Source organism: Tursiops truncatus, chromosome 13 (genome assembly GCF_011762595.2).
Source record: "Tursiops truncatus isolate mTurTru1 chromosome 13, mTurTru1.mat.Y, whole genome shotgun sequence".
NCBI classification, from domain to species: domain Eukaryota; kingdom Metazoa; phylum Chordata; class Mammalia; order Artiodactyla; family Delphinidae; genus Tursiops; species Tursiops truncatus.
Genome location: NC_047046.1, coordinates 84,004,605 through 84,065,552, shown reverse-complemented (window position 1 = coordinate 84,065,552; position 60,948 = coordinate 84,004,605). Strand labels below are relative to the sequence as shown.

The 60,948-nt window shown below is 46.0% G+C and overlaps 2 protein-coding genes across 3 annotated transcripts; one reads left to right on the top strand and one right to left on the bottom strand.

Annotated features, from left to right (window-relative positions):
• Positions 1-10,646: 10,646 nt before the first annotated feature.
• Positions 10,647-18,095, bottom strand: TIMM21 (translocase of inner mitochondrial membrane 21). Of its 2 annotated transcripts, XM_019937209.3 has the most exons (6): positions 17,507-18,095; positions 13,960-14,022; positions 13,767-13,864; positions 11,437-11,510; positions 11,245-11,350; positions 10,647-11,149 (listed from the first exon to the last, which is right to left on the bottom strand). In XM_019937209.3, the coding sequence occupies exons 1-6, from the start codon at positions 17,805-17,807 to the stop codon at positions 11,054-11,056; spliced, it is 738 nt and encodes a 245-aa protein (XP_019792768.1). In that variant the 5' UTR covers positions 17,808-18,095; the 3' UTR covers positions 10,647-11,053. The 2 variants fall into 2 exon arrangements, with proteins under 2 accessions (XP_019792768.1, XP_073646917.1); XM_073790816.1 differs by lacking the exon at positions 13,960-14,022.
• Positions 18,096-18,676: 581 nt separating this feature from the next.
• FBXO15 (F-box protein 15) lies at positions 18,677-58,715 on the top strand. Its single transcript, XM_073790815.1, is given in 9 exon segments — positions 18,677-18,908; positions 25,962-26,072; positions 30,126-30,176; positions 30,179-30,218; positions 33,729-33,971; positions 34,539-34,748; positions 40,269-40,411; positions 56,744-56,868; positions 58,335-58,715. Coding segments are annotated over 8 exon segments (1,131 nt in total). The 5' UTR covers positions 18,677-18,908; positions 25,962-26,023; the 3' UTR covers positions 58,605-58,715.
• Positions 58,716-60,948: the final 2,233 nt, after the last annotated feature.

Sequence of the window (60,948 nt, the reverse complement as noted above, 5' to 3'; positions counted from 1 at the left end):
AGTCCATTGCAGGTAAACAGAAAAATCACATGTGGGATGTCCCTCTGGCAGTCCTGTTAGGGGACTTCATGGTAACATCTGTAAAAGGCATTGAGGTGAACAAAGACCTGAATTATATTTTTGAACTCAAGAAATTCACTGCAGTTTTAACCTTGAGCAGATGCGTGACTGTGTCCATAATCTACCGTTAAATCCCTTCAGTTATTTCTAACCAAGGCTCCTAACGTCTCATCAGCTGAATTATAGGGCAGCAGAACTGTGGAATAACATCATCTGTGGTTTTAGGGTTTTCAGGGGAAAAAAGAGACAGCTCTACTAGAGTCAAGATTGTGGTGGGACTCAGTCAGTTACAGCCTGCTCTCTGTTCCTTTTCGACACTTGGCTCTAAACGGCTCTTCCACGGCTTGGAGCACAGGGAAAGCTCGGCTGGAGGAAAAGGCTTTGTTTGCCGCTTCCCTTCGGGCACACGGGGGGCCGGACAGAAGCTGCATCCAAGGCAACCTTTGCTCTCGCCAGGAACAGTCAAATAATTTACCTCTGCGGCAGGTTAATTGCCCTTCCCAAACTGAGCTACCGTCTGTGTGCCAGTGTCTGTTAAATGACCGCAGATGTCCTGTTAGCAGATGGGAGCGGAGCCCTGGGAAGCATGGCTGTGGAGGGACAAGGACGTGACATTCGAGTTCAGGGGAAATAGCTGTGCGAGCACAACCCAGGGATGTCCAGGACTGTGTGTTTACCGACCCCCTGCTAAGGCTCTCATCCGCAGTAAGAAGATGGCCTCCTTAGAGAGACACCAGCATGAACAGGAAAGTCAGAGAGTGAGGAGCTTGCTACAGCAGGTAGAGCCGACGGTGGGCGTTCCCTTGGCCGGTTGTTCCCAATTGGTCCATGTTACTTGGATATGAATCCATTAAAAATGACAGATTCTTGGGCCCTGTCATGGATTAAATGGTGCCTCTCCCGGAAAAAGATATGTCCCTGTTGGAATATCTGGACCCTGTGATTGTGACCTTATTGGAAAGAGTCTCTCTTTTTTTTTTTAAAACTTTTTGTTTTATATTGGAGTACAGTTGATTTGCAATGTTGTGTTAGTTGCAGGTGTACAGCAAAGTGATTCAGTTATACATGTATCCACTCTTTTTCAGATTCTTTTCCCATGTAGGTCATTACAGAATATTGAGCAGAGTTCCCTGTGCTGCACAGTAGGTCCTTGTGAGTAATGGAGAGTCTCTTGCAGACGTAATCAAGGATCTTGAGATGAGACCATACCATACGGGTGGGCTCTACACCCAATGACAAGTGTCTTTTTGAGGGAAGGGGCGGGGCAGAGACACGCAGAGAGAAGGAGGCCATGCGACGAGGGAGGCGGCCATGGGAGTGACGCTGCACAAGCCAAGGAGCGCCCAGAGCACCGGAGGTGCACAGAGGCAAGCAGGATGCTGTTTTCCCTCTGGAGCCCCCGAGGGGCGTGGCCCTGCCCACAGCTGGTCCTCGGGGTTCTGGTCTCCGTCTCTCCTGTGTACATTTCCATTCCTCGTCAGTCCTCCTTCCTACCATCTCCCTGGTCTCCTTCTGCCTCGGTGTCCCCGTGTCCATCGCCCTTCCGTTAGGCCTCCGTCACCTCCTGCGACCTCTGCACAGACTGAGCGAGCCTCCCTCTTTCTAATGTCTCGTCTCGTTAATCCAGTCTTCACTTTGCTGCCAGAGTATCTTCAACACAAGTCACCTTCTTTCTTAAGACCTCACAATGGTACCCTGCCCTTGGAGGAGGAGGTGTAATCTCAGCAAAGGAGCGAACATTTTCCTGACCACAGCCCTTTCTCCTCGTAGCCAGGCTCCATCCCAGCTTTGTTGTGAGGCCCCGGGAGGCTTCTGGGAGGCAAAAGAAACAGGACAGCAGGCTTGGAGATGGGGCAAGGTTCGGGCAGGGCAACAGGGGGCACCTGGGAGACCAACCCTGGGGCCGCAGCGCTGGGCTGTGAGGGGAAGGCAGAGCAGTGGCAGAGCTGAGAACCGAAGAGAGGCTCAGGGGCAGGGGGGACGGGAGAGGGGGTGCAGCGGAAGGAAGGAAAGGGGAGCTCAGGGGGGGCGTGGAAGGGCCGAGAGGAGGCGGCAGGGAGACCCAGAGCTTCGCCGCTGCGCATCCTTCATGCAGACCCGACCCTCAGCTAAGGCGGGACCACGCGGACATTCCTACCCCACCTTCAGCTGCTTCCCTCCAGGGACCTTACGGTTCAGCCTTCTGATGGCCGACAGCCCCTGGTAACTTCATGCCCCGCTGGGCCCGGCTCATGGAAAAGGTGTCTATTGCAATGCCACCCCCTAATAGATGCTCTTCCTTTCTTTAGTTCCTCAGAATTTGACTTCTCTATTTTTGACATTTTTCTGCTTTATTTTAAAAATCAACTCTTTACTTTTTTAGAGCAGTTTTAAGTTCATAGTAAAGTAGAGGGGAAGGTACAGAGATATTCCACAAACCCCTGTCCCCACGCAGGGTACAGCCTCCCCTGTTATCGACACCCCCAGCAGATGGTACATTTGTCACAACTGATGGACCCACAGTAACACATCCTTATCTCCCAAAGGGTGTAGTTCTCATTAGTGTTTATTTGGAGTAGATTCTGTAGGCTTGGAGAAATGTATGATGACATGTGTCCATCACAGTACCCTGTGGAGTATTTTCACTGCCCTAAAAATCCTCTGTGTTGCACCTATTCATCCCCCGTGCCTGCCGCAAACCGCCCCCCAACTCACCCCCTCAACCCCGGCAACCACTCTTTTTATTGTCTCTATAGTTTTGCCTTTTCCAGAATATTATACAGTTGAAATCATAAAGTATGGAGTCTTTTCAGATTGTCTTCTTTCACTTCGTAAGACGCATTTAAGGTTCCTCCATGTCTTTTCATGGCTGGAAGGCTCATTTCGTTTTCGTGCTGACTGATAAGCCGTTGTCTGGATGTACCGCAGTTCACTTATCCATTCACCTACTAAAGGACATCCTGGTTGCTTCCAAAACATTGCAGAGGAAAGAACACTTCCGAACTCATTCTATGAGGCTGCCATTACCCTGATACCAAAACCAGACAAAGATACCACACAGGAAGGAAAATTACAGGCCAGTATCACTGACGAACATGGACGCAAAAATCCTCAACCAAATATTAGCAAACCAAATCCAACAGTACATTAAAGGATCATACACCATGATCAAGTGGGATTTATCCTAGGGATGCAAGGATTTTTCAGTATATGCAAATCATTGTGATACACCATGTTAACAAATTGAAGGAGAAAAACTATATGATCATCTCAATAGATGCAGAAAAAGCTTTTGATAAAATTCAACATCCATTTATGATAAAAACTCTCCAGAAAGTGGGCATAGAGGGAACCTACCTCAACATAATAAAGACCATATTTGACAAACCCATAGCTAACATCATACTCAACGGTGAAACGCTTAAAGGATTTCTTCTGAGATCAGGAACAAGACAAGGATGCCCACGTTTTGGCAATTATGAATAAAGCTGCTGTAAACATCTGTGGGCAAGTTTTTGTGTGGACATAAATTTTCAACTCCTTTGGGTAAATGCCAAACGTGATGGCTGAATTGTGTGGTAAGAATACGTTTTGTAAGAGGTTAGTTTTGTAAGAAACCGCCGAACTGCCTTCCAAAGTGGCTGCACCCGTGTGCGTTCCCACCAGCAATGAATGGAGTTCCCGTTGCTCCACAGCCTCGCCAGCATTGGTGTTGTCAGTGTTCTGTGTTTTGGCCATTCTATTAGGTGTGAAGTGGTGTCTCAATTTGTTTTTAATTTGAATTTCTCTGATGACATAGGATGTGGAGCATCTTTTCATATGCTTATTTGCCATCTGTCTGCTTTAGTTTTCAATCCTTTGTTTACATTTTTGTTTCTACATGCTGGCGCTTGCTACAGGGCTAGTTGGGACTGTGGGGGTTTGTCACTCTTGATTTCAATGTTTCTTTCACTTACTGAGTGTTTAGTATGTGCAGGCACAGTGAGATGATCTATACTAATGAATTCATATGTTGTCCTCAAAATAGAGGATGCCTTTTCCTTTATTCAAGTCTTTTTCTTTTAATCTCCTTCAGTAGAACGTTAAATTGTTCTTTATGAAGTTCTTGTGTGTTTCTTTTCTTTTTTTTTTTTTTTTTTTTTTGCGGTACGTGGGCCTCTCACTGTTGTGGAGCACAGGCTCCGGACGCGCAGGCTCAGTGGCCATGGCTCACGGGCCCAGCCGCTCTGCGGCATGTGGGATCTTCCCGGACCGCAGCACGAACTCGTGTCCCCTGCATCGGCAGGCGGACTCTCAACCACTGCGCCACCAGGGAAGCCCATCTTGTGTGCTTCTTGATATGTTTCTTCCTAGGTGTTTTCTAAGCACTTGACACATAATTATCAAAAGAAATTGTGAGATAGGCACTATTATTATTCCATTTTATGGAGAAGTAAATTACGTATCACACAATGGTGGGCAAAATTGGGACTTTAACTCAGTTAAGATTTTCTGAGTCCGGAGCCCAAATGCTTGATCATAAAATGAAATAGCTTTTTAAGAAAAGTAGATTGAGTCCTTGGACCTATTCACTGCAAATAAGAAAACAAAATTTTGAGCAGCTGCTTTGAGAATAAAATGGGGTCCTGGTGCAAGATCGTTAGCAAGATGGGTGGGATTCCCGGTGTCACCTAACTGACTTAATGAAATGACACATTTCTAATTCTATGCTTCTTCCAATTGGTGAGACACATCCTCACCTCTTCTGATCCAGTGACACCCACAAGATCTATCTTGCCCAATTTAAATCAGGAAGAAGGAACATAGATGTTTGTAAGTCTTTATTACAGTCTGTTAAGGAGCAAATAGGGAGAAGATGGAGAAATGGAGGAGGGAGGAGGGAGGCTGGAGAGAATAGAGACAGAGAGTCGGAGAGTGATGGAGAGAAGGGGACACACTGAGGAAGAATGTGGGGGAAACTGAGGCTTGATGGGTTTTAAACGAGAGTTAGAGACTGTATCCTGCCATTTCCCCAGGGCACGAGGTTCTGTGCGAAGCCGCCTGGTTATTGGAGTGTGTGGCCCCTGTGTGCTTCCCTCCCTGGAATCCCGAATCTCTAGTCCAGCCTCTAGAAGTCTGCAGGTGCCCTTTGTATAGGAGGAGTGTCAGCAGCCCACTTAGAACATGTCCTCGGGGCTACAACCACAGGAACTAAATCAAGAACGCTTCAAAGGCCGGAAGCAATCAGGCCACGGGCTGCACTCCTGTCCCCCACTGTTAGAGCGTAAGGCGAGCCTTGCAAGAGTGGTAGCTGCCAGGTGGCATCACTAATGAGAAGCTGGGCACATGCATTGGCAAGCCCCGGTTACATAAATTAGAAATAAAATACATCAGTATTAATAATAACACAAACAAATGATGCCGTCATGCTCGATAAAGACAAAAATTAACATTTTTATAACTGACATGAAAAACAATAAGCCTATTACAATCCGATTATTTGAAACTACTTGAAATAACGTATTATTTTTATGTATTATGTTCATTTTGTACAAGTGTAGGTTAAATACAATTGATACCAATAACTGTGACACTTAGCTTAATAGGTTTATGGTTTTTATCTGAATCGTTTCTAAACAAAATTGGCAGCATTTACTGGCAGCCCATCACACACAGTGGCTTCTTGGGAAAACATAATAGCTGGTTTTCATCGTCTGTGCCTGTTTGGGTCCTTGTGAAGTCAGTACATGGTCCTTTAGTGTCTCCTCTGTAGGCAGAAAGCCATGTGCCTCGCTCAGCACACATTTGTTTTATACTGTTTACTTCTCTCTGAAACAGTGCTGACAGTTTCGCTTAAATAAATGAACATTCCCATTGCCACGTTCTCATGTGGCAGGAACAGTACCTGAATGTGAACAGTGGGTTCTCATAAACGAGGCTCCCCTGGACTGAAGCATCATTACTGACAAGTCATTTGATTCTTCTCTTCATTGTTGTGCTGCCTCCTTCCCGTAATTCGATGCTACAACACCTATCAAATACAACGTGAGCAATACATGCCCCGATTGATACCGATTGCCTGCAGTAAAGTCAGGATTCTCCAGCTGAGGAATTTGACCTTTTCAACTAACTTTTCGTTTCGGCATGCTTCCTTTTATTATTATTTTTTAAATGGCTCAGATCTTAATCAATGGAAATGACACATGTTAAACATCTCATGAGGTCTTTGCATTGCTGTTAACTGTTTTTTAAAAAACAATTTAATTAATAAATTATTTTTATTATTAATTTAAACAAATTAATTAATTAATTTTAGCTGCGTTGGGTCTTCATCGCCGCGTGCTGGCTTTCTCTAGTTGTGGCGAGCGGGGGCTACTCTTCGTTGTGGTGCGCGGGCTTCTCATTGCGGTGGCTTCTCTTGTTGCGGAGCGCGGTCTCTAGGCGCTCGGGCTTCAGTAGTTGTAGCTCACGGGCTTCAGTAGCTGTGACTCGCGGGCTCTAGAGCGCAGGCTCAGTAGTTGTGGAGCACGGGCTTAGTTGCTCCACGGCATGTGGCATGTGGGATCTTCCCAGACCAGGGCTCGAACTCGTGTCCCCTGCATTGGCAGGCATATTCTTAACCCCTGCGCCACCAGGGAAGTCCCCTGTTAACTGTTTTTAACACAAGTCTGCCATTAATTCCATGAAGAAGGGGAGAGGACAGAAAGAGGAGGAGAGGCATTTTATAATTTACCAGAGATCTTAGTATGATGGTTGTAAACCAGAAGCACTGACTAATTTTTTCTAGGTTGGGTGGGGGATTTGGAGATGGGATGTTGGTGGAAGAGGGACAGAGGACCTCCGCAAGTTGTCTGGGTGTCAGGGGAGATGGGGGGCACCTTCCTTACAACCTCTGTGTAAATCACTGACTGCTGGCAGCATCACATGCCTTGTGGTGAGAAGAGGGGTGGCCCTGGGATGCCACCTTGCACAGTCCGTGGATAATTGCAGAATATCCAACAAGTCTGGTTAATGCCAATGGTTATTCTGAGCTGCTTATGTTGGAGTTTTTGAGTAAATAGTTACACAATTTTCACTGCAAAGAAATGTTTTACCACAAAAACGTTCTTTTCTAAAAGTGCACAAAACACTTTAGGGTCAAATCAATAGACATGAATCAAAGCATTTACTGTGGCTCTACTAACTATTTGATCAAAATATTACTTTCTTTTCTTTGCATTTTTGTTTTATCATATTATGAAGTAGGTGGTTTTACAAGTTGGTTGTTCCATGAACCATCTTTTGCTGGGGTGTGTGTGTGTGTGTGTGTGTGTGTGTGTGTGTGTGTGTGTGTGTGTGTGTGTGTGTGTGTGTGTTCTGAAGAGGAATGTATGTTTTCCTTTTTCCAACCCTGCTCCTAGAGGAATTTCAATCTTTTAAAGGCATTAGATTTGTGTTATTTTGGTTGTTATTTTGTTTTACTGGTGCAGGAACGCTCTGGACTGTCACAAGACTGCAGCCATAATTTTTGCAGTCTTGTTTCCTAGAGCTGGCACACTAGGACTTCAGCAGCTTTCAGTCACCCTCTGAGAACTGTGTTGCCTGTTTTAGAGGTATCTATAGATGCTTCTAAGGCTTAGTTTTAATAGAACTTTTGAAAACCTACTATCGTCCAAATACTCTAAGAACTGACGGTACAAAAATGAAAATGGTACCTCCTCTGTCTACCATCTAAACCTAAAGGGAAGACGAGATCCTCCAATAGCTGCAGTCTAACCAGCTGCCGGCTGCTGAGGAAGTGCCTTCCGCACCAGCACATGGGATCCTTATAAAAACCTTACGAGGTGCTATTACTGTCCTCATTTGAGAGACGAGGAAACTGAATTGCAAAGAGGTAAAGAAATGGGAAAGGCAGCATCAGGTTAAACGCTTAGGACGTGAGTCAGACCAACCCGTCCGTATCCCAGGCTCCGAGGTCACACAGAGTGGATGAGCTCGAGCCCCTTGCTGCTGTAGCAGATGCTCTTGACTGCTCCTGAACGCTGGGCCCCGGAAGATAAGTCCACGTTGTGAACATTACCCTATAAGGCCCAAGATGTGAATAAGTTGAGGATCTTGAGGGGATGAGTTCATCCAGGATTATGAACATTACCCTATAAGGCCCAAGGTGTGAATAAGTTGAGGATCTTGAGGGGGTGAGTTCATCCCGGATTACGCGGTTCAGTGGGTGGAGCGTGATTTGGCCCCAGGCTTCCTGTTCCTGGAGGTCTCGTCCTGACTTTTCTCGTATGATGAGTCCAGTGTTCGCCAGCCCCATGACCTTCGCTTGGACCATTTCCCTAGCCGTGCTCCCTCTATTGTCACTATCCCCTGCTTTGGTTGGCATATAGTGTATATGTCCTTTCTGAGATACTATGAGGGTCTGGGAGGCGCAAAGGAAGGTGAAACAAAGTGGGAATCAGAAGAGGTTGGTCCCAATCCCCTAGTGGGTAGCGACCCCTCGCTCTTGTTCTGCATCAGGTGGACCCAGCAGGTGTTACAAGACTCTAAAAGGTTGAATGGATGAGTGAGAAATCCTATTCCTGGTTCCCAACGAATAATAAAGCCCCATATTCCCCATCAGTAAAACTAGAGCCCCTAGTCAGCCCCCTATACCTGTGAGGACCTAAGGAGAGAATGTCTGGCAAGAGGTGCTTCTGGTGGGCTTCACTGGTGGCGCGGTGGTTGAGAGTCCGCCTGCCGATGCAGGGGACACAGGTTCGTGCCCTGGTCCGGGAGGACCCCGTGTGCCGTGAAGCGGCTGGGCCCATGAGCCATGGCCGCTGAGCCTGCGCGTCCGGAGCCTGTGCTCCGCAACGGGAGAGGCCACAGCAGTGAGAGGCCTCCGTACCACAAAAAAAAGAGGTGTTTCTGGCTTTGCAGACATACGGCCGGGACTGCAGGAGATTTGGCAGTCTACTTCTTTGTGTGCTGTAAATGCACTGTCAATAATTATGGGGCAAAAATAATGCCTTGTGACCCCAAGGAATTTTATGGAATGCTGTAGAAGGCTTTTGAAACTGCCACTGAGGGGAGGAAAAATCCTACCCTGCCAAAGACTGGCCTGATTAAGCATTAAGAAAATTCCAAGTGCCTGAGAATGTTTAGTAGCAAAACACACATAACCTTCTTAAAACAGTCTACCAGTGAAACTTTGGAACTTAAGGGTCTGAAGGAGTGGCCCCGTGGAGTCTGAGCTGGTCCAGGGTGGCTGGACTAGGCTTGGGGGAGGGGGGATCAGGGGGAGGGGACTGAGGCAGAGTACTGGGACCTGATGGGATTTACCGTTTTCAGGGCATCTGGGAATCACTGAAGGATGTGAGTGGGCACAGGGCGCAATCAGACCAGAGTTTAGAAAGCGGCTCTTGTGCCATGAGGAGGGAGATTAGTTGGGGAGAGACAAGGGGCAGAGACTGGTGTGGAAGCCGATTCTAACTTCCTGGCCGAAGGCCTCTGGGAGCACCCAGCACACAGGGGCGGTGGGAACAGGGAGTAGGGGATGGATTAAAACTAAAGTATGCAGGAAGGAGAAAAAGGTGTAGCCGAAATGGTAAAATTAGATACAAGTTAGGCTACTGAAAGAACACAATGTTATTATAGTGGAGAAGAGCAGAAAACAGGGTTTTGACCTATCTGTATACTAATGCATAGTCTGGGGAGGCTTGAGGATTTAGGGTAATAAGGTAGATAAACTCTAAGGCTGAGACTAGGCTAAGGACACACTCAGGCCCTCTTCCAGGCTGCAGAAGTCCTACTGTGTCCTCACTTGGGGGAGGGGTGAAGGAGCTCTGTGGGGTCCCTTTTTTTTTTTTGGTCGTAACAAAAAAAGTTTTATTAGAAAATGTGGGGTCCCTTTTATAGGACACCAATTCCATTCACGAGGGCTCCACCCTCATGACCTAATCACCTCCCAAAGCACCCCCCCCGCCCCCTGGGGCTTAGAATTTCAACATATGAATTTTGCAGGGACACAACCATTAAGACCGTAACTGAGATTGCATACCACAGTATTTTAAAAATCATCCTTCCACCCAAACTTGCCAGGTTTCTGCTCTTACGTATTCTGTACTTGGCTCCGGGTACATGGGACGGAGCGAGGTCTGATAACACTAAGGTACCTGCAGAGGCCCACACACCTGGTGAGAGCCCAGGTCCACCCAACTTAGAGCGTGCACGTGTCCTACCGTGCACAAGTACCCAACTCACAGAGGGGGAAACATGAGACAAACTAGATTACTAAAAACCATGCAACGTTGGGCTTCCCTGGTGGTGCAGTGGTTGAGAGTCCGCCTGCCGATGCAGGGGACGCGGGTTCGTGCCCTGGTCCAGGAAGATCCCACATGCCGCGGAGCGGCTGGGCCCGTGAGCCATGGCCACTGAGCCTGCGCATCCGGAGCCTCTGCCCCACAACGGGAGAGGCCGCAACAGTGAGAGGCCCACGTACCGCAAAAAGAAAAAACAGAAAAACAACAAATAAAAAACATGCAACGCGTACACCTATCTATGATAATTTTGGAGAGTGTATCACTTGGTTCCCTATATTTCTCAAATATTTTCAAGTGTTTCTCAAGTCAGATTCCAAAATATGTGGAAGGAAGCTGCTTCTGACATCTTTCTGTTAGTTTCAATTTTATTTCACAGACTTTTTACAGTTATACAACATGAAAAAGCATTAAATACCTCTATTTTCTTATTTACGTGGTGTAAAATTTTTAATAACAAAAATTTCTTATCATAAAAGATGATGTTAAGTACAGCAGAAACACCGCTCATGATCAGCAATTCAATGATTTAACATAAGGTGTGCTCTATTTCATGATTTTTCACTGTACAAGAAAACCTCTAATTCAGTTTGTCTAAATGCAACAACTACCCAGTTGCCTTCACTTTTATGAGCTACACTCCTTCCTGTTTTATTCGAAATAGACTCTGGAAGAGGGCTGTGAAGATCAGAGCCTTCATGTGCATTTTTCCACATCCGTAAGGAAACACGTGGTTGCTTGTTCTTTTAATTGTCTTAAGATCGATTATCTTCAATGACAATAGTTCTTCTAGGATATGGTTCAAGTTCTACAAATATATATTGAAATTCATATTCGCCGCTTTCTGGGTTCTGGAAAAAAATAATGAGTATCAAGGTGCTGCCCTGCTCTTTGGCACTTTACGTTGAGTCTGCGTTCAAGAAACCCCATCCCCACACGATCTCACCTCTTTCACTTCAAGATGCACAGTTCCTTGCTTCCCGGGCTCGGAGCCCTGGATGTAGAATTTCACACGCATGTGTTTCAGCCCATCTTTTACGTATTCAATAAAACTGTCAAGACAATGAAAACACACAAGCCTGAATTCCTCCCACTTAAACATCACCCCAAGCTCTCAAATCCAAGCCGCCTGCAGTACCTGACGTGCTGCCTTCTGCCACGTCTCGTCATCTCCCCATAGCCTTTAAGGGGCTCGCCGAAGACACTTAGCACCTGCAAAGTAAGGTGACGCTTCCTCAGTCAGGGCTACTTTTTTTAAGCTTCCTAGGGAAATATTTTCTGACAAACTGAGTGGTTTATTTTAGAAAAAAAAAAAAAAGCCTGGGACTCTTTCAAAATGATATCTCCAATGATAAGAAAACTGGGAAAAGAGTTATTATGCAAAAATCATCCCATAATTAACACTCAAACTTTTCATGCACAGAGAATGAAATAGGTAACTTTATGGTGTTACTTGTAGTTTCAGAACAGTTAGGCTGAAGTGGAGCTGTTTCCACTCTCCTTTTACAAAAAGAAACACGATGTAACAAAGTGTTCAAATATTTAAATGTCTGAACATTTTTAGTGAAATTTACCCAATGGGGTCTAATACTAAAAGCTATGAGATCAAAATAATTTTTTAGTTATTAAATACACAAATAAAAACAAGTAATGATTTATTTAAAACAAACCAGATCTAGAGGTAGGAATCCATTATTCCCAATGGGAGAACTCACAATGAAGTGTAAATGTAATTTTTACTGAATTTAAAATGCAAATACTTCGGAACCTTTTCAAAAAAACAGAAATGTGATATCAAACTAAAACAAATATTGCTTCAACTCTGGAAATTTTTCTTATTTGGTGTGTTGGGCATCTTCAGTATCAAAATTTTCAGGCACATATAGAGACTAATATGTAAGATGAGACATATTTAAGAACTGTGTAGCTGAAACGATTGTTCAAATAATTTAATAGATTAAACATGTCTGTATCAAAACATAAGTATTTTCTATTTCTCAACCAAGCAAAGTGCCTGGCAAACAATAGGCCCCTAATAAATCCTAACAAAATCGAACTGTTGAAGTTTAATTATTCTTCATAGAGCTCTTTTAGGCGGCAAATTAAGTTATGACCTTAATAATACCTCGCTCTCTGTGTTTATTCTGTGAAGTTCTGTTTTGTTCAAAATGCTGAAGATCTGTGAAAGACCGAGTTTGTGAATAACACAGCAACTCTTCCTCTCTTCTTAGAGATGCGCCCTGACATGTAATTATGCTACTGCTCGTGTTTATTTCTGGACCCTGTAAAGGGTTTCTTGTCAGGGGTAATTAGGACCCCCAATAACTCTAATGGGAACCTCCTTTACTCCCTGCTGAGTTTCAACTTACTCAGAGGGACAACCTCCCCCTCTGCCTTCTCCTCCACAGTTCTCAGACTGCCCTGAGTCCAGGAAAAAGAAAGATGCCAGAGGCCTTAGCTCCTGCCGTTTGCACCCTGACAAGATTAGAGACACTCATGGAGCATTTGGAGGTGGTGCCCCAGGGAAACCCAGGGCAGGGCATGGATGCTGAGAGGATCTGCGGGTTCCAAAGCTTCCCCTCCCCAGGGGCCTCACGGCTGTTTCTCTGACATTTACTCCCTGGTCTGTGTGAGAAGCAGCCCTGATATTTATGATGCCACCTGCCACTTTCTTTCAAAGTACAAGAATTAAGATGTCAATGAGTCAGATGTTTCAGTGCCAACGTTTTCCACCCAGGAGTAAAATCTGGCACTGCACGGGCTACATGCACTTTCTCTCTGTGACTGGAAAGCCTTATGAGAAGCTTCCTCTGGACGGGATCCTTAAAAGAATGGAGGCGGCTTTTCCACATCTGCATCCTCCAGGGCGTGGCTCAGGCAGGCTGTGCTTAAGAGCCTAAGTGTGGAATCACCCAAACTGGGATTGAGGTTCTGGCTCTCCCTCTTACCGGTTCAGTCATCTTAGTGGAGTTACTTAATCTCTTTAAATATCAGTTTCCTTCTGCAAACAGGATAATAGTAGCACCCAACACAAGTGGTTCTTGTGAGACTCAATAAAGACGATGTGCTCCAACACTGAGCAGAGTGCTTGGTGCATAATGTGCTCTCAACAAGCATCAACAGTTACTATTATGATCACAAGATCATGAATCAGGGTTTTAAAAAGACTAGTGAGTTTAATACTCTGGTATATTCTAAACATTTATTATTGATGACAACTAGTACAATGACTCTCTTGTACCCTTAGGATGGAAACACCGCCGCATGGACCTTTGGGTGCTACTCGTAATCAAAGCATTTCAAGTACAGAACAAAGAGCTAATAACGTAATCACAATCCAACCACTACGGTTTTATTATTATATAAATCCACTAGTCTCAGAACTAGCACGTGACCTCTGCCTGCCCCTCCCACCACCACATTCCTCTCCCTGATCAGAGTCTGTGTAACGCAATCTTGAGGACTAACCTCGGGATTTAATCTGCATTTTTCTAGGGCTTTCCCATATATCTTATTAGGACTGGATGAAGAAAAGAGTTCTCTGAAGATCGTGTAAAACAAGCCACCTGAAAATCAAAGAAAAAGCTCAAGCAAAGCGAGAGCGAGACAAATGGAAAATGAAAAAGATATTCAGGGGTTTTATACTTGCTGTGTTTTCAACCTGTAATGGTGATTCCAATAAGCACCACTATTAAATAGGTAAAATCTCTTCCAGCTTCTTTCACTGTAAAGAGAAAACACCACTGGTTACATGTGTGCCGGACGTCAGCAGGGATGCTTCTGGCTTCAGGATCTCTAGCAGGTGAGACGTGGGCTCAGGACCTAATGAGGGGGTCGGTACATGTTCTGGAGCAGCTATTGTCAAATCTCTGTGAATCAGGACCACCTGAAGAAACTTTCTGAAAGAACCGCGGCAGGATTCAGGGAGCAGGGCTTAGGAATCGATTCTTTACTTTAGGTAGCGTTATGATTTTAATGCCTCCTTATTGTTTAAGATGAGGAAACCCTTTGAACAAGTGATCCAGTCCCTCTGAGTGGAAACAACAGTCCTTGATTAGGCACCACTGGATACGGTCTGCTGTTCACACAGTAAGAGACCTGTTGGCTTTGTCAGCTGCAGTCAAAATGGGCCTCGACCCTCAACAGTCAGTGACCTTCCCAGCCTGCCACCCTGCTGGCTGTGAAACAACAAAACAGAACTGAATTTAGAACAGGACTTTGCTTGGCCAGGCAGATTTGTGAATCGAACTGCTTTAGAAAATGAAGAACCTGCATAGATACTGCACTTTCTTTTTTTTTAAATAACCCATCTCATTCTATTCTCTACCGAGGTCACAAAACACACTTAATGAGCAGTAACTGCCCGCTGTGAGCCCGGCGGCACGCTGAGAACACGGCACCCTGCGCTGGTCAGGAGCTGCGACGTTCCCTGTGACCCAGATCAGGCCTTTGCCCCAACACCTTTGCTCCCGATTCCTGCCCGGCACACTCACCGCTGCTTCGCTTAGGCTCTCGGGAAGGCTCTTCCCCGTTTATTCAACCACAAACATCGACTGTATGTACTACGTGCAAAGCCCGCACCGAGTATCACTCAGCCCACGCGTTCTCGAAGTTTAAGCATCATGTTATTCTTCAGCAGAAGCTGCTCATCGTCTACCTTCCTCTTCTTGACCCTTTCAGACCGTATACTTTCACACAGAACCCCTCCTGCCATCTGTCTCTGCAATGAGGGGTGTTGTGGTGACCACCCACGTGCTTCCCGCAGGACCGAGGCTCCCGTCACCCCCGGTGCGGGGAGCTGACATGGCTTCTGGCTGGCGGAATCCCTGCATCCAAGGCCCTGGCCCTCCCCACACCCAGTGCCTGGCTGGTGCCCAAGCCCCACACCTTGAGATGAGAGGACTGCAAGGGCCAGCCCAGCCCCCGAGCTCCTGCAGGACCGGCGGAGGCCCTATCGCAAACGCCCCATGCTTCAGCTTCTCCCTCAGCCCAGCCCAGCCTCCCCATGGGAGGCCCCCAAACCTCCTGCCCACAGACCCCACTGAGTCTGCTTCCCTGGAATTCGCCCTACGACGGGACTACAGGAATGGTCCTAGGAAGCAGCTCCAAACTGGGATTTTGGAGCTGGATCACTGGCCACCGGCTGGCCTCGAGGACTCGTCCCTGGTGGCAGGAGGAGCTGAGGCCCGGCAGGGAGTGGTCGCACAACTGCCGCGGCTCTCACCGCTGGTGGCCTGGAGCACCGGTGGGAGGGAGTGCACTGATGGGTGTTGCGTTTTGGGAATTTAGGGGGAATAAGCAATTATAAGGACTCGGACTGGATGGCTGTGGTAGCGGGCTGCCAATGCGCTGGAGAAAGGTAGTGAGAGGACGAGGTAACTGATCACCAATGAAGGTCAAGTGTGAAAGTCAGACGCCTCCTCCACAGCAAAACAGGAGACTCCTTTGTTGCACCCAGAGGGCAGAAAAAGCTGAGGACCAGGCCCAGGGCAAAAGAGTAGCAGAGAGGCTGGACTCTCACCCCACCAGGTCTCTTGTGCCAAGGCCAAGGTCGTGACTTGGGAAGAGAGGGAGCCTGCAGCTTGGCAAGGGGGTATCAAGGCTGATGCACTCCAGAATCTTGAGTCCGCAGGTTCTCCTGAACCCTCTGGCGTGAAGCAGCAGCTCATGCCTCCCAGTTAAAGGCTAGCTCTTCTTCCTCCTTGAAGACCTGGCGGGGGCTTCCATCTAGCGAGACATGTGCTCTGGCCAGGTTACAACATAACTGGGAGGAAAGAGGAAACAGGCCATCCCCAAAAGGGGCTGGAAGCCCTACCAGCAGAGCCGGCTGTATCCTAACGGCAGCGTGAAGGGTCACAGAATACAGAACTGGACAAGTGAGAGGAGATCAACAGGGGCAGTACTCTCTGAGCAAAAACTCAAGTCTGACAAGCAGCCTGGGAGCTGGTGCATGGCTACGTTCGCTCTTGCAAAGATGAGCGTGATCCACATTAAGTGAAGTAAAAATAACAGAACTGCCATGGCAAACTATGGGCACGCTACAGTGGGTATAATACACCGAGGGCAAAATCCACCAGCCGACTGTCCTGTAGGGGGGCTGGAAAACACTTCACATCATTACAGAACAAAGCACCCTGACAGCCATGGGGACGGCCGTGGCATTGAAGCCAGGTGGGAACAACCATGATAATGAACGGCTCAATTTCTGGACGTGAATCAGTCTTCAGACCTGGAATCCATTTACTGAAGGAAGACCAGCCTCTATACTGAGCAAGTACATATGATTCCCCTGGTCCTTCACCTGAGCCCTACGGCCATTCACTTGGTGACTGTATGCTGGAAAAGGGGGACACCCAAACACTTCAAGGTCTGCTGGACAGAGTCTGAGCTGACATCAATACCCCAAGGAGTCATTATGGTCCCTCTGTTATGTACGTATGGTGGCTGTATAATAAAGAGCCTGGCTTGTAAAAGGTTCACAGCTGGGCCATGGACTTACCTGGCAGTCATTTCCCCGATTCCCAACGTATAACTGGAATGGACATTCTCAGTAATTGGCAACAACAGTCCCTACTTTAGTTCCCTTGAGGCAGATTAAAAGCTACCATAATGGGTAAAGTCCAGTGAAAGCCTGTGAAACTGCCTCTTACCGACCAAAATAGTAAATCAAAAGCAGTATCACATCTAAGGGGGAATGCCAGAGGCAGTGCTATTCTGAAAGACTAAAGATACAGGAGTGGTTGTCCTGGATATCAGAAAACTGAGACTGGGAAAATCTGCATTCAATTTTTAGTTATGTGAAATTGGGGAAATATGCCGTATACATACTAATGAGTAATAATGTCTGTCTGAAACAGTAAATTTGAGGCTCAAACGAGATGAACTAACATCTGGGAAATCTACTTGTTTATTATAAAGTTCTAAACAATGGTTAAGTTTTATATAGCTGTCACCAAACTAAGAAAAGTTGAGAAAAATTTTATAGACATAATTCAGCAAAGTTATATCAAAACCAACTTTCAAATCTGAGTTCAGATCTGTGAAGAAAATTGTGGGCCTGTATTCTCTGGTTCTAAACTGTGTTTAACGGTTCTACCTTTTAATTTGTGTGAACTGTTTATTCTTAGCACTGAACTTGTGTAAAAGGGCACTGGCAGCCCTCATCACGTTTGCTGAAAGACTGACCGTTACAGGGACTTCCCTTTTACCTTTCTGTGACGTTGAGATGGCGGTCTTCCCGCTCTGACTTCTGTGCACAGACACTTGTTTGCTGCCGTCCTCCTTCGCTCTCTGCGGGCTCTGTCCTTGCGTCCAGATGGTTTTCTGGGTGACTCCCAAAAGACACCTAGGTCGCACCGTTCTCTTCTGCTCTTGCGGCTCCCATCTCCAATTGGGCTCAGTCTTCAAGCACGCTTTGTTAAGTACAAAGTGTGCCAAAAACAACCGCTCCCCCGAGGACCTGTGCAGCTTCTCCGTACACCGTACAGCTCGTAGGAAAGTACAAATCATGTTCCCGGAAAGCCGCTCCGCTTAGGGAAGATGCCAGCTGTGACGAGTAAACCTTCACTACCTACCACACACCCAGCCGGACGCGGACTCCAGTCCTCGCGTTCACACCGATAATTCTGGCTCCAGCAACGTAAATCAAGATAAAATCTCCCGAAAAGAGTTGATGTTCTCCTTCCCTTCTCTTCGGCCCTCTTTTTACTGGAATTAAAGTGATTTGATTACTTTCAATGCTGACATTCACCCCATCCCCGTCAGGCCTTTGCAAAGCAACCGGGGAAACCCCTAGGAGTCCTGGGAATAGTAGTTTGAGGGCGTCACTTCTCCCAGAGTTGCCGCAGCGGGGAAGGCACAAGGACTACATCTCCCACAGTGCAAGGCGACCAGAGCGCGCGCTGACCTCTCGCCGCCTCCCAGACTCCCCTGCGCGGGCCCCTGCGCACGCGCCGCAGTACCTGGCGCGACAAGAAGGCGGGGCCGTGTTGGTGGTGGGCGGGGTTTGTGCCCCTGGCGCTAATTCAAATAGAACTTGCAAAAGTCAATTTAGCAATTATAAACTGCTTGTTCCTGCGACCCCTAGAGATCCCCCTATAAACAGAAATCCTCGTTCTGATTGTCGCTATCATATTCCTTATGGGCAGATGATGTAGACTTTGCGTTTGTTCTTCCTAAGGAAACCAGACAGGAAACCGCGCAAACTACCCCAGAGCCAGCAGGCGGGAAGGGACAAAGTCACCACAAAGCCCACGGGGCCGCCAGGCGTCCTCGGCGTCAGCACGTCGGGCGTGCGTAGAAGCCGGGCCCCGGAAGTTTCTAGAACCGCCCCTGGAGCCCGTGGAAAAGCGGTACTGTCCTCGGCCCTGCCCCGCTTCTGCGCACGCGCATGGGGCGCGCGCTGGCGTAGGGTGGGCGTGGCCAGGGGCGGTGCGACGGCCGGAAGGAGGAGCGTGCCGAGCAGCATATGCGCTGGGTCTCCATGGCGACCGGACGCGGCCGGCAACTGCAACCGCCCTGGCGCGGCCTCATGGCGCGGACCGCGCCACTCGGCGGCGACGGCTCGGCCCGCGGGAGAGCGGGGAAGGCAGCCGGGGGCTCGGGGTTCAGGTGACTCTCGGGGGGCGCGCGCCCGGGGAGCCCCTGCGAGGAAAGCCCCTCACTCCCCCGCCTCCCTTTCCCTTTATTTTCGTTGGTTCCGCCGTGGCGGGTCGCTCGCCGCTCCTTTTAGCGCGGGAAAGGTCTGGAAGGACGGCGGGAGGAAGTCTCTAAAACTTGGAAGCGTGGGGTTACCCCAAGTCACGATACAAGTAGAGGAGCTTCCCGGGAGTATTCTTTCCTCAGTTCGTTCGGTTAGTGGGCCCTGCGGGGAACGGCGGCGTGCGAGCCCCGCGACCCTGAGCAGCCCTCGCGGTGAACCGCCGCGTGAACGCGCTCACCTGCGGGGGCTGGTGCGCAACTCCGCGCTCCACCCGCGGCTCGCTGGCAGGGTCCCCTCCAGAACGCGTTCCCAAAGTTGCTTCCTAATTCTAGGACCGGGAGTCACCTTTTGTCTTTTTTATGACTTTATAACTTAGAGAAGTAGATTCTTCTTATCAAACATTATCGGTTTTCTCTCCCGCTCCCAGTTCACGAACGGAGGATTCAACCCCTAACCAGGTAACTCTGTTAGGCAGGTTGGTCTGGGAGCTGCACCTCCGACGTCAAGGCCTGGTCTGAGTTTCTAAGCAAACCTGGAGGGATGCCTTCTAGACAGTTACCCCTTGGTGCTCAACCTCTAATCCTCTAATGCCGTCTTCATGCCCAAGCGCGGGGGCGTGGGGTGTTCTTTGTTTTGGTGTCTGGAGGCTCGTCTCGGTTCCATTTCTCTTGGGGTACCATGGGCCTGAAGGGTGGTCCTCTTCCACAGTGAGAGAAGGCAATTTCGAGGAGTGAGCTGGGGGAGGAGCGGGTAGTGGGAGCCGGCAGCTGCTTTCCAGAAGGAACTTCAGCTTAACTCCAAGGATAATGGCTCACTTCTCAAAGCGAGTGATCCAGTTTGTCAGAAATATCCACGTGCTGTCGTGATGCCTTGTTAAATCCCTCTTTCTTTTATCGTGAGCTGGTCCCAGCTCTGCACGCATCATCCCAGTTAGATTACCAAGTGGAGGGATAATGCTAAGGACTGTTTGCATTGTTGAGGACTATCTTTTTCCTTGTAGGTATTCTCCATTTATAGATATAAACAGTCAGGCATAATATGCCTTCTAGCAAACCAGATGCCTATGTTTAAGCATAGAAAAGTATTCTGTTACTTACCAGCTCAACTAATTAAGGTATATTTTTTCCCCTGAATCTCCAGGACTATGTCCTCTGTCCATCCTGGGATCCGCTAACCCTACTTACACTGGTTTCAGAAGCAGGGCCCTCTCCCTTGGTATTACGGTAATAGTTGGTTCTTGAAAATAGCTGTAATGCTAGACATATCACAAGCCTCTTGACAAAATGGTGACAATGCCTGCAAAATTTCTGTTATGTAGGAGAGAAAGACAGGAATTTAAAATAGGAAGCTTGAACTTTACATTAATTTGCGACTATTACTAAAAGTAGTCTTTATATATAATGTGCTTTTAGTGGAAGCGAAATGACTGTTATATGATGAATCTTTTATTACTTTGAAAGTTGAGTGAACTTTTTGTTGAAATGATGTAATTAGAATGCCTGTAATTATGCCTGGCTTGGGAGTCTGCACCTCAACCTGTGATTTGGTGAGATGTAAGTTCTTTTTGGTAAAGAAAAGTCAGCTCCTAAGAATGATTATGGTCTACGTAGGTGGTTATTTTTAATGTCTCGGTGCAGAAGAATTAGTTTTTAACAAGGAATCACACAAAATGTGTGATATGTGTCAACCTTTTTAACCCAAAATGTGAATTTGTATAAATAAATACCTTAAACTGTAAGAAATATAGCAGAAAGCATATCAAGTTGGCTTAATTTCTTCTTGGTCTAATTTCTTTGATTTGTCAGATATTAAAAATCAGGCCCAGAAAGTAGGTTTTTAAAATACCAAACTTAATTCAAAGCAATCAGGTAAAGTTTGTCACTTGAAAAAAGGCGGTTTTAAACTAAATGTCATCTTATAATTATATCAGCTAAATGTGTACTTAACTTTGTAGACGTACAGAGCTTGTTGCCAAAATCTTGGCTTCTATACACCGGTGCCGAGTAGAAATACAGAGACAGAATTTAGGAGGAAAGAAAAAAAGTGGCTTTATTTCTTTGCCAGGCGAAGAGGGAGCACAGGGGGCTAGCGCCTCCGAAAACTGTGACCCCCTTCCAGAGGGTAGTGAGAAGTTTTATAGTAATGGTTTAAAGAGGGCGTAATCAGCTTGTGGACATTGTTCTGATTGGTTGGTGGTGAGGTAAGTGGGAGTCGACATCATCAACCTGGTTCCAACTGGTCTGGTGTCTCGGTGGGTACTTGTGGGCAGCATGCCTTCGTTAATGGTTGACTTCTCCCACCTGGAGGACGTTTTAGCATCTGCAGAACAGCTCAAAGATGTGTGTACCCATTGATGGGGCACCAGGACCTTGCCCCAAGGCTGAACTATTGTTTTCCTTGACTTTTTCTTGCTTTTCTTGTATCCCCTCCCTTCCCTAGTTAGCAACTGTTTGAATCTGCCGGTTGGAACTCAGGGAAGGTCAAGGAGGCTGGATGAAGGCTATTTCCTATAATCAAAGAAATGGGGGGCACAGAAAGGCTTTGTGTCCAGGAGTCCCACAGGGCCCTGCTAGGGATCAAGCTCCATGAGCACATGCATGGAACTTACTGACTGTTAATTGTGTGGCCCCTAAAGATGTGCAGTTAGTTTATTTTATGGAGAAATGGAGATGTGCTTTCAATGGTACCAGAATCCATACTGATAAGATGTATAGTAACTATAGTAACACGGTGGAAGGAGCTCTGGCGGACAGTCAGGAGGGGAGGGCCCTGGGGCTCTTGACCTCTAGCTTGGGACCTTGAAGAAGTCAGTGTTGGCTGCCTCGTTAGAGACTTAGTCTTCTGCTCTAGAAAGGAGGGACTCAGGAGATCTATTTTAATTACGGAAAAACAAAACAGCAATAAATAGGCTGTACTTTTCGAACAGATAGGAGCCAGTGGGCAGGGGGCGCCTTCCTGACATGGAAAATTAATGTAACAGCTTTGGGGGAAAATGTTAAATAACTGGTGAGTCATATAACACATTTTTATGATAAGACAAACACTGATAAGATATCCAGTAGAATGCAATATTTGCATTAACTTTTAATATTAAATAAGAGACTTCAAAGAAGTTTTGTGCTTTCTGCAGGCTGTGCTCCAAGATTTCGGGGGGCCTGGTACCCAGAATGCTGTGTAGGCCTTTGAAAACCACGGCTCCAGCCTAAAGGATGGTGCTGTGAAACTGTGCTCCCAAACTTTCTTGTATATGGGCTCTCAGTTTTAAAGCAACAAAACCCCCACAATTCATTACATTTTCAGTATATTAAGAAACATTAGAAAGTACATGGTGTTCTGTCCCTTCAATCTTCCAGCCCCCGTTTAAAAACTACCACTTGTAATTCCATAGTCTTGTGAATCGGATGTATTACCGGTTAATACCTTGTTATCTTCCCTCGAAGATCGCTTTTCTTTGTATGTATGTGTTTACATTTTCCCTTAAGAGAGAAATACAAAATAAGATTATGTAGTACATACTGATGTAGCCTTTTTCAGTTGATGTTATTAATTTAGCAGATATTTATCGAATGCCTTCTGCATGCTGGGCATGTTGTGGGTGCTGAGGAATCAGCAGGGAACAAAACTCGTGCAAAAGACCTGCCAGCATGGTGCTTACACCCCAATGACAGCAAACAAGGTAGACAAGCAAAATGAGTGGTGTCGGATGGCGGTAGGTGCTGGGGGGGGCATTGTGTGTGTGTGTGTGTGTGTGTGTGTGTGTGTGCGCACGCGCGCGGGATATGGATTGGAGTTTTTAGAGAGCATGGCTAGAAGATCTCAGGGAGACAGTGACATTTGAATGGCGGCCTGTATCCAGGAGGTGAGGGAGCTGGCCGTGCAGACATCTGGGAGATGTCACGAACTTGTTTTTGTGCAAACACTTCCACCTGTATTGAAACTGTCCCTTTTTATTGGCTGAACGTGGCTCACTTTACAGAGGTCGTGGGGTTTAACTGATGTCTATACAGTTTCTGGTACTTTTCCAGGTGCAGACAGCTTTGAGATGGACATTCCTGAGTGAAGTCTTTGGGCTCGTTTTTTTGCCTTGGGTTGTATTTCTAGATGTGAGATTCTTGGCTTAAAAAAACCTGTGCCTTTTAAGGACTTGGCTGTCCATAGTGTTTGCACCAATCTGTGGTCCCAGCAGTGAAGGAGAATGCCTGTTTGTCTGCAGCGGAGCTGCCCTTGTCCTTATCATTTATTTGGTCTTTGCTAACTTGCTAGATTGAAACTGGTCAATAGATTGTATTGATTTACTTTTTTTCAGTTCCCTTGGAAAGGTTTAGGGTAACAGTTTTGATTTTTTTTGCATCTTTTGATTGAGGAAATACATAATGGCAAAAAGCTGTTATCAATTTACTGATGCTTCTAGACAAATTTATATTTGATCAACCACAGCAGTGTTCATTTAAGTTAAAAAATAGTGTATCAGGGAGAGTCCTTCATCAGTCTTCATCAGTGTGTGTCTAGACTCTTAGACTTCTCGGCACGACGCTTCACACTTGTAGTGGTCTAAGGGTCACCACCTGGGGACTCTGGGTAGATATTGTTATTATTTGATGGACAGGTAAAAGAAATTCCTTTTGTTTAAAGCCTAAGTGTCAGAAACCTTTGTCTCCTGCAGATATTTTCGTTGAATCTGTAACACAGGTCATATAGAGTTTGCAGGATTAGTTAACCACTTAAAATAAGGAATGCTTTTAAATCATTTAAAAATACTTAAAAAAATTGTGTATCACGTTGAATAGTGCCCCCATCTCCCCCCGCAAATTCATGTCCACCCAGAACCTCAGGATGTGACTTTATTTGGAAATAGGGTCTCTGCAGATGTAATTAGTTAAGATGAGGTCATGCTGGATTAGGGTGGGTCCTAAATTGAATGTGACTGCTGTTCTATAGGAAGACACACACACAAAGAGGGAAGATGGCTTTGTAAGGAGAGAGCAGAGATTGGAGTTAGTTAGCTTAGCTGCCATGAGCTAAGAAACACCAAGGATTGTCAGCAACCATCAGAAGCTGGAAGAGGCAAGGAAGGATTCTGTCCCATAGTCTTGGGAGGGAGCATGGCCCTCCCAGCACCTTGATTTTGGGCATTTGGCCCCTAGGTCTGTGAGACAATAAGCCACCTAGTTTAAGGTACTTTGTTAAGGCAGCCCTAGGAAATTAATGCGATTAGGAAATTGTAGTTTACCTCTGATTACTGTTAGAGCCAGGGCAGTGGACTTAAAGCTTTTCTACTGTGGAAATGTTTGCTGAAACAACAGAAGTATAAAATTACAGCACAGGCGGAGTTCTCTGGTCAAAGGGGGAGAGGGCGTTGCAAAGCTCTCCAGATTAGCATTTCTCCTTGCCCTTTCCCTACTGCTCTGCATCTGGCTAGGAAGTGAGATAAGATGAAGAGCGCCTGAGTGCCTTTTGCTGAAGCTGGGATGGAGAGGCATGGGGAGCAGCAGGATCTGGAATGGTTTCCCGTTTTCAGCCTCTCCTGGGTTGAGGTGGCAGCGTGCAGAGGATATCTCATGTTTATTGAGGGCTTACTGTGTGCCAGCCATTATGCTTGTTTCTGAAGAGAAAAATCTGTTAAGGGAAGAGAAGCTCATCCTCTGGCTGGTCAGAATCACCTGGGGCATCGCCAGGCGACTTGAGCGCTTGCTGACGCGGTACATCTTGGCGTGTCCATCTCCGTGGCAGGCACCAGGCTACTCCGAGTCCATGGGTGCTACACTCCCCGTGCCTCCTAAGAGCAGGTTATGCTTGGGGTTGAGGGCCCCCCTCTGTTCAGATCTGTCCGTGTGGATTTCATTCTTCCACTTCCAGAGAGACTGTTGCCCTTACTTCCAAGTTCTTAGGCCCCCCTCCTTTTGCCCCCAATCATTGCCCATATCCTTTTTGAGTGATAGTCTAAATATATCCAGGAAGTCATCTTGGTGGGAAAAATGGGGTGGGGGAGTGGTAAAACCCTTGGTGAACAAAGGACATCCTCAGAGCCGTAGCGCTGGCGAACTAAGCATACAGATACACGCACTCTAGATTTTAGTCACTTCTGAAATAGCATGCTGGCCGGGAGGTGGGGCAGTTATCGGTGTGTGTATTGGGGAGGGGGTAAAAAGGAAGCTTCCAGATCTTCCCAGGAGAAGTCGTGTGCCCACCAGGAGCGCTCTCTGTGCACTGCTGCCTAGAAGTGGGAAACTGAGCTTGGTGACTTTCTGGGCATTTCAGATCCCTGCCCAGCTGCTGTTGAGTACTGCTGGTCTTGAGGACTGATTTTAATAAAAATTTATTTTGGGAGGTTCTGAAAAGGACTAACTGCATAAAATGTTAGATCTCATTAAGTCTTAAAAGCCATTGACTATAAGATTCACTATTATTTTATGTTTATTATTTACCACTGAAATAAAAAGAATGCCAATTAAAATGTGTTCCATTGAATGTGAGATGTAAAGGGTAAGCGAGTTTGAGGATGAGTGTGTGGTCCTCCTGTGGCTGTGACTGCCAGAGCTGGAACCAGCCGTTATTCCTCAAAGGTCGGCAAACTCGGAGACTGGTGGCAGCTCTGGTTCACAAATTTACATTTTTTTACTCTGTGGATGTTATCTTTATTAGGTTTCTGTTGTGTTATTGGAACTGGACAGCTGATGCATTTTATCTATTCCCTTTTTATTTCCATTCAGTACACTTTATAGCAGCTCTTTGATATGCTGACAGCCTATAATAAAACACGTCAGTCAGAGTGAGTCCAGTTTTCAGGTTTACTCAGGATGCTGAATGTCTCACCATCCTCCCTGCTGCCCTCCCTCCCTCCCTCCCTTGTTGTAGATGAAGTTTCATAGTGAGTAGTCTTTGGAGTTTATGAATCCTTTATGTTTTGTAGAGGGGAATGGTCAGGCGCCTTTATACTTTGTATTTTCCATGTTTGTTTTCAGAACCGGGTGAGGTGTCAGGCTGGTCGCGGGCTGCGCCTCTCTGGGTCACCGTGCCCGGCTGGATGAGCTCTGCGGGAAATCCTGCACCGGCTGCTCTGTGTCTCTGGACGGGTAAGGAGCGGAGGTGGTCTGCTGCTCTGGGGGGGGGCTGCATATACCGGGTTGCTCTTTTTATTTTATTTTATTTTATTTTTTATTTATGGCTGTGTTGGGTCTTCGTTTTTGTGCCAGGGCTTTCTCTAGTTGCAGCAAGCGGGGGCCACTCTTCATTGCGGTCCGCGGGCCTCTCACTATTGCGGCCTCTCTTGTTGTGGAGCACAGGCTCCAGACGCGCAGGCTCAGTAATTGTGGCTCACGGGGCTAGTTGCACCGCGGCATGTGGGATCTTCCCAGACCAGGGCTCGAACCCGTGTCCCCTGCATTGGCAGGCAGACTCTCAACCACTGCGCCACCAGGGAAGCCCATGGGGTTGCTCTTTTGAGCTCTCTAAGAATAGAACTGTGTCGGAAGAATGCACAACACGGAGAGGATGATTATGAGTCATCAGCCTGTCATTATTAGACTAGTTTCATGAAGCTAAACTTCTAAAAGTGACAAGTAAATTTAGTTTTCCTTTTTAAAAAAGGTTCTTCAGAATTATTCACTTCCCATTTGATAAAGACCCTTGAAAAACGAGAACGAAGATTAAAGTGTGTTCTTCTGAAAGCTTACGAGATCTCTGACTTTTTTAGCTTTCAGGATTTTGGGAGCCTCTTTTGCCACGGCAGGTTCTGTACTGTGACCCTCAGCAGCAAGATCTGTAGAAACTTTTTAAAAAATGTATCATTTGAGATTGACGCTGAAATGCTGTGGATTCGTACCGTACCGATGTTTCTGGATCACCAGCTGTACGCTCAGTGTTGTGTGCAGTCCTGGAAGCCTGGCGCTGCTGCAGCGTCTTACAGTGCAGGGCGGGGGGTGCACCTGGTCTACGCATTTCCAACGTAAATTGCCTGACTTCAAGTTTTGGGCTTTTAATACCATGTCATAACTAGCTCAGGTAACAGTGTACATACTTTCACTGTGATTTTGAAAAGAGAGAAAAGGACAAAAAAGAAAGATTTAATTAAGGACATTGATTTAAACTTTGTATACTCTGGGAATAGAATCTGTCATATGATAACCTGATAGGACAAGTAGGACAGATACGCATCCAGCTGGTCCCTCTAATCAGTATCCGAGGACCTTCTCTGTACCAGATGCTATGCTTGGAGGAGAATGCAGGTGGCGAGCCGCTCACACGTGTTCTCATGAGGCTTACGGTCTTGTGGGGGGAACACAGATTAAAACAAGGAATGGATTATAAATTGGGGTATGTGCTCTCAAGAAAACAAATGGACTCCATAATCCAGATTAGTGGGCTAGGATGGTCAGGAAAGACTTTGCTGAGGAGCTGACATTTAAGCTGAGAACTGAAAACTGAGATGAAAGGGCTTGGAGAAGAGCATCTAGAGGGGAAGCCAGGTGGGCAGAGAGGGGGCCTGGACCTGCTGCAGGAGCAGGGTCGGTGGGCAAGGGGGAGGGGCCCAGAGGCCATGGGGAGGAGTCTGGACCTTATTCACGGTGTGGGATTTTTAAAATAAATTTATTCTTTTATTTATCTTATTTTTGGCTGCGTTGGGTCTTCGTTGCTGTGCGCGGGCTTTCTCTAGTTGTGGCGAGCAGGGCCTACTCTTTGTTGAGGTGCGCGGGCTTCTCATTGCGGTGGCTTCTCTTGTTGCAGAGCACGGGCTCTAGGCACGTGGGCTCAAGTAGTTGTGGTGCTCGGGCTCAGTAGTTGCATCTCGAGGGCTCTGGAGCGCAGGCTTAGTAGTCATGGCTCATGGGCTTAGTTGCTCCACGGCATGTGGGATCCGGGATCTTCCCGGACCAGGGCTCGATCCCGTGTCCCCTGCACTGGCAGGTGGCTTCTTAACCACCGCACCACCAGGGAAGTCCATGATGTGGGATTTTAAGCACGGAGGTGTGATGCCATTTGATTTCTCACATTACCTTGTTTACTTGTTTACCTGTCTCCCTTGTCTAGGAGGAGGGGAGATGGAGAGACACTGGCCAAGTTGAGGTGCATTTGGGGCATAAGTGACATGACTCGTTTATGAACTAGACGTGGGTGTTTGGGGAAACAGACCTGAGGCGGGAATCCCAGACTGTTGGCTTGAGCGGTGTGTCCGTGGAGGTGCTGCCTGTGGGGTTGGAGAGTGCTGGGGGTGGGAGGCAGAGTGACAGCTGGGCACTGGACACAGGCAGCGAGGATGCCGGTGGTGCCGGGGAGAGTGTGGAGGTGGCAGTGGAGGGGCCTCAGGGCTGAGCTCAGAGGGCCCGGGACGTTTTGAACCAGCGGGGAGCAGGAAAGACCCAGCGAGGTCCCAGAAAGGGAGGGGGGTGGCGTGTGACCCGGGAGAGGGGCTGGCTGCTAGAACAGGGGTGGCTGGCTCAGCGGTGCTGGGCGCGGGGCCGCCTCTGCAGCTGCTCCAGGCCGGTGGCGGGCAGTGGGCTGCGCTTCATTTCGCATGTAGTGTGTGTACATTTCACACGGAATGTAGAAAGCCAGAAGGAAGTGGGAGGCAGGGTGGTGGAGGCAGCAGGTGTGGACAGAAGCTTGGCAGCGAGAGGAGATGGGGGACGAGGAGAGCACTGTCTCGGTGCACTTTCGGGGGAGGGTTTTCGGAGGCTGATACGGACGTTGGGGAAGAGCAGCGGCCGGAGGGGAGGCAGGGCTGGAAGGGCTGGGTCCCTGGACACACACGGGCCTGGGCACCTGAGCGTGGGTCCGCACGCGGCTCCGCAGGGCTTGGGCTTTCTCTGTGGGAACAGGGAGCAAGGACAGCGTGAGTGGGGATTGCAGAGGGTCCTCAGTGTGGACCGTGAATTCCCACACCCTGAGAACGAGCATGCACAAGTCACATTTTCTCGGGGAGGTTTTCTTTGACTGTCCTGCCCCTCGCCTTCCTCTGTCCCTTTCTCTCTCCCGTTCCCCCCGCCACCGAGTACAATCTCCTGTAGCTGTTTTTTCATTTTTCCTTTCGCCTGAGGTTCAAAAGTGCCCATTCCTGACTTCTAACACCAGTCATGCTTTCTAGGCGTTTCAGATTCTTACAGTGTTTTGTAAAATTCTAAGATCATAGAAATAGATGGGAGATTAAGGATGCATCTCAACATCCTATTTATTTGGGCAGATGAATGAAATGAAAAGGACACTTCAGAGAACTTTCCGGGGCCTGGCGTCTCCTTGAAGCCCCAGAGGAAGCATCACAGGGGTGAGGTCTAGCGGGAGGAGGGTGCGGGTGTCGCCTGGGCTGGGGGAGAACAAGCTGACGTATCCTATTCCGCTCGTATGTTTTGGAAGCGGGGGTGGTTGTGTTTTTCTTATTAATATGGGCAGACCTCGTTTCACTGCACTTCACTTGATCGTGCTCTGCAGATACTGCGTTTTTTACCAGCTGGTTTGTGGCCACCCTGTGTCAGCATGTCTGTCAGCACCAGTTTCTGACAGCATGTGCTCACCTCTTGTCTCTGTGTCACATTTTGGTAATTCTCACAATATTTCCAACTTTTTTTATTATCACTATATTACAGCAATCTGTGATCAGTGATTTTTGATGTTACTGCTACGATTCACTGAATACTCAGGTGATGGTTAGCATCTTTTAGCAATAAAGTATTTTTTTTAATAAAGTACGTACATTGTTTTCTTAGGCATAATGCTATGCACACTTAATAGACTATAGTATGGTGTAAGCATAACTTTTTATATGCACCAGGAAATCAAAAAATTCCTGTGACTCGCTTTATTGTGGTGGGTCTAGAACCAAACCCACCTGCAGTAATATCTGAGGTCTGCCTGTAGCCACGAGTGCGTCCTCTGTCTTTCATTTCCATTTCCAGTGTGAAAACCTGATTAAAAATACCAAGGAAATTAGCTGTTTGTACCCTTGGGTCTCTGCGTTGGTTTAAGTCATGAGAATTGTAACAAGCAGAGCGTATCAGTCGAGAAATGATTGAAGACGAGGGTGCAGTGTGCCTCTTGTGCAGGAAGCGTCTGTTTGTTGCCTTCCATTTGGAGATGCACGGCCAGTTGTTTTCCGGATGTTTCTCTGATTCCTCCCTCTCTCCGTTTGCCTTCAGAAATCCTGCTGAAGATCTTGTCCTACTTGGATGCGGTGGCCCTGCTGTGCGCCGGTGTGTGAACAGGCGCTTTTATCACCTAGCCAATGACAAGTAAGGAGAAAAACCAAATCTCTCTGTCGTGTTTGATGGTGTTTTGATGGAAGTCGTGAAAACTAGTAGGAGCTTTTAAACCATTTTTTAGACTTTAAAAGAATTTCAAGAGTAGTTTTATACATGAGTAGAAATATGTCTAATGTGTGATATTTTCAAAGGCTTGCATTTCTCTGCATCTCTTTGCATGAACTGAAAAAGGTGAAGCTTGTTGCTGGTGTAACTGTTGGAGAAAGTGGCTTTTGGTCTGCTGTCCGGGAGGGTTTGCTGTCCCCGAGGCAGGCAGACTTACCCACACAGTCTGCAGCAGCAGTGTGGAGCCTGCCCCTGCCTAACCCCAGCCTGGGCCTTGCAGAGCAGACCCTAAAGAAAGACAAGGAAGGGGCTTCCTTAGGTATGTGTGGGGAGAACCGAAACTGGCCAGCCATGGAACTTGCTTGGTGGGGAAGCGTAAAGCGGGCGGGATAGGAGAGAACATGCGCTCAGGGAGCCTTTGCCCTGGAAGCAGGAGGCCAGTGGAGCGTCCCTGGGCTAGCGGAGATCTATGAAAAGAGGGATGAAACCCCTTCTTTTGTTTTGTCGCTATGATCTTTGTCTGCAGCTCAGAAGTTTATCTTGGGAGCGAGATAGTGGAATCCTGCAAACTTCTGGTGAGGTTTGTGGTGTCTTGGCTTTGAGGTCCCTCTGTCCTTGAACATCAAAAGATCAGACAGATACTGATCCCACATGGAACCCCCGTATCAACCAGGGAAAAGAGCAAGATAAGGGGGAATGGATTTCACTGGTGGTTTAATAGGGTGAGGAAACGGAGAGTAACAGCTGGAGGGCTGTGATATTGTTGAATGTTGGAACGCAGTGAGCAGGAAACATCTGTACAGTGGTTCTCAGGTGCCGGTCCATGGAGTGGCTGCATTAGAAAAGCTGGGAGAGTTCAAAAAAATATTTGGATCCCCGGGGTGTACATTTCTGCAGATTTTAACTCTGTGTTCTAGAATCTGTGTTTAAAATTTCTCCAGGTTGTACTAACGAACAGCCAAGTTCTCATAATAAGAAGGGGACACGTATTATTCTCTGGTTGGGCAGGGCGGTTTTCTTCTCTCTTAATTTAAAAAGATATTTCCTGTATTAGAGAATACACGTCTGTGTCAGTATACACGCAGTGTCAATTCCTGAAATAGTTCTAGAATGAATGTAGGGCAAGTTTTGTGTGTCTCTTTCTTAAAGACCCTTAGTAAGAGATGAAGACATTCACTAAAGCAAAGTGCAGTGAGGCATTTTTCAAGGAAGGGGTCAACTAAATGTTGAAAACTGTAGCTTTTTTGCAGGTTCTTACCTTACTCAAGGATAGAACTCAGACTATTTAGATAAACTAATAAACTATAAGTTTCTTAGTCTTTATCGCCTCTATCCAAGACCCACACGGGGCGGGCACCGTACCTCTCAGTGCATTCGTGGGCTCAGCTCTAGTGAGAGTCTCTGCATACTTGCCCATCCCACTTTCTTGGAAGTAGCTGTCCTCTGAAAAGCTGAACTTCTTAGGAAGTTAGCCTTCCTAAGGTTTGTTTCCTTTTTTGCAGGAGAATCTTAATTGTGTCAGTTGAATTGTATTTTCTTACAAATTTCTTTATTTTATTTATTTTTGGCTGCGTTCAGTCTTCATTGCTGCGCGTGGGCTTTCTCTAGTTGTGGAGAGCCGGGGCTACTCTTCGTTGCTGTGCGTGGGCTTCTTATAGTGGTGGCTTCTGTTGCGGAGCACAGGCTCTAGAGCGCAGGCTCAGTAGTTGTGGCACACGGGTTTAGTTGCTCTGTGGCCTGTGGGATTCCCAGACCAGGGCTCAAACCCGTGTCCCCTGCATTGGCAAGCAGATTCTTAACCACTGCGCCACCAGGAAGTCCCTGAATTGTATTTTTAAGAGTGTGCTTTCATAGCCAGACTTCATAAAAGGATGTATTAACAACTGGATAGGTAAACAATGAATGTTTCTGGAAAGTTTGTGGTACTTTCTAAGCATTGTCTGAGGAGAGGACAGGAGCCCTGCTGTAGCCGATTACACTGCTGACTTTCCGGAGACCCGCTGCAAGGGTGGGGTCTCCCTGGCGCCCTGCCGTTTCGGTGGCGCTGCCTCCCTGCCCTGCGTAGGGCAGCCCTTGGCCTGAGCAGCAGTCTCTGCGTGGGGTAACAGGGAGGCCTACATCGGGCTGGATCTGGATCGTCACGTGGGGGGTTATTTTCCAGCCCTCTGGGAAACACTGTTTATCAAAACATTAAACTGGCCCTATGTCCTGAACAACCTGACGGAAGTTCTTCTGTGCTTGACTGATAGTCAGATTAGACAAATATGCTCTTGTCCTTAGATCTGCTTTAGCTTTTTAACAAGGTGGAGCATTTTGTGATCAAGAAATGAATGTATTTGGGGTTGGGGACTGTCAGAAGCATCCTAAACTTGAACTTTGTGTTTTATAAAGAATCAAGGGGAACAATATATGTAATATTTTAATTCCGTAAGACGTTTTCATTCTCTTGAGGCTCCCCTGACCGTGAATTAAGTGAGATAATGTGTGTGAAAATGGTTCATCACAGGAGTGTTAGGATGGTTACTGTAACCAACCAAGGGTGTGGAGTCGAATTCCAGCGTTGTGGCTGACTGGCTCTCTGAATGTGGATACAGTTGTTTGAACCCATTTCTTTGCGCTGTTGAAGCGGCAGTGACATTCAGGGGTTGAGGCTGCGTGGATTCAGTGGCAGTTCTGTCACTTACGTACAGATCTGGCCTAGGGCACTTTGCATCTGGGCCTCAGTCACATCATCGGTTCAGTGGGGACAGTAGTAGTTGCAGCTTCATGGGTTTGCTGGGGGGATGAAGTGAGTTAATGCATATGAAGTGCTGAAGCAGCGCTCAACACCTGGTGCTCAAAAACGTGAACTGTCACTGTTAGTTGTCATTAATCATCTTTATTTCTTTCCTCTTTGTGCAAGCAGTCCATGTTCATTGTTGAAAAATTAAAATATAGAAAGGAAAAAGAACATACAATTACAAACATGTCAGTTACTGTTGACATGTCTCTGTGTGTGTATATATCTGTGTCTATCTATCTATCTATCTAAAACTCCTTTCTGCTCTTTTCAGAAACATTTATGCATTTAAGATAGGGAATCATATTGTATACACTTCCTGCTTTTATCTATAATTGATCTTCTCTTCAATTACTGGTGTAAGACGGCAGTTCTTATTAGGGATGGTACCAAATAATATGAGATCACTCACTGTAACTCAGCCCTGGGAAGCAAGCTTTTCCTGTTAGTATGTGTTTCTAGGGTTGGTGAATCTAAAACGCTTACCTCACACTACAGTTCAGTTTAACATATGAACAACTGTAAGTGTTCAGCTTGACTTGTTCATGGAAATAGACTATTTAAAAATGATTGCATGTCTCTAATTTAATACATTCCAATTACAAGTGCATTACAGTGTCTCTTAGACAGTTAACATATTTCCTCTCTTCCCCCAGCTTTATTTGGATCAGAATCTACTCAACTGCCTTTTCACCTAAACGATCTAATTGGAAAGTTAATTCAGTAGAGAAGACAGCCGTGTCTATGAACTCACTGTCAGCTGGGGATAAAGAAGCTGGATATTGGAAGAAAGAATATATTACAAAACAAATAGCGTCTGTAAAAGCAGCTCTAGCTCGGGTTCTCAAACCTCTCCACCCTTGCACAGGCCTCCCAGTTAAGACCAAAGAGGCCCTCAGGTAGGCAGGCGTGGCTTCTTGGGGGTGGGCGTGTGGTGGTCGCGAGAGGGCCGTTAAACACTGAGATGCACCATCACCTTAAAGAAGAAGGGTGGTGTAAGTTCCAAGTATTGTGTATATGGGACCGATGTGTGGTTTGTATTGTGAGGGACTGTTGGATATTTTGTGCTTTTGTGTATCTATAAAATACATAGTATTTTCCTATTCGTATATTTGGATCAGAGGTTTTATGAAAAGCAGAAGCAGCCTGGTCGTCAGCTGTAGTAAAGCAGGAGATTCATTCAAGGCATCCCTCCATGGGCAGAGCCCTTCGTGTTCTTTATCTGTGTATCACCAGTTCCTGGAACAGAGCAGCTGTTCCGTGAGTGTTTGTTAGGTGAGGAGATAAGTCCTAAGAGAGAACTGTTGTGACTTGAAAATTTATGTCGAGCGTGTTCTAGGAACTTTGGCTTTGGCCTTTAGGGTACCAGGTGCTTTAGAGTTGACATGTGATAGACTGCAGTTCTTTTGTTTTTTGTGTTTTTTTTGCTGCTAGGCAGACATTTTTGTTTGCTTTTCTTTCTTCAGAATATCTGGTTTAGGTTGGGTAATTATATTGAAAGAAAATAGTGGAAAAGAACACATCCTGGAGCACGTTGATCTTTCCTTCAATGATTCATCAGTCACGGCCATGTGGTATGGCAAAGACTGGCCACGTCTTGTCACACTGTCGACCTTAGATTTGTGTGGGGTGACGCCAGTGTTTCTGAACCGGTCTCAAACCCCCATGAAAAACGGGTAAGTACTAATCAGCAGAACCTCTGGGTGAGGACTTCGTATATGTAAGTGCCAGTTGGCCTTCCTTTTGTCATTAAAAAATACCAGTGGTGTATATACCTTGATTGCATCTTAAAGCCTTCCCTTCATTCTGGATCACTGTCATATAGGAAAAGCAGGGGTTTCTCACACTGATGACAGCCTGAGCTTAGGCTCCTCATACCTTGGTTATCTATAACTTAGGGAATGATATTCTCATAATAATTTCCCGGATGACAGATGGCCGGCCTTTGGAAGTTTTTAGTTTTAACCATGTTAATACAAAGATATATAAAGCTATTATATTTTCCTTCTTTAGTAAGGGATACAGTAATCATAGTTTAAACACTAGATCATAAAGTCATTAATTTTTTTTTATGTACTTCTGTGTTGAACTTGGCTAGATTTGCAGTCTTGTGCAGGTGACTTTTCTGTGCCTCTCTTTTCTCGTCTGTAAAATGGGGTGATGACAGTCGTGATGTAGGGTTCAGCATGCGTGGCTGCTGTGAAGAAGAGCGAAACATTTCATCATCAAATGCATAAATCAGATGCGTGTGTGTCGTATTGCTGATGCTTACTGAGTACTTCTTATTATTCTGTCATGAGATGGCTTTGCCCTGGGTTCATACTCATTATCAGGCTTTTGCTTTTCCCAAGAACTCTCCCACGCTCACTTTTCTCACCACTAGTCGTTTTCTTCCAAAAGCTGGACTGTGGCGCACATAACACCCTGACCTCCTGACATAAAATGTATGGAAACGCGAAGGTAGCTGCCTTCTCCTTCTCCAGTGCTGGTTTCCTGCCCCCGGCTGCCTCCTTTCCTCTTTCAGGCCCCTGTGACCTGGCAGGGCATCTGCGGGCGTTGTTCTTACCGCCTTGTGAGCTGCAGCCCCACCGCGGGCTTCTCTCCCAGCCCTTGCCATGGAAGGTGTTGAGATCTCGCTTTAGGGTCTGCATCTCCACAGAAGAACCACCTTCTTTCCTGGTTCCCCTGCGTACAGACACATTTGAATGGTACCTTTATTTGCATAAATCTCTGAAATTCTATATGGTATCATGACGGACCCCAGAATTTTTCTAATGCGGTCTTTAGGTTTTATGCACCATGAAATTATATTTGGAGAATGAGTCTGCAACCTCTGTACTAGTTTGAACACTATGTTATTTGATATCATGAGATATGGTTTACAGGGCTTAGGACAGAATTGTTGACATCAATTAAATGATCATGAAAGTTCATAAATGGATAGTGTTGAATTGTAAAGCTCAGTTAAAGATACTGTGTTCCTGAAATTGTCATCCAGGTCAGGAATACTAGATACTGCACAGTGACAGAAATGCCAAAATTCATTGGGAAAATTCATTTTATTTAATTTATATACATTAAAACTCAACGGACTTCAGACCGCACTTGATAAACAGTGGTGAACAGACCCTGAAAGTGTTTTTCAGGAATCTCTTGATTGGCACTTTTATCGCAAGTTTGTGAGCAGGTGCTTTCATCGTGCGGAAACAAGTCCTCGTGCGCGTCTGTGTGACAGCAGAGGAGAGACTCACTGATTCTGATTTGGGTCTTTCTTGTTTCCTCCGTGAGACTTTTTTTTTTAAAACAGTGAAAGCCTTATCTATGTAATTTGCAGTTTGTGTGTCCCTGTCATATGTGCCTTCCCGGTCGGACACTTTACGCTGTCACTGTGGCCAGCGTCTTCCATTCTGCAGGTGACGCCCTGCGTCCCGAACTTCTGAGAAATGTGGGGTAGATGTCAGCCTTAGTTTCTGCACCAGGACGAACCTGTGAGGCCAAGGCAAAGGGAGACCAGCATGTTCTCCGTGGAGTCCGTCCAGCTGGTCTGGAGCCTTGCGTCTGAGGGTGCGGGCTTCGGGCACATTGAGGGGTGTTCTCCCAGCCCCGGCGCCTCGTGGCCACACTGATGATGTCACAGCAGTGGCTGCGCCGTGCGCTCTGGGGAGGTTCTCTCATTTCATTTCCCTCCCTCGAAGGTGGGGCCGTCTCCCTGGACACAGGTGAAGGTCACGCTGAGGCAGTCTGTAGGGCTGAAGCTAAGGTTTCAGCTCCGGTTCCCAACCTGGCGTTCAGCTTCCCCCGAGTCTGCTCTCCCATGCTGAGCATATTTTTAGGTTCTCCCTCACGCGCACGCTCACCGAACGCCTCTCCCTGACCAGTGTAGTTCTCAGCGCGAGAAGCTCTCTGAGTGAGGGGCCAGGATGGTCTGGCAGCCAGGCATCTGGTTTCCACGCTTACAGCCCCCTCTGCTTTGAGACAGTGCACGGCGGAATGCCTTGGCTTTGAACTTCTGCTTAACGAACAGTTGAATACCTGTCACCTGCTGGTGTGTGTCGTAGGTGCTGGAGGCGCACCCTTGGCGCCAGCTCCTTGGAGACTTTCCTCTGGTGCTGAGCTGTGTTAATTGACCACTGAGACTGCCTCTCCCTCAGGGTTTCCTGAATTGCCTCTGGGAATGACAGACATCTCCGCCTACCGTGATAGAGCAGATAGAATGCTTCATTCTGTTGATTTTTCGTGTCATGAACAGTAGAGCCGAGTTGTGTTTTCTTACACATTTGAGTTACTTACTCTTAGACACTAATTCTAATCCAGTTCATGCTGTATCTCCTTCATGAAAACACTCATGATTTTGGTTTAAATTTATTTTCCGACGTTACAGTTTTCACTGTCTCTGAGCTATTCTTGATAATAACTTTAGAAGGTTAACCTGCTTTCAGGCAGCCTACTAGACCCCCTACTTTTTTGTCATTTGAGGGATTTCATCTTTGCTTATGCATCCCATACATTGAGAATCTATTGCGATCGTAGCGTTGTGCTGGGTTTTGAGGGGAAGAGGACAGGAGACAGTTCTTCCTCTCCCTCACCTGTGTGATTCTTCAGCTCACTGCTGACGGGGCCGTAGAGTTGACAGTAAGAGCGGGGGTGGGGAGAATAAGATAGACGGTAAGAAATTTGGACTTATCCATTTTGCCTTTTATTTATACAAGTTGTTTCTCCTTATTAGCAATGTGTGCATGATTGGCATGTTCTTAATAGTCTTTTTAGGTGTGCCAAAGAGAATCGACAACACGGGGGAAGCCAGAGCTCATTTTTCTCTCTCCTTTCTTTGGCATGATGTTCAAAGACCTCGGTGGCATTCTTTAATTGCAAAGTACAACCTGAGTCACTTAACCGAGTCCACCATGCTTGGCTGTGATAGGCTGATCCGGATCTTCTGCCTGCACCCGGGCCTCGTGGTGGGGCTCTGGAAGGCAAGCCCAGCCTGTACCTGCCACGTTTGCTCCGTCGTGCATGGGGTCAAGGGTTAAGTCCTTTAGATGTTCAGCGACTGCACCCTCCTACGGACCTCATGTTCCCCGCTGCCTGGCCCTTGCACCTTTGCGGCGGGTCTGCCTTTCTACCCTCACCTGTGACACACGAGCCCTTCCCGCCCGGGCGCTTTGGTTCACGTTACCCCTTTAACATCCTGGGACTTTCCCCTTCCTCCTCCAGCTGGTCCACATTCCATCCTTCTGCTCCTTTCACGCCCTTGCTCTGGCAGAGCGTCTCCTGTGCATTTCACCTGGGGCCCTCAGATGCATCTCGCCTGGAGCTATGTAAGGATGGCAGCTCCCAAGTTGACTCTGGGGATAGCACTCACATCCGTACACGACGGCCAGGCAGAACCCAGGTCCCCACGCCAGCCTCCGGACCCTTTCTTCCCTCGTCCCGCTCTTGCCGTCGGGTCGTCTTTCTCCCTCAGTCCCTCTGTACGAGGTGACTGGGGGCCATGCAGCACTTGGCTCACTCTGCGCTCTTGAGTTGGTCCATCCGCGTTGGCCGAGCGGAAGCCAGGACTCTGGTTGACCCGATCGTCCCATCGGCCACTGGAGAAGGGCAGCTTCAGGCTGCCGTCTGGGTCACCTTCCCCCGGCAGGGCAGCTGTGCCCGGGGAGAAACGGGTGTCGGCTCCTGTGCCATCCTGTCCTGTCTCCTGCTGCCCGACCTGCTGACGAGTGGACTTGGAGTCTAATCCCTCCCACTGGGTTTGCCAAGTCAAACAGGTCCTGCCACAGCTGCTGAGTGTGTGTGGGATTAACCTTGTGAAGTTCTTACCAGCCTTCTCTTTATCTTTGAAAAGACTTTGAAACAACCTGGGACTAACAAAATATATTTCCACAGGCATCATATGTCAGACAGCACTTTGATGTTTCATAAATACTAGGGTGTTCATCCTTTCGGTACCACATGCTCTGTGTATTTGGGTGCATTGTGGTCCTGCTATCAATGTGACAGATAAGTCTTATTAGACAGTGATAATGCATTGGCGCTGCAGGAATCTTAGATTGTAAGAAACCACATCTATCTGTAAGATGAATGTGCTGCGATCTTCACAATGACCTTATGAAAAATTAAAATATTTCAGTTGAAAAATGTATTCTTTTTCAGAGGGAGGAAGAACTGGCTTTTGTGATGGCAAATCTTCATTTCCATCACCTTGTGGAGAGGAGCACGTTAGGCTCGGCTGCTGTGTATGTATTCGTATGCGGTGTGTTAAATTTTGTACAGTCAGCATAAAGGATCCGGAGTTGATACCATCTTAATATCCTGAGAATAGCTACAAAGACATTCTGTCTTTAATCACTAGACAGAAGCCAACAGACAAAATTATGTAGCTGTTGCTAAAAACATTGGATTATCCGTCAGTAGCTGTTTGCTTTATTTGCTTGGGTTCAGGGTGACGCACCTTGTGGAGTATGATTTACAGGGCAGGGAAGCTTCATTACTGCCAGGTGCTAGTGCACTGAGGTGCTGCAGGTTCTCTGCAGTAGTTCGCATTTTCAAGTCTTGAAAGGCAGGCAGACCTGTGGCCCACTTGGCCTGACCTGCAGATGTGTTTTTGCTTGGTTGGGACAGTGTGTCTGTTAATGGACTTCGGGCCATCAGGTGGGGGACATGCTTTCCGGCTCACTGCTCCTCTCACCCTTCCCCTGGGCCTGAGACTCCCATATGCCTTTTTTTTTTTTTTTAACGTGAAATGCTCCCCAGTGCTTCTGAGTTTGTTACGTTATATAGTAACGCGTTTCTTACTGAAATGAAAGCTCGTTCACTGTGGCTTTGGGTCTTCTTCCGGGGGAGTCCCTGAGCTGTAGGTCTGTTGTTGGGTGCATTTTCCTGCTGCACATTCAGCCCCCTGGATGCCGAGACCACTGCGGAGCAGAGCGGAGCTGCTGCCCCGGGTGGATTTCAGAACCATGTTCTGTCACGGTGGTCTGCGGATGCGCAGGGAACACACGCTTCTGCCCGTTTCTATGGAAGTTGGTAGAAGGAACGGGGGGCCATTCTTCCGCGTCTGTGGCACTGAACGTGATTGGGAATCTGTAGAGGGTTGATGAGAGCTAGTGCTTTGAAGGGGTGTTAGTTTTTTAAAGAGTATTTCCAATTCAAGCATTTTACCTCTGGTGTTGACAGGTACATTTTGTTTTGCTTTTTAGCCCCTACGCGCTGCCTCCTCATAGCCCCCTTTCGGATGACAGCCCGGAGTGTGGACTGAGTGGCTACCAACTCCATGTTGATATGCACAGCGGGGGAGTTTTCTGCCTGTGTGGCACATTTGGCAACCTCTCCACCAGCAAAGGTAACACTCACTGAGTCTTTTGTTTCAGAGTGGAATTCCAAGGCTGGAGAGGCGAGGGGACCACGTTTTATATCTGAGTTAAGAATTGCCCCCTGGCTGGCCCCTTAACCGTGTCCTGGCCCTCCGTCCTCCCAGACCCTGATCACTAGGACTTGTGCAGTTCCTCAGCTGCTGGCTCTGTCTCCATCATCACCGTCACCCCTGCTCTGCCTTCTGGAATATTCTCTGCTCAGCCTTTCTCCTGGCACTTATTGCTTTGCCCTACCGCATCCCCCCTCTCCCACCCCAATTTCTGCTCTTCTTTCTCCGAGGAGTTTGGTTGATTTGCCAGCAGGGCCAGTGTCGAGCCCGTCCAGGATGAGAGTAAAGGCAGTGAGCCCTCTGCCCTGCACCGTGTTTATCATGCTCACGGAAGCCGAGACACGGACTGGGGCGGACAGAGGAGAGAAGGGACACCAGTCAAGAGGAGGAAAAGCGGGAATGCAGTGTGCCCTGCTCTGGTTTCTCTGACTGGTTCCTCTTGCTCTCTTTCCTCTGTATCCCATGACCTTGAAGTTTGGTGTAGAGACTTGCATAGACTGAAGTTTAACATTTGTCGTAAGAGTATTTTACAGGGGAAACTATGCACTTCGTTTCTGAATATCCTGTTCCCAAAATTCTTCTGGCTAATGGATTTGACATCCATTAATACTCCTTGCCCAAATCAGTTTTTTTGAGTTTAGAAAATGGTGGTTTTAAAATTATGTCATTGTGTCCACATTTATTAGCTGAGCTTTTGTAAAGAGCTTTCCTTCATCAACTGGGTGGATTCCTGTAATGGCAGGGCAAACGCTTGCATCTTTTCTCTTGTAACCACCAATTTTCAGATGAGGAAAGTGATGTAATTGTCGCCTCCTGTGGTGGGAAACGGTTTTGAGTGCACTCTCTCCTCTCTGTCTTTCTTGTTTAGTGTCACTTTGGACTCTTCGGTTTTTATTTACTCAGTAATTTACAATCAATTACAGACATTATTCTTTGTGAACCTAAGTTTGTTCTTTGTGAAGTCCCCAGTTTGGTCAGTGGGATCCACATCAGGCTGGCTTCTGTGCCATTTTCATAGCCTCCTTTCTTCTCTGAGCCGTCTTTGTATTTGTCTCGGGAAGATTCTAGATTTTTCTGGGCTTGTTGGCACCTCTGATAGAGCTGTGACAAATGTGTATATTAACCTAGGGTGGACTGACATCTTCGTCGTTGATTTATCCTACCCATAAATGTGGAGTGTCTTTCAGTTTGTTCAGAAATACTTTTATGTCTTGTAGGAGTGTATCAGAATTTCCTTCATACTAATTTTGCACATTTCTTAAGATTGTTAGTAAGTATTTCATCTTTGTTATTTCTGATATTATATCTCCTAATTGTTTTGTGATGTCTTTGTGTGGTTTTGGTCTCAGGCCACTGCTGATCTGATAGAATGAGTTGGGAAGTATTCCTAACACTCGAATTTTTCGGAGGATTTTGGGTACAACTGGCAGTATTTCTTAAGTGGTTGGTGGAATTCACCTGTGAAGCCATCAGGGCCTGGAGCTTGCTTCGTGGGAAGGTTTTAAACTACAGTTTCAATTTCTTTTACAGATGTATGGCTATTTAGGTTATGTATTTCTTCTTGTGTGAGCTTTGGTATGTTGCGTCTTTCAAGCAATTTGCCTAAATATTAAATAGGTTAAGGTTGATCAGTGGGTTCAGGGATTTTTCAGCCTGCTTCTTCTATTGTAAATTTCTCCATGAATGTCTACCAGATGATGGGTACTTATATCCATCATTTTATTAGAGATTGTAAAATGATGATCCCCTAATTCTGTCATTCCTTCTACATCTGTTATTAGCATTCTTTTATAAAGAAGGGTTTTCTATTATCAACTATTTAATTACCACGAAATATAATTAATATAGGAAAGGCATGGTACATGCTTAATTCTTCATTAATTTACAACATAGTGATTAATGCTCTAATAGTCTTTGAAGATAACTTGCAAGTTTTTTGGGGGGGGGAGGTATTATGAATTCATGGTTTAAAAAAATAGAGGTTATGTTTTTTAGTCCACTTGAAGTCATTATTATTTTTATTGTTACTGTGATGTTCAAATTGTGCTGTCATCTCATCTCATCTCCTGTTCTTTTGATATGAGTGTGGTCATCTTTGGTAACTTGCTTGTGTTCTAACAGGACAGGATACCTCAGGCTCATTTTGTCTGTTTCCTACCCAGACCTGGAGTTGGCCATTTTCCCTAGGAGCTCTGGTTCCTTTTCGTTCCCACTACACTATGGTATTTAGAGACCATAGTCTGCCTCCTGGGGATGCACGTTACTCTTGGGTTTTCATTTCTTTTAGGGTTTTCAGTAGGCAGAGCTATGAGGTTTGTAGATTTTATAATACGTAGAAATAAATCATACATTCATTTAAATTAAAGATCTTGGGGTTTTTAATTAACCTTTTTTATTATACACTTATATTTCTTTTCTTCTGCTCACAGTCTTTGTGCCGAACAACATCAAAATATATAATAATTTCAAAAACAGTACTGAAATTATTAGTAATAATCTACTGAATGTTATTTTAATTAAGATTTTCCTTGTGGTTCTTTATGTGTTTAAGATATGTCGTGTTAGAAAAAGTTAAGTCACCTAAAATAATTCTGCTGTCTGTGGGTATGCTATCTCTTTGATATACAATTAGAGTGATTTGTTTCAGTTCATTTTTTATTTTTTCAGGATTCCTTTGCTCCTACTTTTACACTTAAAAATTACATACAACATTTATATGGTCCAAAGTTGAAGTTACAAAGCAATGTAGTTCAGAGACATTTACTTCTACTCTTGTCCCTTCACTTCTCTTCCTTTCCTCCCTTCAAAGTTAACCCTTTATATTAGCTAAGGTTTGTTCTTTAAATGTTTCTTTTTGAATACATAATGCTATATATCAATATATTCATATTTCTTCCATTTTTTTTAATGCGGCATACTATACTCCCTTTTAAGTTCCTTCCTTTTTCCCAATTAATAATTTATTCTGGAGATTAGTCTTTATTTATTTATTTTTTTAATGGGCATGTTGGTTTGTTTGTTTATTATTTATTTATTTTTGGCTGTGTTGGGTCTTCGTTGCTGCGTGCGGGCTTTTCTAGTTGTGGCGAACAGGGGTTACTCTTCGTTGAGGCGCGCGGGCTTCTCATTGCAGTGGCTTCTCTTGTGGAGCACGGGCTCTAGGCACATGGGTTTCAGTAGTTGTGGCGTGCAGGGTTCAGTAGTTGTGGCTCGTGGGCTCTAGAGCGCAGGCTCAGTAGTTGTGGCACACGAGCTTAGCTGCTCCGCGGCATGTGGGATCTTCCCAGACCAGGGCTCGAACCCGTGTCCCCTGCATTGGCAGGCGGATTCTTAACCACTGCGCCACCAGGGAAGCCCTGGAGATTAGTCTTTAGAATGAGATACAGATCTTTTTCATTCTCTCTTTTTAAAACATCCATAGATAGGTAGTTTGTTAATGTTTTTTTCCGTGGTTTCCAGTCTTTGCTGTTACAGGTGGTGGAACAGCGAATATACAAAGAATAGCATTGTTCACACATTGCTTCATGTTTCGGCAACTTGTCTTTGGGAGGCTTGCTTAGAAGTAGGGTTGTTAGCTCACAGGGTAAATGCAGATGTAATTTTGAAGAACACTGGCAAATTCCCCTCTTACGAGGGTATTACCAACTTAATGGGAAATTAAGTTAATAAAATACGTTATCGCTAAGTATGTTTGTTCCAGGTTTTTGTTATGTGTTCTTACAAGTTAAGGAAGTTTCTTTCTATTCCTGGATTTGTTGGATTTTTTGAAAAAAATCAGGAATAATTGTTAAATGTTATCAAATACATTTGGGCAACTGTTGATGATATGATTTTTTTTCTCCTTTACACCATTATAGTGAATTTCATTAATGTATCTTCTATTGGTTAACATCCTAGAATCCCTAAGATAAGCTTCTCTTGTCACATGTATGCTTATTTTTAAGGTACTGGTTTCAGTTATTTGGTTTTTAGCATTTTCCATTTAAACTCAGGGTACAGTTTTCCTTTATTTTTTATGTTTTAAATCTGTTTCTGATTCTGTTATAATCAGGTTTTCTACTTTTAATTGAATCAGTTTTAGTATTTATATGATTTTCTAGAAATCATCTGTTTTCTTTAGGTTTATTTTGATCTTTTTCTAGCTTTTTTGAGTTGACTGCTTAGATTGTTTAATTTTCAGGTTTTCTTCAGTGGTCTTTTCTTTTTTTTTTTTTTTTTTTTTGCGGTACGCGGGCCTCTCACTGTTGTGGCCTCTCCCGTTGCGGAGCACAGGCTCCGGACGCGCAGGCTCAGCGGCCATGGCTCACGGGCCCAGCCGCTCCGCGGCACGTGGGATCTTCCTGGACCGGGGCACCTGCATTGACAGGGGGACTCTCAACCACTGCGCCACCAGGGAAGCCCTCTTCAGTGGTCTTTATGCCCAGAATCTTGGACTCTCAGAGTTAGGAAGGACTGGTGAGGTGATCTAGAGAATGACCCCTCCTGGGCTTGAATTTGCTCTGCCCGGAAACAGCCCACTCGCTTTTGTGAAGGTGTGAAAATGTGGCCTTTCACTGAGCCCAAATTATCTTCTCTGTATTTTAACCCATTTACCTTTATCCTGATATTTAAAATAGAGGATGAAATCTATCCCTTTTCCCGGTATACACTGTCGAGGGGACTGCTGACATGCCCCCTGTCTATACCCAGGGCACAAACTCGTGGGCCTGGGGCTGGTGTTGGCAGAGAACTTGTTCTCTCGCTCTCCAGGGCTCCAGCCCTGCATCCTCAGGGGCCCTTCACTTCCAGCATTTCCTACCTGACACGATCTCTGTTCTCCAGGGGTTGGGTTGAGGTCTGTCTTAGGCAGGTGCTAGGACTTCAGAGGAGAGGATTCCCCTTCTCCTCGTTCTCAGCAAATACAGCATCATGTTGACGGAGCTTTGTGTGTGTCCCTCATGCCTAAGCTGTGCCCGTGATGATGATGAGGACAGGACAATGGTGACAGAGAAAACGGATGGGCGCTCATCAGAGGTGCTTGCTGAACGTTTCATATTTGTATTAATCTCCACGGCAAGCCTGTGGGCTGGGCACTGTGATCTCTCCCGTGTTGTTAACAGGGCGGCTGGAGTGGACCGTAGGCCAGTTCTTGAATGACGAACAGCTGCTGCATGGCGGAGCTCCATCTGCACCCGAGCCTGGCCGCTGTCTCCTCTCCACCGTACTTTGCAGTGATGTGCTTCTAGAGTGGATCTTCTTGTGTGTGTGACTCTGTCTTTTCAAGGTGTTGACATTGTACAGGTATCAGGTGGGGCCCTTCTCTGCTGGAGTGCTGACACACCCCTGAGAAGGTGAGATGGTTGTTAGGACACACAGGAGGCCAGGTAAAGTGAAGGAGGACAGGAAACTTCTGTGGGAATAATTCACCTTCATCTGTTGTTTTCACAGTGAGGAACACTTTCACCCTAAGACTTCACACAAGACTCAGGTGCTTCCTCTGCATGTAGTTCTGCGATGAGGGTCAGCAGGGGGCGCCATTGCCATCAGAGTTGTTACATTTCACCGGAGTACAGACTCCAACGCCTGCTACAGTTTTTGAGAAACTGTCTTGTGGTACCAGGGAGTATATTTAGTAAATTCCAGCGATGTCATTGCAGGAGGGGGTGACAGCACTGTACCCCATCAAGGATAAATGTTCTATCATCACATCCCTAGAGCTGGGGGCATCCTCGCCTGGCTCTGAGGAGGCAGCCTACGGGGAGTGGCAGGAAGGAGAGGGGACCAGGCCCATCTGTGTGTCTGGTGCGTGCATTGACAGTTGCTGGCGGGATGCAGGGGGTGTGCTGGCGGCGGATGCGCACGTCTCACGCGTGTCGCCTGCCCTCCATGACGGGTGCAGAGAAGCCTGCTGGGCCAGGTCGCAGGCCCTGGGGAGGGTGACTCCAGGGGCTCCTGGAGGGCTCTGAGGAGGGACAGGCCAAGGGGGGCCGGGGCCGGCGTAAAGCGACTAGTGGTGGCGCTCAGACGGGTTAATGGGGAGTGGGCCAGACCCAGGTAGGAGGGAGTGGAAAGGTACAACTTTAAATATGACGTAATTGATGGACACAGCCTGAGTTTGGTCATTTCGTAGGACCGCTTCCAGCATTCCATCTTTAAATAAAACGTCTGAGGCTGTACCAATTTAGTCCACAAATTCATTACAGTTCTATTAAAAAATCCCAAAGGGAATTTATTATGAAACTTGAAAAGTTGACTCTAAAATCCATTTACGAATACACATGAATATGGCATGGTTGATAAAATTTTTGTTTTAAAGTTTTAAGTGTGAGGTAGTGTCATCTTTTCTCTGTCCGATGTGTGTTTAGACTACAGAAAAACAAGCAATTAAAAAACCCATGTAGCCGCCACACAGTGTAAGAAGTAGACCGTTACCCGTAACTCTGAAGCCACCTGCGTGGTTAAACTTTTTTTGTATTGTTAAATGACACAAGGAGAAACGCATAAAACAAATTATCATAAAGCAAACAACTGTGTGACCACCATCCAGGTCTTGATTAAATTTTGAAAATAATAAGAGGGCTACTGGTCTTACCAAATGTTAAACACACAGTAAAACTACAGTGACTGAGAAAGCATGGGATCATTGAAGCAGCAGCTGCCCAAGGTACCGTGCACATCTTTTGCAGTTCCAGATTCTCTTGTCAGGTATTCTGATAAATATTGGACTTATAGCAATTCGTAGCTATTTTAATTGTACCACGATATGTCTATAAATCTGAGCATGCCTTCATCCTTTAGAGGAAATGTATATATTTCTCTAGAGTTTTAGTATAGAATGCATTGTGTAGAATAATTTGCCTACGATGGGCTTAAAATGATCTCCAGAAATGACTGTGCAGTCAGTTCATATGCAGGGACTACAGATAATCAGAAGATTCACGCCATGTTTATATTCATGCAGAGCAGCCGCAGTGAAGCACTCAGTGAGCGCTGGCCGTTTTATGCTCTCTGCCTCGTGGTCACAGTATTTTCTCTGAATAAAATATCCCTCTCTTCTATTTTATTAACTCTGTCTCATGTACTGTGCTACCAGGTTCTTTGGATTTTTAGTGTTGCAGTTGCAATACATGTTACTAAAATCAAACCAGAAGACCCTAGTTGGTTCTTGGAGCTGGAGTGAGATCCCTGAGACACAGAGCTCACCCTTGGGGGATGAGCACCCTGGGACCCTGCACTTGGCCAGCGCTGTGAGGCCACAGCCAACGCCTCTGGGCTGTGAATTCCCACACTTCTCTGGTGGGCTCAGCTCCCACGTGGTGACACCACGCCTGCTGTACTGTTCACCTTGTCTGCCTTTCAGGTCAGAGCAGGCTCCGTGCTGGCGGCTCTGCCTGGTCCTCCAGTTTGCCAGTGCAGAGCTCGAGCTCTAGACGTATCCTCCTCAGTCAGACGCTGTCCAGGGAGAGGATGTCCTACCTCTCAGCGCTGCTGATGGTGAATACAGAGAATCCAGGTCCTTTCTTCTTTCCCTAAAGGTTTCTTTGACTGCTTCTCCTTGGAACTTTGTCATATTCCTCCCCCCAAGGACCTGGGATGTTTTCTGTTTGTATTTTCATGTGTTCTGTCACTTTGACGAGTCATGGCTGCATTAAGAATTTTCTTAAAAGGAACAGTATTACCTTTTTTTTCAAAGGAAGGTTCATGATTCCTGAGCCTGTCCATGTTTGCTACCTGCTTCTTTGGGTATTGCCACTAAAATTAAACTAAAAGGATGTTTAAGAGAAGACATATTTTGTTACCTGAATTGGATTTATAAGAGAAATAATTTGTAAATGGAAACTTGAAGTAAGCTTCTTAAAGTGCATTGTGGGTTTTCCTGTGCACATTATGATCTCTGTTCTTTTGCAAATGTGGGTAGACTGTTGGCATTGGGTCCCCAAGACCCAGTGGATCTGCTGGGAGGTTCATTGATCCGCTGGGAGGACTCACAGGTCTCAAGGTATGGTTTTATTAATGGCTAAGATTTATTACCGCCCGAGGGTACAGAGCAAAGTCAGTGGAGGGGAAAAGCCTCAAGGGGTGAAGTCTAGGGGAAGGAGGTGCAGGCTTCCAAGGGTCCACTCCCAGGATGTGCGGTCACACAGGAGTCGTGAGGACACCTGCGAAATGCTGCCTACCCGAGAAGTGTGTTGGAGACTCAGCACCCAGGGTTCTTTTTGGGGCTGGTTACATGGGCACCTGCTGCCTGGCTCGCCCAAACTCCAGACTCCCAGGTGGAAAGGTGCTCAGCAGGAACCACATTGTTGGTACAGACTGTTCAGGCAGGTGACCCACTCTTGTCAGCGAGGGATGGTGAGGCGGGGGCACTCCTGGAATCCATCCCCAGACACCAGCCAAGGGCCAGCCTCGCAGGCAGGCCTTGCTAAGAATAGACGGTCTCAGGATGAGAATGGGTGCAGCCCAGTGGAAGCTTCAGCAGACGGGAAGTAGTCCAGCTGTGTCTTTGAAGTGTTAATAGAGCTTGAAAAAGAGCATGATGAGCAGTGCAAAGTATGAAAGAATGCATATTTTTTGATCTTTGTATCAGGATAATTATTACCAATTTTCAGAAGCTGAGGGAAAAAGGTTTTACATAGTACAGCAGATTGTAGTCTTTTTATCAGTATTGAGAGGGAGAGTGATGGTAAAGAAGCAAAGGGAAAGAATTTTTTTTTTTTTACATCTTTATTGGAGTATAATTGCTTTACAATGGTGTGTTAGTTTCTGCTTTATAACAAAGTGAATCAATTATACATATGTTCCCATATCTCTTCCCTCTTGCGTCTCCCTCCCTCCCACCCTCCTTATCCCACCCCTCTAGGTGGTCACAAAGCACCGAGCTGATCTCCCTGTGCTATGCGGCTGCTTCCCACTAGCTATCTCTTTTACGTTTGGTAGTGGGAAAGAATTTTTAAGTAACAAGGTATGCTGCTTCTGTCACTTATTTGAGTTGTTATAAAAATGCATTTAAAAACTAATGTCTTTTTCTTATTATGGGATTTGAAAATTCTGAATATATGGACACTTCTAAAGAAGCAAATGAAAGTCACCCAAGGACAACTCTTGTTTATATTTTGGTCCATTTTCAAATCTGTAGCTGTATTTATATTTGTGGACCACATTGTGTGAACAGCGCTTGCTTTTTCCCTACGTCACTAAGTAGTACTCTTTGGAAAAATCAGATTTTGAAAAGTTGTGTGACAACCCATTGTTTGGTTTTATCAGGATTTATTGACCCAGTCTCCTTCTGTTGGGCATTTAGGTCTCCATTTTCATGATTATAGCACTATTATCATGAGCATTAATTTGAAAAATATTTGATGATTTGAGAGGTGCAAATGACATCTGATTGTTTTAAATTTGCAAATGTTGAATGTCAGGTTGGCTATTTAAAAAAGCCTGTTGACTGTAGCAGAAGTTTATGGCTACTGTAGCAGCTATCTGGTAGGCTATTTCAGGGGCGTCTTCGTAGGATCCAGATTCCGGAGTACCTGTCACAAGTGTGTGATGGTGCAGTTGCATGAGAACCTTCCATGTAAGGTTCCCTGAGGACTAAAGTGAGGAAGTGAGAGGGAGTAAGGAGTGCTTCCAGGAGGTGGGCATGTGCTAGTGTTGTCTTGTTTTTACATTTCTCTCCTGATTGAATTTCCATCTGTTTGTGTTTGATTGGTTCCATTGTTTTAAATGTTTACAAGATTTATACGAGTTATATTTGCTGCAAGTGTTTTCTCCGTTTTGTCTTTTGCCTTTTAATTTGGTATATGTTGCTTTGGATCCTTCCAAAGTTTTTAATTGTACGTAATCAGTCCTTTCTTCCTTATTTCTTCCGAAATTTTTTCACGTAGAAAGTACTCACTTGCCAGGATCAGGCGAATATTCACCTTTGTTTCCTTTACATTATTTCTCTTCATGTTTTAAACCCACACTTCCTTTTGATTAACATAAAGATTACACGCAGCCTGCAGGTTCCTGTGCCCTTTGCGCTTGGGGCTCTTTCTCTCTGCTGAGGATTGGCACCCCTTCTCCCTGTATCTCCACCAGGCAGGAAGGCAGTTCAAGCTTTACTTGTGAACTGTGTTATGAAAATGTGTCCCTCCCCCGATGTAGCATTTCTTACTGGTGAGCATTCATCCAGCATTTCTCAGTTATTTCCATCCACTTATTCTTTTAGATATAATTGATAGTCACCTGGCCAGATGTTAAGTGTCTTATTTGGATTTTGATCAGATTTGTATTGAATGTGGACATTAATTTGAAAGGAATTGATGTGTTTTTATTTAGGGTTTTGGACTATCTCTCCATTTCTTTAAATTTTCTTCTCTGCCCTTAGGAGAAATGTTTTCTTATGTAGGTCCTTCACCTTTCTCAACTCATTTTTGTGCTGCCATTGTCAAGGAATATGTTTAGATTGTGTTTCCATTATCTGTTGTTAGATTTGTTCTGTCTCCTATAGAGATTCTGCAATATGCTTTTCATTAAAGTACTGATTAAATGATAAATATTCAGTGCCTTATTCTGTAAGACACAACAGAAAATATTGAGGGGTTTGAAAGAAGTTATGGACCTGAGAAACTTATTTTTATTCTATGAAAAAAGTAGGGTTGTTCAACTTTTGAGCAGCAGACACTGGTTAGCCCAGATAACCTCTCTTTAAGAAATTCTACTTTTAAAGTTGTTAGTGTTTGTTTAAGATACTTTTCATACATAGCATGTTATCCCATTTTTATTTTTGTGATTCCAAAAATAGATACTTTTTTGTTCCCTGTTTTGTTCCCTTGATACTAATTACTTTCTATGTTTCTAGGTCAGATTATCCTCTCTAAGCATTTGTGATAACGGGAAGGCATTAGAAATAATACAGTACTTTCTAGGTGGTGATTATCTAGAAAAAGTAGAACAGATAATTCTTTAGAGCATCTTCATCAGTGGTTGTTAGTACATTTTTTCCTGCTTTGTACTTTTGGTGACTCATTATGAAAAATCAGCATTACAGATTCTGTTCACAGAGCAGGAGAACGCTGATCTCCATACGTTTTATGTCAGTGCTCACAGGGAGTCAGTGGTCCTTGCCCTGAAGCAGAAGAGGCCATGTGATTTGTGGGACCCCATGCAAAATGAAACGCGGCGCTCCTCGGTAGAAAATTATTAAGTTCAAAATGCTGACAGCAGCACATTAAACCAGGAGGGGTCCCTCGTATCCACACAGGTTGTGGCCCCTGAAGCCAGCCCCGGCGGTAACATGGGACCTGTGAGGAGGCGCCTCAAACCTTTATGTGATGGGCCCTCTTCCTCCTCTTTTGCATTTCCGGACTCTTGACTCTGTTTGAGAGTCTAACTTCGTGAATGCCCGGCAGTTCCTTGCAGGAAGTCACAAACGCATGTCCACTGGGGCTGTCAGACTTCAACTCATCCCTTGTTGCTACTCAGAAATCTTCTAATCAAGTCTTGTTAGTCCTGCCTTGTATTTCGCAGAAAGGCTGTTTAAACACAGTCACACTCATCTTCCTCGTTCTCAAGGCTCACGACCCGCCGTGCTGAGACTGGTCGTCCTCCCTCACCTGCCAGCGCATCTCCACGGTGGCACGGTCTGTTTGTAGGCTTGATTTTTCCTGTTTCAGAGAAAAAGATGTCTCACTGTCTTGCCAAAAGATTTTCCAGTTTCCATTCCTAAATATACCTGCTCCTGCCTGTTCCGGGACCTTTATTTAGCCCTTGGTCTCTTATCTGTTCATTATTTCAAACCAGTTTTCCATCAGCTCCTCTTCCACTTATAAATGTATTCATGTGTTCTGATTCAAAAATTATTTTAAAAGAAAACAACACTTCTGTATAGATGGGAAAGTTATTTTTTGTTTGAAAGCTACCTAGAACCTAATTTTCTACATAGAAAACTTCACCTAAAGCTGGCTTAGCAAGAAGGGTTCATGTTGAAAAACCCAGGGGTAGGTCTTCTTCCCAGTGCAGTTTCCCGGGTGGGCTTGGTGCGTGTCAGTGGGACTGGATGTGTCCAGCAGCCTTCTGTCCCTCCTTCTCGCTCCCATTCCGACGTCTCTTTTTTTTTTTTTTTTTTTTTTTTTTTTGCGGTACGCGGGCCTCTCACCGCTGTGGCCTCTCCCGTTGCGGAGCACAGGCTCCGGACGCGCAGGCTCAGCAGTCATGGCTCAGCGGCCATGGCTCACGGGCCCAGCCGCTCCACGGCACGTGGGATCTTCTCGGACCGGGGCATGAACCCGTGTCCCCTGCATCGGCAGGGGGACTCTCAACCACTGCGCCACCAGGGAAGCCCAGTATACCAGAATTTGCTCACCAGTTTTCCTGTTGATAGAGAGGGAATTAGGGTTGTTTTTGTTTTGGGCTGTTATGAATAAAGCTGCTATAGATTTCTTGTGCAAGTCTTTTTTGTGAGCATATGTTTTCATTTCTCTTGGCTAAATACCTAGGACTGGGAAGTCGAATTAGAGCAGGTTTAATTATGGATTAAAAGTTGCCAGTCTTTTTTTTTTATGTATAAGAAATTTTTATGTATTAGAAATTGCCAAACTTCTTTTTTTTAGAGTTGTTGTACCATTTCACACTCCATCATCTGTGTGTGAGTGTTCTGGCTGCTCCGTATCCTGGGCAACCGTTGATGTTATTAGTCTTTTAAATTTTAGCTCGTCTGGTGTATGGTAGCAGTAGTTTCTCCCTAATGGCCAATAGTGCTGAGTACTTTTCCACGTGCTTATTGTTCATTTGCATATCTTTTTTTGAAGTGTCTTTAATCCTTTTGTGGTGTTTTCTTTTTTTTTTTAAATCAGTATTTGTTTCTTTATTTCTCAACCATAGAAGCTCTTTATATATTCTGGATAACAGTCCTTTGTCAGATATATGTTTTGAAAATATTTTTTTCCAGTCTATGGCTTGCTTATTCATTTTCTTAGTGGTATCTTTTAGTGATCAGAAGTTTCTCACTTTGATGAAATCTAATTTATTATTTTCTTGTTTTATGGTATTTTCTTTTTTCTGTCTTAAAAACTTTTCCTACTCCAGGTTATGGAGATGTTCTTTCTTCCAGCTGGATTATGGTTTTAGCTTTTACATTTAGGTCTGTGATCCATCCCTAATTTAATTTTTGTGTGAAGTATGAGGTAAGGGTTGAGGTTCATGTTATTTTCCCGTATGAATAGCAAGTTGTTATTGCACCATTTGTGAAAGGGCTTCCTTTTCTCATTGAATTATTTTGATGTCTTCATCAAAAATCAGTTGCTTGTAAAAGTGTTGGTCTATTTCTGGACCTGTCTGTTCTATATTGTTGATCTGTTTGTGTATCTTTGTAGTAATACCACACTGTCTTGATTGCTTTAGCTCTATAGTAAGTCTTGAAGTCATTTATTTTTCTTTTTTTCAAGATTGTGTGGCTGTTTTAGGTCTTTAGCATTTCCATGTGAATCAGCCTGTCACATCTTATTATTTATTTGTAAATTGTTTATTAAATGCCTGCTGGGATTATGATTTGGATTGTATTAAGTCTGTATGTCAATTTGGGTAAACGGATGCCTTAACGGTGTTGAGTCTTGCATTCCATGAACATGGTACATCTTTCTGCTTGGCAGTGGGCTTGGCTCTTCAGAGGGAGTATTATGGTTGAGATAATAGTTAAGGTGCTTAGCAACCTTAGTCTGGCATTTATAACAATTCACCCTGTAATGTTACTGTTTACTACTTGTTCCACTAATCACAAAGCTTTATAAAGTGCTCTCTATTTGTGTCTCATTTTGCTTGGCTTGGAGCTTGGCCATGGTCATACCTCTAGCAAATGCCTGGGCAGGTTTGGAACGAGCTCCTTACGACTCTGAAGTCCGTGCTTGTGCGTGCATGTCGCGGGAAGCCCAGAGTGGTGAGCCTTGCATTGTATTTCCCTGCGTTTTGAGGATGGCCTTACGTATTGGTAGGTTAAAGTTAGAGTCTCCAACAACAGAATTTATTCTGAATGGTTTAAGCAGCACAGGAATGTATAAGGATACAGTAGCTCACCGTCTCTCTGGAAGAGCTAGACTCTGCGTTTGTATACGTGTGACACACTGTGGCTTCTCTTGTGAAAACATCGCCCTGTCACACCTAGTAGTCGACCCCAGAGTGCTGCCCGTGCCCACTCTGCGAGGACTTGGGCCTCTGCCCCTGCGTCTGTCAGAGGCGTTTTCCCTTCTCTACCTGCTCCCACGGCTCACTCTGACCCAGGTGAGCAGGGGCACGTCTCAGGGAAGGAGCCAGGCCACTCACGACCTGGTTACGGGAGGGCTGGGAACGGGAGGTAGTGAGCATGGGCAAATCAGCAACAGTTTTGGGAGCCATAAACGGTTCCCCAGCGCATCTCTCTGTGCATTCTTAGATTTTTCTCTATTGGCAGTAAAATGAAAACAAAACTCCATGAGAATCTAGACCTACGTTATACATTCTCAGCTAGTATTGAAACCAATGGGTGATCATGTGTCCCCATGTTCATATCTGTTTTAATCTGTTGTAACATGGACTCCAGACGCAGAACAGGTCTGGGTCACGTTTCTTCCGCTGACCACTGCGTGGCCTCGGGCAAGGAAGGCACTGCTCACCTCTCGGCGCATAGCTTTCTCACCTGTGAGCTCAGAGAATTGCAGTGTCTAATTAATAGTGCTATTCTAAGGTATTCTTTTAAGCTGCTGTACACAAAGTATGTAACATATGCTTGGTGTACAGTAAATACTCAAAAACATGACCTATTTTATTTGCGTTCACCTTCACGTATGCATTCTGTGTGCAGATCGCTTACATGTACAGAGAGCTTCACCTTGTTCTGTCTTAGAGAAGCAAGCAGTTACACAGGGTCAGTGGGAAGAGCTCTGACCTTTTAAGATACCACAGTGTTCTCGCTGTTCTACAGGGAGGATGTCTGGTGATAACAGAGTAGCAACAGTCCTCGCTTCCTACAGAGATTTCATGTTTATCAACTCAGACAATTGCCGTTGAGCTGTTATTGGCTGCTGTACCTTGGGGTCCACTTTCTGCCATGTCTTGAGGACAAGCCAGCAGTCCTGCACGTGGCTGTGTGGTGACCAAGGGCAGAGCAGAGCCACATCTGCTGTTCAGGATGTCGTCGCTTCGCCTTCTCCGAGGCCTCGCTTGAGAAGCTGCACGGTTCTCGCTGAGCACTCAGCAGCAGAGGAGGGGATGTGGGCAGCCTCTGTCCTTGGACCAGACTGGCTAACAGGCCTTCCAGGGCTGGAGCTGCGCCGCCTCGCGGGGCTCCCGCCCAGAGCTCGTGTCCTGGTCCTGATCTTTTGGCCGCACTTCCGTGAGGACACCGTCTAGAGTTTCTAGAACGGGGCTCTGGCTCCCAGGGCAGCTTGGTTCTGGTTTTATTTTGTCCCATGAAATGAGCAGCATGGGGTCAGAGAGCATGTGCCTTTCTCTGCTCTCCTTTCTCTGCTCTGCGTGTGACTCACATCTCACCCTTGATCAGGTGTTGCCTCTGAAGAAAGCTTGCGTGCGAGTGAAGGCCTGTGACCTCGTCACGGGTGATGCTCCCCTTTGCAGGACGCATTAAAGTGGTTGCACGGGGCTCAGCCGTCCTGTAGGCCCCCAGGCGTGCGTGCACCTGGGCCGTGACAGCCCTGGGTGGCGAGGCTGCTCCCGGGCAGCTCTGCGTTGGTCCAGGGAGGGCAGGGCTCTGGTCTCAGCTCTTGGTCAGCATGTGGTGGGATTTCTGCTTGTTCATACAGTCCTGCGAAGACGTGCGCTGGGCTCCTTCCCTGACCGCATTCCACGTTCACTGGCTCTCACCCCTCCTTTCTCTGGACGTCTCTCCCCTCCCTCACATTTAATGCCCTTTTCCTGTGCAGTTTCCGGCCTCGGTTTTCTTAAGTTCCACGGCTCTGGTTTCCCATTTTCCTAGCGGTTTGTTTAATCAAATCAGTGGAACCCTTGCCTCGTAGCTGTCTCCCCATCGGTGACAGGGTGCTGTCCTGTCCACCCCAGGCATCTCCCCGTCTCACCATTGAGACAAGCTCATTTCTCTGTCTCAGGAGTGCAGGTGGATATAGTAGTGCCCTCGCCTCAGCCAGACGCCCGAGTCAGCTGTGTCAGGGTCTCCTTCCACCCTTGAACCCAGTACTTAGCTCCACGAGGCTTCCTTTATAGAGCAGCAGATCTGAGGGATCTTGACTTGTTGTCCTGCATTGGTTGGCATATAGTAATTTTAAAAATCTTTGATCTTTTCAGAATACATTGAAAATGAATATATGAAGCTCAGTGTGATAAGTTTTAAAAATAGCACCGAACACCTACCTCTTGTTGGAAAAGTTGGCCTTTCTTGGAAAACTAATATTTTTGATGGCTGTATAAAGGTAATTTTTTTTTTCTTAAAGTACCTGGTTTCTGTATAATGAATGTGTCTGTTGATGTATATGTATGATGCTGCTTTGAAAGTCCTAGATTTATTGTCCTGGTGTCTGAAGATTTGTGCACGTCCTCTTAGCCAGTGGCGATCAGTTGATTGATTTATCCAACGTGTATTGAGGGCCTTTCGTTTTCCACTGGGCGTGGTGGAGTTGGTGCGTAGGTGGCGCGCAGTGCGTTGCTGAGCGGTGTTGATTGCAGCCTCTGTTCCCTCCAAGTCCTTCTGGCTGTTCGTTTTGTGGAGAAAGAGTGGAGCCGTAGGTTGGACCAGGCAAGTAACATTTACTCAGAAACATCTTAATTACTTTTCAGTTACATCTTAGGACACCAACTTAAAGTTTATTGCAGTTATAAGTTCCAGCATACAGATTTTTCCTTGAACAGTTAAATCAGTTTTTACCTCTATCACAAACCAGCCACACGGAGGGGAGGGAGGATGTGGTGGCCGGGGACTGGCAGGGGGGCGGCGAGGAGGGTTCTCACGCAGTCTCGCTTCTCCTGTGATCCCTGTGCCCGTGGGTGCCCTGGTTGTCACTCCTCTCCATCTGTGTGTTGTGGGATGAACAGGATTTCCACAGGATGCGTCTGCTGTGGATGCAGAGGGCCCCAGTTAAGCTGGCTTAATTCTGCCTACAAGCATGGATGCCTTGTGACAGTGACTAGGGGTGATGGCTGAGGCCAAGAGCAGCGTTGTTGTTGAGCGTGAAAAGCAAGCACTTCAGTATCATTAAGGATTCTCTCTTGATCCACTTGCTATTTGATATACTGAGATGTTTTATTCTGTTTATTTGTGAGCAGTTGTTTAAACCTTGGTAAAGATTTATCACATACAAAGGAATATTATTTCATGTCTTCAGGAGCACAGACCTGACTTTTTAAAGTGGATTTAGATGAGTCTTACAAAAACACGTGCTAAAATGTTGACGTCACAATGGACCTTGAGGACCTAGAAAGGCAAAATATCAACATGGCAGACTTAAAGGGTCAGCATAATATAAAAATAATATAATTTGTTTTGTGTTCCTTGGTAATCGAGAAGCAGATATTCAGTTCCCACTGTGGGGTGGGAAGGGAAGCGTTGTAATCGTACAGGAAACAAAGCTTTATCCCAGCTCTGACCATTGGAAAGGCAGTCTCTGCGTTTGTTGGTGCCGGTTGCTACGCGCAGGCGCAGCAGTTCAGTGATGGCCAGAGCTGACCTGGCCGCCCTCCCCACCTCCCCGCCACACCCCCTGCCGAGGACTGTCACATGCTTGTCACATGCTGTTCCCGCTTCCTGTAATTTTGTTCTCTTCCCTCTTCTCCCTCCTCCTTCACTTAATCCTTCATGACGAGGCTCCATCTACATTTATTAAGTCAGGTCTAATTGGCCATTTTATCCTCACACTTACGAACATCTGTGTTTATTTTGTAGAGTTGCTCTGTAATGGACATAACTCTTTTGGAAGAATATGGGAAACCCTTCTGGTGTTTCAGTTCCCCGGTGTGCATGAGACCCTCTCCCGGGCCCTCTGACGGTCCTGCTTTCTTGGGGGAGACGTACCATGTAGACTACGCAGACGCGGAGGGAAGGGTGCACTTGGAGCTGGTGTGGATCGAGGAGATGGGAGAGTACTTTATCGTCAGCCTGGCGCTCTACCTGCGGGTGGCAAAGATAAACCACTGGTTTGGGACCAAATACTGAGCATTAGCAGTAGGCGGCAAATTATTGTTGCTGTTTGTTTCTTTTGGACTGACTGGTTTTGTTCTTGGTGTTTGTTAGAAGTTAAAATAAAGCAGTAGTCTGTTCGATGTCCTCTTATTTCACACTAGAAATCATGATTTCTGAGTCATTTTAAAGTTAAGGTTAGAAGATTAAGTTAAATTTTAAAACCGTGAAAATAGCACATCACAGTGGAAATTCACGTAAAATAAAAAGAAAAAAGATACTTGCTTCTCTTCTGCACTTACACTTTAAAAAAACAAGAAAACGGATCAGACTGAAAACAGATCAGTTTTCTCTTGAGGGTGTGTGTGTGCGCGTGTGCGTGTGTGTGTGTGTTGTATACGTAGGGTTTTTTCTTTATTGGTTAGAGCCCCAAATAAAGAAATACATTTCAATGTGAACTTCATGGTATTCATTAAAATTAGAAAGTGCTGTGTTCATGGCATTTAGCAGCCACAGTAGTGTTCAATAAAGCAAAGTAAAATAGACAAGTGACCTGCTTCACAAGGAAAGATGCACCTGTAACCATCAGAGGAAGTTGTTATCCCTTAGAAGAGCGAAGCGTGATGCACATGCAGTTCAGACACCCAGCTCTGCATCCGTGGGACAGGGAGGGAAGGACGCTCCCCCTGCAGAAGTGCTTTCGGAGGATCCGTAGACACCTGGGGTTCAAATGGAGGTAACAGTGTTTAATCTAATCACGTGTTTCAGGGATCTGGTTCTAAATTTGTTTGAGATTGTATCGATTATCTTTTTCTATCATATTTTTATCTCCCACTTAAAGTTGTTCTCAGAAGTGATCGTTGAAATGCCGTGTTGCTCCCACAGGGGCATACACGATTAAACTCCTCCCCCCTCTATCTCTCTTCTCTTCTTATTGAAATATCTGATCAGTTTTCTCTTGAGAGGTGTTTGTGTGTAGAATAAAGAGCTTGAAGACAGCAATAAAAGAAAAGGTTCTCAACCAAAGAAACGTGAGAGTAAAAAGGATCCCTGCTCTGAAGCCATCCTCACCCTCCCGCCGTCCTAGGTCTTGGGCTGCAGATGTTGGGGAGGGAGAAATTTGAGATCCGTGTCAGACACTGAGAGCACGGGGCGATGCTACTTCGTGGTCTTGCCAACAAGGGGATGTGGAGCCCCTGCCCCACCTGAGTGGCATTTGGGGGGTGGAGAGGCAGTGGTTTGAGCCGTGAGCTCAAGATGAAGGTAGAAGAGGACAGGATGCCCCGAGAGGCAGGTGGCAGAAGCCATGCGTCACCAGCAGGACTGAACTGGAAACAACCACAGAATATAGTGTGGGGTGACTCCTTGGACTCACTGGGTTAGATGGTGGCGGGACTAGATGTCCTAGAAAATAGTAGTAGAAGTGAGGTAGCCCTGGAGAAAGAGTGCTGCTCTCTTTATCCCCGGTTGAATGGTATTTGGATGGAATGGGAGCCGGGTAATTCACGTTGGTAATACCGTGGGGAAACCTGTAGGCGGGAGCTCACGGTTACAGCACTTGTCTGCATCCCAGTCGTCTGGTCCAGGTAATGCAGCGCCAGGCTCATAATCCATCCTCAGTAGCTGTTGGTTACATCCATGGAAACTACTATAAGGGATATACCAGCAGCTGTGGGAGCGTGCAGGAAGCAGAGATTGATGGGGGTGGGAGTCCTTCCCATCTGAGCTAGCTTCTGAAGGAAGGTTTATCGGGCGGTGTTGGGGGAGGGGTGAACGAGGTAGTCACCATCATGGCGCCTCCCCAAAGCCGTGCGTGCACACCACATGTCACCAAGTGATGCTGGAGGGCTCAGCCTGGCCCCCACTTGCCCTTTCACGGGTCTGGGATAATGTTCAGCTTTGTAAAGCTGTTATTTGTCTTCATATTTCTAAAATAATCTGTGGCTGTTTCTGGATTTGTCAATTTTGGCGTATATTGACTTACAGTAGATAAAATATCTCTCTTTTACACCAGCTGCTTCCCCTCTTGCATCATACCAGATAATTCCTGCAGTTGAAAATACGTTGTTGTGGTTTGTTGCTGTCTGTAATATTGTTCCCAGGGATGCTTCTCTCTTTTACAACTTTTTATTTTTCTTGGATTAGTAATTGCCTTCTTTTTCTACTTACATGGTTTTCAATGAACCTAAAATTTTCCTTAAAGATCTGTCCAGTCTTTCATATGTTGGTCAGTGTTTCAGTGTTCGCCCCCAAATGCTTAAACATGTCAAATAATCTCTAAATTCTACTACTTCTCCCCGCCCAGGCTCATCCCCTGAGATCTGCCTCTGTTTGCTTTAATCTAAACTTCTCTCTAGCCCTACTGGACAGCCCACATCCT

Coding starts and splice junctions, on each gene's coding strand:
- TIMM21 (XM_019937209.3), bottom strand. CDS start 17,807: ATGATTTGTACTTTCCTACGAGCTGTACGGTGTACGGAGAAGCTGCAC. Junction 14,023..17,506: donor CATCTCAACGTCACAGAAAG/GTAAAAGGGAAG, acceptor TTCTCTTTACAG/TGAAAGAAGCTGGAAGAGAT. Junction 13,865..13,959: donor TATTGGAATCACCATTACAG/GTTGAAAACACA, acceptor TTTGATTTTCAG/GTGGCTTGTTTTACACGATC.